The sequence below is a fragment of the Nicotiana tomentosiformis genome, chromosome 3 (genome assembly GCF_000390325.3).
Source record: "Nicotiana tomentosiformis chromosome 3, ASM39032v3, whole genome shotgun sequence".
Lineage (NCBI taxonomy): Eukaryota > Viridiplantae > Streptophyta > Magnoliopsida > Solanales > Solanaceae > Nicotiana > Nicotiana tomentosiformis.
In genome coordinates, this window is record NC_090814.1 from 148,737,907 (window position 1) to 148,794,675 (window position 56,769).

General features: G+C 36.5%; 5 protein-coding genes across 10 annotated transcripts in view; 3 read left to right on the forward strand and 2 right to left on the reverse strand.

Annotated features, from left to right (window-relative positions):
• Window positions 1-111, reverse strand: part of LOC138908659 (uncharacterized) — a 336-nt gene extending 225 nt beyond the window's left edge. Inside the window, exon 1 of the mRNA XM_070199340.1 lies at window positions 1-111. This exon is cut by the window's left edge and continues 225 nt beyond it. Coding sequence (XP_070055441.1) covers window positions 1-111 — 111 coding nt within the window.
• Window positions 112-10,890: 10,779 nt separating this feature from the next.
• LOC138908660 (uncharacterized) lies at window positions 10,891-12,369 on the forward strand. Its single transcript, XM_070199341.1, has 2 exons — window positions 10,891-11,072; window positions 11,781-12,369. Exons 1-2 carry the CDS (start codon window positions 10,891-10,893, stop codon window positions 12,367-12,369), a joined length of 771 nt encoding a protein of 256 aa, XP_070055442.1.
• A 17,160-nt stretch (window positions 12,370-29,529) lies between these two features.
• On the forward strand, window positions 29,530-32,168 carry LOC104108649 (glycylpeptide N-tetradecanoyltransferase 1-like). Its single transcript, XM_009617730.4, has 2 exons — window positions 29,530-29,669; window positions 30,643-32,168. Exon 2 carries the CDS (start codon window positions 30,668-30,670, stop codon window positions 31,964-31,966), a length of 1,299 nt encoding a protein of 432 aa, XP_009616025.1. The 5' UTR covers window positions 29,530-29,669; window positions 30,643-30,667; the 3' UTR covers window positions 31,967-32,168.
• Window positions 32,169-34,032: 1,864 nt separating this feature from the next.
• LOC104108650 (telomere repeat-binding factor 4) lies at window positions 34,033-42,866 on the reverse strand. 2 transcript variants are annotated; one of them, XR_011415065.1, is made up of 6 exons: window positions 42,461-42,866; window positions 40,119-40,318; window positions 38,759-38,843; window positions 36,018-36,101; window positions 34,433-34,820; window positions 34,033-34,282 (listed from the first exon to the last, which is right to left on the reverse strand). XR_011415065.1 is itself a non-coding variant. In XM_009617731.4 (6 exons), exons 1-6 carry the CDS (start codon window positions 42,608-42,610, stop codon window positions 34,251-34,253), a joined length of 828 nt encoding a protein of 275 aa, XP_009616026.1. In that variant the 5' UTR covers window positions 42,611-42,865; the 3' UTR covers window positions 34,033-34,250. The 2 variants fall into 2 exon arrangements, 1 of the variants encoding a protein (XP_009616026.1); XM_009617731.4 differs by having other exon boundaries at window positions 34,544-34,820; window positions 42,461-42,865.
• A 4,976-nt stretch (window positions 42,867-47,842) lies between these two features.
• On the forward strand, window positions 47,843-55,562 carry LOC104108651 (uncharacterized). Of its 5 annotated transcripts, none has more exons than XM_009617732.4 (10): window positions 47,843-48,141; window positions 48,698-49,220; window positions 49,706-49,853; window positions 50,100-50,213; window positions 51,019-51,145; window positions 51,309-51,527; window positions 52,135-52,204; window positions 53,945-54,120; window positions 54,526-54,592; window positions 55,048-55,562. In XM_009617732.4, exons 1-10 carry the CDS (start codon window positions 47,995-47,997, stop codon window positions 55,194-55,196), a joined length of 1,740 nt encoding a protein of 579 aa, XP_009616027.1. In that variant the 5' UTR covers window positions 47,843-47,994; the 3' UTR covers window positions 55,197-55,562. The 5 variants fall into 5 exon arrangements, with proteins under 5 accessions (XP_009616027.1, XP_009616029.1, XP_009616028.1 ...); XM_009617734.4 differs by having other exon boundaries at window positions 51,040-51,145; XM_009617733.4 differs by having other exon boundaries at window positions 47,844-48,141; window positions 50,103-50,213.
• Window positions 55,563-56,769: the final 1,207 nt, after the last annotated feature.

Genomic DNA, 56,769 nt, shown 5'->3' on the forward strand with positions numbered 1-56,769 from the left:
ATAGGAATTAGTACTAAAACTTCTCAAATCTTGCATATTTGTTGGACACCCATAATAATTTTCTATTTGCATCCTTCCTTCTCTTGTTGATACAGATCTAAAATTCTCCATATTTAGACACAAAAAGAGAGCTTTTTGGGGTGATTTGGTTTTTGCTTCAAAGTTTTGGTTTTGTGTAAAAATGGAATGACATATGGGAACAGCTGAAAGTGGTTGTGCCTTTGATATTTTATATTGTAATTTTTGAGTATCTCTTTTTTGCTCTCCTACTTTTTAACATTATTAAAGGCATGCTTTGACTTTTCCTAGGATAGAATGGATGTAAAATTATTGTAAGCTTTTAAATGTTATTCCCACCATTTACAGGTAACATGAGACATGAGTCATCAGCACTTCCTGAGTGAGGATCCTAATTTGCAACTTTCCATGTCATGATAATTTTTTTTAGTAAGGGAGCACTTCAATGTAATAAAAATTTATATTATAATGTTATAATTATATGTAATCATTTATTAAAAAAAAAGGCGAAATTAGGAATTTAAAATATGAAATAAACTACTTATACAACTAGTGGTGACAAAATGGATAAAAAAACAGTTATTCATTCATGTTATCCATTAAAAATGGGTTGGATAATAAACTTTTTAAAAACGGCCCAAATATAGATAAGAACTATATTATCCACTTAGAAAATGGATAATCAATGGATAACTAATGGGTTTAACTTTTATATTTATAAAGACTCAAATTGTGGGTTCCTCAAGTTTGGGAGATTAGAAATTCTCCCAAAAGTAATCATATTCAAGAAGTCTGTGTTCGTCGATTAACCATTTTCTATCCGTATTTAATATGAGTTGGTTCGGATAATTTATTCGTTTTTGTATTATCCGTTTTCTATCCGTCCATATCCGACCCTACTCATCCGTTTGACACCCCTAAATACAACACGTTAGAATGCATTAATATAAAAGTTCTTTCAGACTTAATATATAGAGTTAAATCTTATTCATATTATATCAATTTAAGTAAATTGTTTAGTTAAATGTCACTGAAAATTCTTTTCTTTTGTCCTCTACTACTACTCAATGGCCGCCTTTACCCAAGATTTTTTTATTCTTTTTTTGGGAGAAAAATCAAATGCCATATATCAGTCAATGTTGACCGTCGAATATCACATTGAAATTCTTTCTTTTATTCTTTGTCAATATAAAACATGTGAAAAAGAGGAGATGGAACTTTTCTGTTTAAATAAATCATTAGCAGGCTGTATTTGAAAAGGAATAGGTAGAAATCCCAATCAGACAATTAAGAGCCCTCTGAGTTTGATAGTTAACAGAAATTAATACTTATTTTTTCTTTCTTAACAGAAATGAAGTTTGACCAAGTCTGAATTACAGTCGTTCCGATCAGCACTTTTGTCGGTTTAATCACCAGGTAACTGAACTAATTCGAAATTGAGCGTGTACGTCTATTAGTAGGATAAAGTATTTCCTACTTAAAAGGGTAAAAATACCCTCGGCTAGCCAATTTTCTAATTGCTAATTGAAAAATAGTCAGCATTTACAAATTCATTGAAACATAGCCACTATGTTATGCGGAGATAAAATTTGAATAAAAACACTCTAGCTAAAACACGGAAAGTTCCAGCACAATATGCTGAATTATGGAACTCCTGCATATAAACTTTCAGCATATTCTGTTGGAACTCCAGTACATTATGAAATTCTAACATATTATGCTGGAATTTCATATGTAAAAAATTCGAACTACAATATATTATGCTGAAATTTTCTGGATTTTTAAGATTATTTTTGTTCAAATTTTATTTTTATATGAAAAAATAGCTAAATTTCAATTATTTTTAAAAATATGATTAATTTTCAATTACCAATTATAAATCAGGTCATTTCTAAGCAAATGATGCGGTATCCTAAGCAACCACTACACCTTTCGGTGGTTACACACTTGTTTTCTATTGTACGTAGTTATTTACCAACATTAATTAATTATTGCATGTTGTTTGATACTATTAATAGTATAGACAAAACTGTACTATTTGGTCATACTAAAATGGATTAGGAGAAAAAAAGGTAAGGGAAAGGGGAGCTAAGAGGACATCAAGACCTATCAATAAATGAGTGTTTGACTGTTTGTAGCGTAAAAACCTCAATTTCATAACTAATGTAACTTGCGTACTTCCAATAGCGTGTGGACCACAACTTTGGCCATTGATTTTGGTTCCAAAATTTGGTATACTATTTGAAGATTTTTTTTTTGGAGATAAAGTAGAGACGTGACATTAAACTTTGTAATATTTTATCTTTCGAAATTTTAAAAGTACATGATAGATGATAGTAAAGTAAATTTAAAAGGAAAAAAGAAGAGAAAAAGATGGTAATGGAATTTATAGGGGTTTCTCCTTTGTCCCAAGAATATCCAATCCCAAAGTACAAAAAGGAGAGGGGTATGTAGCAAAATACAAAAGGTCCCCTATTTGCTTCAATATTAAGCAAACACATCTCTTTTGGTTTCTATCACTGTATGTATGATAGAATTTCAGGACAAAATGTAAGAAATTTCGTGTTTGGCACAATTGAATATGAGGACTATAACAGCTTGTTTGGATAGTTCTTACGCATAGTTTCCTAATGTATCGTATTGTATTATATTGTATCGTTTGATTAATATAATATCACATACCAGTAATATAAAAAATAAACTTGTAATATTATAAAGAAAAATTATGATACGAGATAAATTTATTATATAAAAAGGTAGGATAAATGATATAATAAAATTATTTAATAATAATGAAGGGTGAGATGAGAGAAAAAGACAAGATAACGACGCAACCACACCAAATCGGTTGTTACATAAAGTGGCACATTTCGTCGTTACGTAACGACGGATTTAACGATGCGACACAATAAAATTTAAGTAACAACTAAAACGAATATTGTATTTAAAGTTTAATAGCAAAGGCATCATAAGATTAAAATAGAAATTGGTCATTGAGCTTATATAATAAGTGAATCTGAGGACTGCATACATTTCCTCTCTAGTTTTAATTTCAACTACTGAAATAAGAACAAAAGAGAAAGGTCGTTGAGCTTGCAATTGTCAAAGTGCGAGACAACATTCGGCCTATAGTACAAGTTGGAGATATTTCTCTGGCTGATTATCACAAAAGATACTTGTGGCATATCAATATACCACGAGCCTTTTACATTTCTGAGGGGCCGTCTAGTTTGAAAATAAGTTATTGTAGGATTAATTATATTAAAATTAGTTATGTTGAGATTAATTATTTTGATATTATTTTTTATTGACTGTTTGGTATGTTGTACTAATTCTGGGATTATCAATTTTACTGTTTTATCCTGAGATTATTATTTCACCCTCTGCCATGTATAAGTTATCCCGGTACTATTTTAATCCTCGAAAAACTTATCCCGAGATTAGTATCCAAATAAAGGATAAGGTGGTACTAAATTATCCATCACATCAAATGACCCCTAAGATGTAGATTGTACCATTTTTTCATATCTATCTATATTATATTGAAAACACGAAGGTCCTTAGCGAAATGTCGTTCGTCTTTTTTCCCTAATATTTAGGATTTCAAAATCAACTAAATTTTTTATATTAAATCTTCCTTATTTGAGCTATGTAATAAAATAAATTTGTTACAAAAATAACAAAGAAAATCACTTTAATTTGTGACAAAGGAAAATCCCATTATTATATCAATTTATGGAAACTTTATGGTATGCGCTAGGAATGTAGTGATAATATTGCTTCTTTTAAAGTTTTCTATAGATATTTAACCTTAAAATTAATTAAAAGAGGACTCTACTTTACTAAATACGATAGGAATATGCAGTGAGAGAATTTGGCTCTTCAAACTTTTAGTATTTATTTTTCGCCTCTAGAGTTAATTAATCATTTTTAGACTAAATTTGATTTTAAACAGTAAATATATTAGCATAAAGTTACATTCCATGTTGGATATAATAATAATTGCCATCAATCACTTACAATTAATTTTTTCAGTTTAGAATGAGCTAATATGTTGATTTTTGAATTCAACTATGAATGTTTCACTTTTACTCTCTTAAATTTTATGAGATTTCTTAAATTCTATGACCTTTTTCAATTAATAAATAAAATTCTTTTTTCATTGTACGATGTGTGCGTGGCGTTGCTTATTAGAAATCGCTTCTTTCAAGTTTTTCATAGCTATTTGAATTTTTTAAATAATAAAAAGAGTATTTTTCCTTGTAAATGAATATTGTCATAATACATATTATCCTTTAAAAACAAACTTTCATTAGACAAAATCATAATATTATTATTTTGATGATATTATAAACTTAGAAATCAACTAAAACTTTTAATTATTAAATATTTTCTTATTTGAACTACATAAAAACTTCTAATATTTAAGAATTTAAAATTAAATAAAATTTTATTATACAAATTTTATTATTTGAATTATGTAAGAAACTATATAAACTATTTTCGTATTTAACATAATGACTTTTCTTATTTTGAAAATATTAAGTTTATTCCAACGGGCAGAGTCGTGCTACTTTTACTTCTCAATTTAAAAATGAAAACGGTTTAAAAAGATAAAACTAACGGTTCTTCATCAATATTGTAAATGCTTCAAGATAGAAAGAACAAAAGCCAAAATTTTGTGGAAAGTACCTCGTTTCATAATAATATCTTGTGGGATTGTGTTTATACTTTACGTTAAAATAGTAAATTAATTTTCTAAAAAAAAAGTTCAAGTTGAATACAGTAGTAGTAGTTTGTAGAACTTTACCTAATACTTAAAAATTTAAAGTCAACTAATAATAGAACTTATTAAATTTGTAAGTCAATCTAAATTTCTTCTCTTGAGTTTTTGGACTTATATGGTATTTCAAGCGATTAACTATGTACAAAATATAAATATAGTCTAAGTCATAGTCTAATTCTAGATAAAACTAAAAATAAAATTCTTGAATATTTTTCACCTTTCTCAAAATTATCCAAAATAAACACAAGGGTGATAGCCTCCAAACATATCTTCTTTATTTCCTTATAGATTTTTATGCCGTGAATTTGCCTATAAATGTCAAAATTAATTAATTCTTTCTTTATATAATTCAGTCTTACTTATCTTCTACGTACAACATAATTGCATATTTTCAAAAACACATATTAAGAACTATTTTTAAGAAAATGTTGTATAAGACTTCCAAGTATATCAAAGAAACGAACTGTCATTGCTTCTTCGTAAAGTTGTCGCGAGTTTGCTCCTAAAAAAATTTCAAATATAATTTATTGTCTTTTATATGCTTCTATCTTACTTAAACTTTAGATCACAGGATGATTTCATTTATTAGAAAGTATAAGAAAATTTCTCTTTTAAAATGTGGTATATATATATATCTTTCAATTAATATTTTACTTTTTAATCTTGTAATAGCACAAAATGCGATGCAATGTACATGCATAAATTTTATAAATTTAAGTTTTAAAAATATTTTAAGACATTTATATGTATATCTATCTATATTATTAGATAAATATGATTGCTTGAGTAAAAATATTGATATACTAAAAAATTTATTTTGAATTTAAAGAAATATTGTATTTATCTCGATGCCAACTGCTATTACATATAATTTATTTTTATTATACATTTCATACATTTTTTTATACACGCAAAAAAATACGTGCAAAGCACGTGCAAAGCATGTACATTTAGATACTTACTGGGTACATGTTGTTTATGTACTCACGCTACACTTCTGTACTGAATGTGCAGGATCTGAGGCAGGTGCATCTGAATATCAGTCTCGCGCGCATCCCTGATTATCGAGACTTTGTGGTGAGCTGCCTTTCTGAGCATGTTCTGCAGCAACCTGTGAATACCTAATTTTTGTACTATTTTAACACCTCCTAAAGTCATTAGTCTTTTGTTGCTTTAATTATATTTCCCAATTTTTGTGTCTTTGATTGCATATTTCCTATCATAAAAATACCAAAAAATAGTTCTTTCTTTATTTGTGCATTTTAGGAATTAACTAACTATTCAATTGGTGAATTAATCTAGTTAATTGATCATTTGAATAAGTTACTTAATTAATTTATTTGTTTGTATAAATTTAGTTTAATAAGTAGGATTAAGAAAGAAATTAGGCCAAATTTGAAAGAGAAAGTAGCCAAAAGTGCAAGATAAGGGGCTGCCTTTGAAAGAGTCCGGAACGACGTAGTTTTGCCTCAAAACTACGTCGTTTCATTAAGTGACCCAAGATCAAATCTCACTCATTGATCACCTCTTGATCTAATGGTCCATCTTTGATCTCTCAAGAGGTATTTAAAGCCTCAAAAATTTGAAAAATTCTCTCATTTCCCCCATAACTCTTTCTCTCTTCTCTCTCTCTCTCTTCTCTCTGCCGCCGCCGCCGCTGCCGGAAATCACCCACCGGCGGCGGACCACCTCCAAACACCTCCAAATTAACACCATATAATTTTCACAACCTCCTCTTCCCATATCTCCAAACCAATTCCTTTAAAAAACCCTCAAACTCCTTGAATTTTAGATCTAAGAAACTTTAGCCGCCACTTTTTGGTCCAAATTCTTGAAGCTCCGTTCAACACCACCCTACAACACATACATGAATGGATAGAGCTCCACGAGACCTATCTTTTCCTACCCATTTCACCCCCCAAAATCCACGTCGTCGTCGGCCCGCTCCTCGCTGCCGCCACGGCTCCACGGCCAAAATGCCCCGAACCCCCATCTTAGCTATTTTTCGACTCAAAGACATTCATTTCTTTTGGCGAGATGCTGAAACGCATTTCGTTCTAGCATCTACCCGAAAGAAACGTGCGTTTCGGAGTCGGGTAATCGCCTTTTAGCATCTTCGACATCTTCTCATGGCTCGAACGGCTTCAAGCATACTTGTTAGGTATAATCGTCATCTCTTTAATTAATTTCTGATTTTTTAATTTATTTTAGTAGATTAGTTTCTGATTTTTTATTTATTTATTTTTCTATTTTGGTTATTTCTTGTTAATTAGAGTTTCAAGTTAGGTTTATTTAATTAGCTATCTCTATTTAGTCTAGTGGTTTGTTAGATTCGTTATTGATTTAAACATGATCTTTAGTGTATTAGTTAAATCGTTCACTTAGTTAGTCGATTATTTAGTTATTGTTAGTCGTTGTCCGATTGTTAACGATGCTCGCTCTGTTTTGAGCATTAGTTTATAAATTTAGTTGTTTGTTTAGTAATTAGTTTGCACAAATCGAATTCATTCCCGTCAAGTTGGTTTTAATACTTAGTTCAATTACGTTTTTAGTCTCGTCTATGCTTTGTCAGTTCATAATTGTCCAAGTTTGATTTGTGTTGAGCAAGTAGTTTGTTGTTGATGGTTAAAATCTGAAGTTTAGTTTATTTTATCACAAAATAGGGTACTAGTAACTTACTTTTACTAGTAGGGTGGCTGAAAGGACATTTTTTCTCCTTGCTTCTGACACAATAGATTTTCAGGTTGTCCTTTCACCTTTGGGACAGACCTTGAATAGTGTTTAGCACACAAAATTAGTCTTTTGGACAGATTTTTGGTGAACCAAAATCTGTCCAAAAATCTGATTTATTTGCCTATTTAAAGGGCTCTTTACTCACTGAAAAGGGGGGAAACTCTATTACACACTCTATCTTATACTAAGACACATCTTGGAGAGTTGTTTAAAAACATATATCTTTGAGAAAAATCAGCAGCTTAATATATATAACAAGCTAAAATTTCAGAGTTTTGTGAGGATTATTTGAGTGCAAAAACCTCGAGAAAAATAGAAAGATCCCTTAGGTAATTTGTGAAGTTGATAGCTACCAGTTTCAAGCATCTTTGTTGAGTTTTCTAGGTTGTCTTAACACTTGAGTTGCTGCTGTTTCTACAGTATTTGCTGCTGATTTTTTTATTGCTGCACTGCTGTATTTTATTATTCCACAAACCAGGTAACTTTCAAATTCTTATATTGCAGATTCTTGATGATAATAAGAAGGATTTGATCCCGGTTTGGTTGATGGAACATATTAGATCTGATTTTGTTTCAAGATGAATATTATATTAGTGTTATCATCATGTAAATTTGTTAAAAATTAGTTAAATTATCGTTTTTTTCTTTATATATGTGATTGAAATTGCATTCTGTTAGGATTACTTAGTTTAAGGAAAAGATAAAGACCCCACTTTTAACCATATTTTATTTAGTTTGGGCTCTTTTTCGTGAGTTACTTTCATGGTTCATGTATAATTATCTAAGAAAGACTTCTAGCTTCAAATATTTTGATGCTTTGAATTATAGTCAACATAATGTTATACTTAATATAGTTCTTCTCTTTAGCATTGAAGTATTACCGTTTTTTTGTAGTTTTTATATTTAGTCGTGATTTTTATGTTGTTAATGAGTGTAGTTTGATTAGTGCCATAATTGGTGTAGATGAGTAGAAATATTATGTTAGTCCTTAAGAAATAGTTGGTTAAGAAGATAAAAGATAATAATTAGCATGTAAGTTTCTTTTATGAAAAAAATAATTTTTAGTTTGGACATCAATATAAGAAGCAATTTGGGCTTAGAAGAATACTTGTTATTTTGTGTTGTCTTGGTCATCGAGGCTCTTAAGCAACATGAGCCAAATAAGCTAAAATTTGTAGGCCCAATGACAATAGAAAGCAAGATGGGCATTTTCTTTAAAACCAATAAATTATCTTTTGTTAAATAAAATAAGTGGCCCAATACCATGAAAGTTTAACATAAGCTTACCCGGGTTTAATGTCTTGCATTAGTGAAAATTATTTTTAATAATAATAATTTTTTTTTCAGTCGAATAAGTAATAAATAAAAAAGAAGCATTTTTTAATTAATTTAAGCGATAGGCAATTTTAGGTACGTTTGAGATGTAGATCATGTGTCCATACACGGTCCTTCATCGATTTTTTTTTTAATAAAGTAGTCATGTGTGCATTCCCGCTCCTTGACTTTTCAATATTAATTGTATTTAAACCATGTATACCGACACGTTCTTTGTTTTAATACATAAAATCAAATAAGGACTTTGTGTGCTTGCACGCTCCTAGGCCAAAATTATTAATTATTAAGTAGCACTAGACAATAGTAACTTAAGGCAAATAATACACACTTTATCCAAAAATAATTCAAGCCAAATTTTAGTAAATAAAAGCGACCGTGCTAGAACCACGGGATTCGGGGAATGCCTTAAACCTTCTCCCCGGTTAACAGTATTCCTTACCCGGACTTTGTTTTCGCAGACCAATAATAATAGAGTCAAATCTTCCTTTGATTAGGGATTCAAATAAAAGGTGACTTAGAACACCAACAAAATCAATTCCAAGTGGCGACTCTGTAAATAAAATAATTCCTACTCAATTTTGTAACTTTAATTGGAAAAACCCTTTAATCCACATAATATTATTTTGCGGGTAGAAAAAGGGGTGTGACGGCTCTGGCGACTCTGCTGGGGATTTCAAGAATTCGAGCTTGTACATTGACTTTATTTGGCTTTATTAAATTTTGTATATATTGTGATTTATTTGGGCCTAATGTGTTACTTGTCGAGTTTTTTTTTTCGTTTTGATATTGTTGAACTGTACATATAAATTGTATCTTCTCTCGCATCCCTCTGAGTCTTCTGATAATTAGTTATGTTGTGTTTGCTTACCAGCATCATAAAATTTCTGTCTTGAGATAAAGCCAGTTAGCCTACCAGCTTCTGGTGAAGGATTTAGTCACACGTGTTTAGGCGGGAGAGCCGTTAGCTAGCCAGTGTTGTTCTACTACTGGTGACGCTTGACGCTCCTCGACTCGGGTTGTCCGCCCGGGTAAGCCAGGTCTAGATACCATCTCCTTTAGGATTTACAAACTTAGAAGAACAAGCCACAAGCAATGAATATCCCTAGTAGGCTACGCTTTATTTGCATCATGTGCATTTGACTTAGCATCGCTCGACGCAGGGGCCGAGTTCTGTTTTAGAAAAGGTACCTTGTTTAGACTATTATGTCATGTTATGTACTACTTGTTGCATTATTTGGGAGGCTGACATATCGATCGACTTTAGCATAAATAAGTTGAACAAACAGAGAAAAAATGATGTGGTCTAGTGCATACGGTTTTTAAAGATTAATTTTCAAAAAAAAAAAAAAATAGTCGATTTTAACCGAACTATGCGGGTCTGATTCTCACCGGATGTGAGATACGTAGGCAAATCTCATCGGTTCCGGCCCAATTTTAATAAATTAAAAAAAACAAAAATATTTTTCTTTTCCTTAATTCCCTATTTACAATTCTTTCCTTAGAAAATCCAAAAATAAAATACTAAATCCAAAAATATTGTTTTTTTAGTCCCACAATTTAGATTTTATTTATTTATTTTTATACTTTTATAGAGTCAAAACCCGAGAAATCAAAATTTTTGTGTGTCAATAATATGTTTGATCAAAGCCTAACCCCGTGTCTGAGTAGACAAGTATACCATGAGTGGGGAAAGAGGTAAGTCTGAAAAGAGGCCCAGATCAGAAGGGATACCAGATTTTCTTATTGTCGATCAGATACCACAGTTGTTGTGGGATTGGTGGAGAGACTTTAAGGAATATGAGCGAAACAAGATAAAGAAATACTTGGGACATTTGGTTCACATGATTACGATAAAGCCCAGGAGGGATGTGATTGAAGCTTTGATTCCGTATTGGGATCCTGAAAATAATGTGTTCTGTTTTACCGACTGTGAAATGACTCCGACCTTGGAGGAAATCGCCCATTTCCAGGGGTGGGGCCGCAATCTTCGCCGCTAAAGGCCCATAGTACCAAAAAACATGAACGAGGGTAGGTTTCTGAAACTTTTGAACTTAAATTACGGACAATATCTTGGTCTAGGAGGCAAATGGGTTAAGTTGGGCTTTTTGTTTCAGTTATATGGCCTAGAATGCAATTTTGAAAGGAATGTGGGAAAATTGAAATCAAAGGAAGATAAGGAAACATGGAAGGTACATAGAAGGTTTGCATTTATGATCACTTTTTTAGGCCGTGTAGTTTTTCCGGAAAGAGAGGGGCGCATTGACATCCGCTTGGCAGGTGTAGTTGAGGCTCTGATCTCAGAAGGGGGTGATTATACTTTGGTCCCTATGATTCTTTCTTGCATTTTTCGTGCTTTAACTAGATGTAAAATGGGCGCGCGAAACTTTGATGGTTGCAACATTTTGTTACAGATATGGTTTTTGGAGCATTTCTATCGTCATCCTACGATCACTAATTTTAGTGAGATATGGCCCAATCATACTTATGATCACCAGAAAAGAATTGACGAATGTGACTTACCAGAGGGGATTGGCGCCTGGAAAGAACTACTTCTTACTTTGTCTGCCAAACGGATCACTTGGAACTACGATTGGTTCTCCTCTAAAGAGGTCATTTGTGAGTCTGCATACCATTCTTATTTGGTACTCACAGGATTGGATGGTGTTCAGTTTTATGCTCCACTTAGGGTAATGCACCAATTTGCACGACTACAGGAGGTACCACCAACACGAGATATGAGCAAGTTCTGTTACGATTTTGGTAAAGATCAACCTCATGACGAAGAAGAAATTAAGAAAATTTGGTATGCAAGTAAAGTCTCGGAGTTGAATGATATGGTAGAAGACTGAGATCGTGGAGAGGTGATCCCTGAATATATTACCTGGTTTCATGACCCTTCGTCGCTTAGAGATGGGCCTGAAGGGTCCAATAGGAGGAGAAATGATCAAAGAGCTATAGAAAGGTTAAAAGAGGAATTGGAGCATGCCCGGATGACCATATCCAAACAACAAGCCCAACTACAAGCCGTAGTTGCTCAGATTCGTTTAAATATTGAGAAAGATTATCAATCTACCTTACGGGTCATGGATAAAGATCTAAAACATACTAAAAATGAGGCGGCCCGCTTAGAAGAAGAAGTGGAAAGCACTATTGGTTTAGTTAGAAGAGTTGAGGCAAATAAAAATGCTAAAATACATAAGCTACAAGAAGACTTGAGTATCATTGAAGAGGATGCGCACCAACAACAATTGGAGTATGATCAGCAGAGAGAGCGGTTTGAAAGAGAAAGGGCCTATTGGATACACTCAAAGGGTCAGTTTCATGCACAATTGGAAGAAATAAAAAGGCATAAGAGAGGTCATCAACATGCAGATTTTAAGGCAGAGCGGCGTCAGTGGATGATTGAGAGAGCTATGCTAAACCGTCGTATTAAAGAATACGAGGGACGCGAGACACAGATGGAGAACGCCCTCAACACTACCCAAATATGGTTGTAGAATTGTCACGTAAATATGGGGCAAGCCAGAGAGCAAGTACTTCAATTAGCAGAGAAAGCAGCATATATTCATGACGATCATCGTCATCTAAACAATGAGAAAGTTGGTCAACAGGCACGTGCCCTCGTCCCACAATTGCCGGGAGTGTTTAAGAATTTGTACGAGATGTTGGGGGGAGAGTGGAGGCCAAGGGATGCAGACCATTGATGATATCAGTTTAAGAAAGAATGCCATTGAAGATTAAAGTTTTAGTGCAGTCAATTAGTTTTTAGTTTCATTTTGCATTTGTCGTATTTTTAATTTTATATTTGTCGCATTTTCAGTCATATTTATGTCCTTAGAGTCAATTTGAAAAAATAAAAAATAAAAAATAAAAAAATAAAAAAATCAAAATTGTTATTATTTTCCCCTGAACTACGTAATGATATGATTCATGCGGCGACGTGATACGTAGGCAACCCATAAAAGGTTCGATCAAAATATTTTTCAATGATTCTAGGACGAGGGATCAAAATGAGGCATGAGTAAAAAAACAAAAAAAAAATGAGAAGAAAATAAGAGTGTCAATAAGAAGCAACCTCATAAGCCGGAATGAAACATGAAGCCTCCAAAAGCATGCTAGAAATAGTGACAATGTTAGAAGCATGGCACATTATGTGTGATTCATATCTATAAAATGCTTAACCCTAACACGTTTGCTGTCTCTTACGTAGTAAGCTTAAGGTGGTTTGTTTGTGGTGAAACTAGCAACACACCATTACTTCACTAGATCTAAGGGAGCAGTAGTAATGGCCAACGATGATGAGATCGAGCTGATCACTAACAACCCCCAGGGTCAATCAGTTGAACAATAGTCGGAGGAAATAAGAAAATTGAGACAGCAATTGTCTGATGTATATCAAGCTTGGGTGTCTGGTCAGCCTCCACCCCGTGGTCCCTCAGAGGGAACTTCCACCGTACCCTTGGCTACTCAACCACCGCTCCATACAACGAGCGACCACATCCTACCACCAGGGTATGTGCCAAACTACAGCCTCCACCTTGCTCCTGGTATCTCTAATGTGCGACCTCCAGTCGCACCGGTCAGGAACACTCCTTTAGTCGTGTCTGGCGCACCGGCATACAAAATCCCGCCTCCACCTCATGTGATGAGGCCAATAAATGAGCCACCATCTCATGTTTATGATGGCCAATACTACTCTCCAAATATGGTTTTCGGGGTCTCGGCTCCATATAATCAGACTCCTCAGTACGAGTCACCAGTGGAAAACGAAAAGCTTGCCAAGACGGTTGAGCCGGATGAGATGGCCGGGAAAATGAAAAGTCTTGAACAAAACATAAAGAATATATAGGGACTAGGGGGTCACAAAAGTGTTTCGTTCAGTGATCTATGCACATTCCCTCACATCCATTTGCCACCAGGGTTTAAGACCCCAAAATTCGAGAAGTATGATGGACACGGCGACCTTATCGCCCATTTGAAAAGGTACTGCAACCAGCTGAGGGGTGCAGGTGGAAAAGAAGAATTACTGATGGCTTATTTTGGGGAAAGTATTGTGAGGGTAGCCTCCGAATGGTTCATTGACCAAGATATCTCTCACTGGCATGTCTGGGATGACATGGCCCAAGCCTTCGTCAAATAATTTCAATACAACATAGATATTGTGCCGGATCGCAATTCCCTGTCCAATATGAAGAAAAAGCCGACTGAAAGCTTTAGGGAGTATGCAATCAAGTGGAGGGAGCAAGAAACTAGAGTTAAGCCACCCATGGATAACCACGAGTTGATCACTATTTTTCTGGAGGCCCAAGAGCCTGATTACTTTCAGAACATGATGTCCGCAATGGGTAGACCTTTTGCGGAAGCGATCAAAATAGGAGAAATGGTCTAAAATGGCCTCAAGACTGGCAGAATTGAAAGTCAAGCTGCTCTCAAAGCCACCACCCAAGCTATCCAAAATGGGTCGAGAAGTTTGGCAAATAGAAAGAAGAGAGATGAAGGGTCCATGATGACTTCGGGATCCAGGGAAGTTCAAAGAGGGGCATCGCACCCTTATGTGCAAGTTCAGCAGGGGCAATCCAGCTACCCTCAACATTACTATCCCCCGCCAATTCCTCAGTACTCTGTGGGACCGCCACAATATATAGTGTTTAATGCTCAATCATATGCTCATCCTCCCAATCAACAGGTACGGGCACCAGCTCCAAGATTCCCCCGACCTCAGCAGCAAAATTTTAGGGCACCCTACAATGCTCATCCTAGGCAGGATTATGGTCGAGAGCAGAGGCTGGTGGAAATATTTACTCCATTGGCTGAATCATACTCTAGTCTGTTCCAGAAGTTGAAGCAGATGGGCGTGATTGGACCCATCCTTCCCCACCATATGCATCCTGATTCACATAGATTTCAAGCAAATGCTAGATGTGAATACCATTCAGGTGCTCCGGGGCATAGCACTGATGACTGTTGGACCCTGAAAAGAGCCATAGAAAGACTCATTGTTGAAAAATTGATTGTAGTCACGAATGGCTAGGACCCTCCTAATGTGACCAATAACCCGTTGCCAGTACACAATGATGTTCATTTTGTGGGAATGATTGGCCGAGATCATGTATACAAGCCGGTTGGTCGAGCAGAAATGACAGTGGTAACAATTCAAGAGGGAACCAAACTGGAAGTAAGTCCAAGCCTAGATGCACTGTTGATTGTGAAATGTGCCGAGAGCTTAGAGAGGGCAACTTTATTTGTTCCAAAAATCTCGAGGTTGGAGGTTCGCTCCAATGCTCCAAGCCCAAAGTTATACGTCCTTGGAGGTCACCCCATCACAAAGGAGAATCAGGGCGGTACGACGGATATAATAGAGCCGATCATAATCAAGCCTGCCACACAACCCCGTGTAACAAATACGAAAACCACCCCTTGGAACTACAACAAAACTGTAGTAACCTACAAAGGTAAGGAAATCATAGAAGAAGTGGGGAAAACTGGAGGTTTGACTCGATCAGGGAGGTGTTACTCTCCAGAAGAGTTGAGGAAGGCTAAGCAAATCAGAGAAGGCCAAATGCCAATAAAGAAACCGGTCACTGAAGAAGAGGCGGAGGAGTTTTTGACAAAGATGAAAGTTCAGGATTACTCAATCATTGACCAGCTGAGAAAGACTCCTGCCCAAATCTCTCTGTTATCTCTGCCTATACACTCAGGAGAGCATGCCCGTGTACTAATCAAAATCCTGAACGAGGCACATGTCTCAGAGAATACCACCGTGAATCAGTTAGAGAAGATGGCCAATAGATTTTTTGAGGTTAACAGAATTTTCTTTACTGATGATGAACTTCCTGAGGAGGGAGCCGGTCACAATAGGGCTTTGCACCTGATTGTCAAATGTGAGGGGCATTATGTGAAGCGAGTCATGGTTGATGGAGGCTCGAGTGTAGATGTATGCCCTTTCTCTACCTTGCAAAGTATGAAGATCAATACAGACAGGATCCGACCTAGCAATGTTCACATCCGGGCTTTTGATGGCTCAGTGAGAGATACCATTGGGGAGATCAACCTCACCATGACGATTGGGCCTGTTGATTTTGAAATTGTCTTCCAAGTAGTGGACATGGAAACTTCTTATAACTTTCTTCTTGGAAGGCCATGGATCCATACGGCCCGAGCTGTGCCATCCACCTTGTATCAGATGCTCAAATTCGAGCACGACAGGCAAGAAATTATTATTCACGGAGAAGACGAGTCATCCATTTATAAATACCTGTTAATCCCATGTATTGAGGCCAAGGAAGGATGCAAGTCTTTTGTCTATCAAGCTTTCAAAGTATTTGTTGTGGACCATGTTGAGTAAGGAAAACCCATTCTACATCTACGTCTCTCCGCCACATCTGTAATGGTGGCTGCACTTATGATGAGACAAGGTTATGAGCCAGGAAAAGGTTTTGGGGCATCATTGCAAGGAATTTCAGAACCCATTTCTCTGTTCAGTAACAGGGGTACTTTTGGTTTAGGCTTCAGGCCAACACAAGCAGACGAAGACAAAGCCAAGCACCGCAAAAAACATGGGTGGGTCTTGCAGCAACCTATCCCTTATATTTTCTACACTTTTGTCGAGTCACGATTCAAACATGGTCAAAATTCCTCGGTGCATGCAAACATTGATAAAATTTACCATGGCCTCAGGCAGATGTTTTCTGAAGTGAATATAATCCAGGCTGGTGAAGGCACTAGTCATGTCGATATGCAACTAATTGGCCCAGAAACCATGCTCAATAACTGGGAAGCAACTCCTCTCCCCACAAGGAAGGAGTCTTGGTAGTTGACTTTTGCAGCTTCTTTCTTTTGTACTTTAGGTTACTTTCAGGGTTGTAATCCAAATATCTTAGTATGATTGTTTTATTTTGACGTTAACCCTTATATCCTTTCAAATTCAATGAAGTGCAGTTCAGTTTCGTATTAAATTTTGTATCTTTTCCTTTTCCTAATTCCTGCCATTTTATTTCCATTTCAATTTTGTTAATGCCGGCTTTAATAACATGACATGCATGCGAAATTCACGCCCAGATCTCAAAGAGCTGTCTAATTTTGAAATAATGCATCAAGAGGTCGAATATGATGAAGATAAGGTTTTTGATGAAATAAAAAGAGAGTTGGAACAATTTGAAAACAAGCCTAGGCCCAACCTCAATGAAACTGAGCCAATTAATATTGGAGGTCAGATAAACAAAGATAAACATTCACACTGAACAAAAACCAGAGATGCCTTGATTCAACTTTTATTTGAGTATAGAGATGTGTTTGCTTGGTCTTATGATGATATGTCGGGTTTAAGCGACGATTTAGTTGTTCATAAGCTTCCTACGTATCTTGATTTTCCACCAGTCCAACAGAAGCAACGTAAATTTAAAATGGACATGAGTGATAAAATCAAAGAGGAAATAATGAAGCAATTGAGCGCCAATGTTATAAGAGTCGTACGATACACCAAATGGGTGGCAAATGTTGTGCCCGTGCCAAAGAAAGATGGAAAAACTAGAGTCTGTGTTGACTACAGAGACCTAAACAAAGCAAGTCCGAAGGATAATTTTCCTTTGCCGAACATCCATATTCTTGTAAATAATTATGCAAAGCATGAGATACAGTCGTTCGTGGATTGCTATGTTGGGTACCACCAGATTCTAATGGATGAGGGTGTTGCAGAAAAGACCGCTTTCACCACTCCGTGGGGTATCTATTGTTACAGGGTCATGCCATTCGGTTTAAAAAATGTAGAGGCAACTTACATGAGGACCATGACCATTATTTTTCACGACATGATGCACAAAGAGATTGAAGTATATGTCGATGATGTCATCATAAAATCAAAGACACATGCTGATCACGTGAATGATTTGAAAAAGTTCTTCGAACGGCTTCGACGGTATGACCTTAAGCTCAATCCAGCCAAATGTGCATTTGGGGTTCCATCTGGGAAACTCCTCGGTTTTATAGTCAGTTGGAGAGGCATCGAATTGGATCCATCTAAGATAAAAGTCCATTCGAGATTTTCCACCCCCGAAGAACAAAAAGAAGGTCATGAGTTTGCTCGGAAGGTTGAACTACATCAGTAGGTTCATTGCTCAGCTCACAACCACGTGCGAGCCCATCTTTAAGTTGCTGAAAAAGGATGTTGCAATCAAGTGGACGGACGATTGCCAAAATGCTTTTGACAGGATCAAAGATTATCTATCAAAACCCCTTGTACTGGTCCCACCTGAACCTGGTAGGCCTTTGTTTTTATATCTATCGGTGATGGATAATTCCTTTGGATGCGTTCTGGGGCAACATGATGCAACAGGCAAAAAGTAACAAGCAATATATTATTTGAGCAAGAAGTTCACCAATTATGAGGTTAAGTACACCCTTTTAGAAAGGACATGTTGTGCCTTGACTTGGGTCACTCAGAAGTTGAGACATTATCTTTTGGCCTATACTACTTACCTCATATCCAGAATGGATCCTCTGAAGTATATCTTCCAAAAGCCAATGCCCACTGGCAGGCTCGCAAAATGGCAAATCCTACTCACAGAGTTCGACATCGTCTATGTCACTCGCACCGCGATAAAAGCACAAGCTTTGACCGATCATTTGGCAGAGAATCCAGTTGATGATGAGTACAAGCCACTTACCACATACTTCTCAGACGAATAGGTCAACTCAATAGAGGAAGTAGTTCCAGACGACAACCCTCTATGGAAAATGTATTTTGATGGAGCTGTCAATATCAAAGGAGGTGGGATCGGGGCAATCCTCATCTCACCTATTGGACAGTATTACCCTGCAACATCCCGGCTTCGGTTCTTCTGTACCAATAATACGACAGAATACGAAGCCTGTATCATGGGTTTGAAAATGGCCCTCGATCTGGATGTGCATGAACTATTGGTTATGGGAGATTCTGACTTGCTTATCCGGCAAGCCCAAGGCGAATGGGAGACTCGAGACATCAAGCTTATTCCATACAGACAATGTGTACAAGATTTTAGCAAAAGATTCAAATCCATCGAGTTCAGGTACATTCCCAGGTTTCACAATGAGCTAGCCGATGCTTTGGCTACTTTAGCCTCGATGCTCCCTTATCCGGGAAACACCCATATCTATCCACTAGAAATCCAAGTTCGGAATTGCCACGATTACTACAATACAATTGAGACAGAACCAGATGGTGAACCATGGTATCATGACATAAAACGATTCCTGAAAATGAGAGAATACCTAGAGCATGCCAAGGGAAATCAAAAAAGAACTATAAGGCGGATCGCCAACGGTTTCTTCCTGAATGGGGAAATTTTGTACAAAAGAACCCCAGATTTGAACTTGTTGAGATGCGTAGATGCCACAGAAGCTGAGCAGATCATGAGTGAAGTGCATTCGGGGGTATACGGACCTCACATGAATGGATATGTTTTGGCGAAGAAGATTCTGCGGGCAAGGTATTATTGGCTTACAATGGAGCGAGATTGCTTCAGTTTTGTTCGCAAGTGTCACCAATGCCAAATTCATGGTGACCTGATTCACTCGCCACCTTTGGAGTTGCATCCCATGTCCTCTCCTTGGCCTTTCGTTGCTTGGGGAATGGATGTTATTGGGCCAATTGAGCCAAAGGATTCAAATGGCATAGATTCATTTTGGTTGCAATTGATTACTTCACCAAGTGGGTGGAGGCCGTCAATTTCAAAGCAGTCACCAAGAAAGCAGTGGTAGACTTTGTTCATTCCAACATCATCTGCCGCTTTGGTATCCTGAATACCATTATCACTGACAATGCAGCCAATCTCAATAGTCATTTGATGAAGGAGGTATGCGAGCAATTTAAAATTATGCATCACCATTCTACCCCTTACCGGCCAAAAGCCAATGGAGCCGTTGAAGCGGCGAACAAGAACATAAAGAAGATTCTTAGGAAAATGGTCCAAGGTTCGAGACAATGGCATGAAAAGTTGCCTTTTGCTCTTTTGGGATACCGCACGACTGCTCGCACATCTGTTGGTGCAACTCCTTATATATTGGTATATGGGACGAAAGTTGTAATACCGGCTGAAGTCAAAATTCCCTCTCTTCGGATCATTGTGGAGTCGGAGATTGAAGATGTAAAATGGGTAAAGACCCGATTAGAACAACTAATGTTGATTGATGAAAAATGGCTAGCAGCAGTGTGCTTTGGCCAGTTATACCAGCAAAGAATGGCACACGCTTACAACAAGAAAGTGCGTCCAAGGCACTTCGAGGTAGGCCAACTCGTTCTGAAACGCGTTCTTCCACACCAAGTAGAAGCTAAAGGAAAGTTCGCCCCAAACTGGAAAGGACCCTACATCATCAAGAAAGTGTTACCAAAAGGGGCTTTGCACTTGGTAGATGAAGAAGGACGGGTACCAGACATGACTATTAATGCAGATGCAGTCAAAAGATATTATGTCTGATATATACCTACTGTGGAACTTTCACGCATGATTTTCTTAGATCGAGATGACGAAGGCTACCATTGCTCGCTATTTCAAGCAAGCGTCACCCTTTTGTTACCCCTTTTAAGCTGTATTTTTCTTCTTCCTTGTTTTCCACCTTTTAGAACATGTGTACTTACAAAACAAAACAAAACAAAAGTCAAACAACAAATTTTTTGAGTCATTGAACTACGTCCGACCTGATTCCAAAAGGATACGTAGGCAGCCTTACCCTGGGTTCGGTCCCATCGCAACAAAAATCCATATTCCCAATACTCCAAAACTGGGGCAGAAGTTTGTTTTTATCTTACGGTTTTTCCTGTAGAAACAGTTCCAAAAGTTGTAATTCAGTTCAGGGTTCCTTTCGCCTTTTCATGTTAAGAACTTCTGATTGATCTTTGAGAATACTTGAAGTCCCCATGCCAGGGGCATTGGCCAACATTCTGCGTGTCGTATCTTAGTAAAAAAAAAAGGGTAAAGAAGAAATGAGAGAGTCTTATCGGTGAAAACCCGTATGGGCACTGTAAGGCGACAGTGATTAGAGAAATGAGAGAGGTCAGTTAGCGAAAACCCGCAAAGGGCGCTACTAGCCTAATGAGTGTCTTCGATGCTCCGGCATGAGCACAACTAAGACAGTTTCAAGATGAACATTTACGACGTATTTTGAGAAGTAGACAACTCAGACAGATCAGGCGTCCAGTCCAAAATGCATGTCATGATTCATTGAAGTCAGCACATATCTCGAGATAAGTCTCCTTATTTCTCTCCCTGAAAGGGACACCTTTTATTTAGACATAATTCCTTTTCATTTCCAATTGCTCTTCTATTCTTTTTCATAATTTTTCTTAGATTCCCTTTCGGTCTAATCTTGCATCAAAAGCAAAGCAAAAAAATGGCTGCAAAACTGGCTACAGTTTCCCCGTAATACCGAGCATAATTTGGAGCATATACGGCATTGACGAAGGCAGGAATCCATATGTGATCTCTTTTGATAAGGTGGACAAAGTGTCTCAAAGAAACTGAAAAGGTCGCCTAAGCAAGACTTGCTTCATGGGAAAAGTTGATAAGCACTACAGACAGAAATTGGTTCTAGGCGAAAGACAACTAAGTTTGATTTTAAAGGAAAATTGCCTTGCCTTAGGGACAAGGATTAGCGGTACCATGGACATCCGGGTATGAAACAGCCAGGGGCAACGTCAGAAAGACAATGTCTCTAGAAAGCGATATAAAGTATTCGGGAACCTCGGTATCACACTGACAAAATCAGTTCTTCGACAGCGGAGGGGCGAATTCAAACTACTAAGGGCATCAAGGCCACAAACCGACCACCACTTTAAAAACTCACAATTTTTTTTTCTTTGTTTGAAACAGGATTAAAGCAGTGCAGAATGGTGATTCTCAAAGGGCGAATGTCACCAAAGGTAAGTTTTCGCAAAATCTCCACTTTCCTTTATTTGCAGCATGCATCATTATTGTCCATACCTCCCATTTTTGTAGCTTAAACCAGGTAGAATATTTTCGCCTAGAGGGATCCAGCTCATAGTTCCGGGTAGAAGTACTCTTCGCTCAGGTTGATTTTCATAGTTTAACTCGGGTAGAACCTTTTCACCTAGGGGATCCAGCTCATAGTTCCGGGTAGAAGTACTCTTCGCTCAGGATGTTTCACGTACTTAACCCAGGTAGAACCTTTTCGCTTAGGGGGATCCAGCTCATTTCTCCGGGGAGAAGTACTCTTCGCTCAGGATGTTTCACGTAGCTTAACCCAGGTAGATCCTTTTCGCTTAGGGGGATCCAGCTCATATCTCCGGGGAGAAGTACTCTTCGCCCATGCTTGCTTTTCGTTGCTTAACCCGGGTAGAACCTTTTCGCCTAGGAGGATTTAGCTCATAGTTCTGGGTAGAAATACTCTTCGCTCAGATGTTTCATAGTAGCTTAATTCAGGTAGAACCATTTAGCCTAGGGGGATCCAGCTCATATTTTCGAGTAGAACTAATCTTCGCCCAGGATGTTATACGTAGCTCAACCCAGGTAGAACTTTTCTGCCTAGGGGTTACCAGCTCATGTTTCCGGGTAGAACTACCATTCGCCCAGGTTTGCTTTTCGTAGTTTAACCTAGGAAGAACCTTTTCGCCTAGGGGATTCAACATCCTTTCGATAATAGAGGGTGTCAACCCCTGGTTACATTTCTTTCAGTAATACAGGGTGCCAGCCCCTGGTTACACTCCTTTCAGTAATATAGGGTGCTAACCCCTGGTTACACTCATTTATGTAATACAGGGTACCAACCCCTGGTTACACTCCTTTCAGTAATACAGGGTACCAACCTCTGGTTACACTCATTTCGGTAATACAGGGTGCCAACCCCTGGTTACACTCATTTCTGTAATACAGGGTACCAACCCCTGGTTACACTCCTTTTAGTAATACATGGTACTAACCCCTAGTTACACTAATTTCGGTAATGTAGGGTACCAACCCCTGGTTACATTTTCTTTCGGTAATACAGGGTACCAAACCCCGGTTACATTCCTTCTCAGTAATACATGGTGCCAACCCCTAGTTACACTTCTTTCAGTAATACAGGGTGCCAGCCCCTGGTTACACTCCTTTCAGTAATACAGGGTGCCAACCCCTGGTTACACTCCTTTCTGTAATACAGGGTACCAACCCTTGGTTATATTCCTTCTCAGTAATACAGGGTGTCAACCCCTTGTTACACTTATTTCAGTAATACAGGGTACCAACCCCTGGTTACATTCCTTCTCAGTAATACAGGGTGCGAACCCCTGGTTACACTCCTTTAAGTAAAACAGGGTACCAACCCCTGGTTACACTCATTTCGGTAATACAGGGTACCAACCACTGGTTACATTCCTTCTCAGTAATACAGGGTGCCAACCCTTAGTTACACTTCTTTCAGTAATATAGGGTACCAACCCCTAGTTACATTCCTTCTCAGTAATACAGGGTGTCAACCCCTGGTTACGCTTCTCAGTAATACAGAATGTCAACCTCTGGTTACATTTCTTTCAGTAATACAGGGTGCCAGCCCCTGGTTACACTCATTTCAGTAATACAGGGTGCCAACCCCTGGTTACACTTCTTTCTGTAATATAGGGTACCAACCCCTGGTTACACTTATTTCGGTAATACAGGGTACCAACCCCTGGTTACATTCCTTTCAGTAATGCAGGGTACCAATCCCTAGTTACATTCTTTTAGGTAATATAGGGCACCAACCCCTGGTTACACTAATTTCGGTAATATAGGGTACCAACCCCTGGACACATTTCCTTTCGATAATATAAGGTAACTACCCCTGGTTACATTCCTTTTCGGTAATACAAGGTACCATCCTCTAATTCCATTTCCTTTGGTAACATAAGTTACTTCCCCTCGTGGTTGCATATCCTCACATAGTTTATACTACTCCTGTTGTTTTCATTTCAACAAATTAGATACTTTATAGCTTTCTCTAACTCACAAAATTTTCCTAGTGCCAAACTGGGGCAGAAAATTTTTTTTGTTTTGTTCGTCTTTGATGGCATTGCAGGCCCCGCCGCATAGCACAAGTGACGACTAAAGCTTGTAGTTTCAGCTTTCTCATCAGAATAAAGAAGTTTTTCGATCACAAGATAGTTGGAGTTAGCTTGGATAATGTGTCAGCAGCCTAGCTTCTCGAGTTTTATTTTCTCGAATTCTGATCCGAAAAGCAAGCAATCGAGAATGAGCCCTGATCCTTTCTCCAAAGAGCATCAAGATCCAATCTAAGGTCAATACAAGCAAGCAGGTCAAGAATCAAGATTTGACTCCACAAGACACATAGATTAGGAATTTTGTAACTCTTACTTTCCAGACATATGTAGTTCTTTCTCTTTTCCTTTTGATGCAAGCAGCAAATAACAGTAATAGCAACAACAACAGTCTTAAATCTAGTGTCTGGTAGTCCCATCTACCAAATTTTCCCAGAACTACACTGACCTGATTCCTCTAAACAAGGATATGTAGGCTACCTCGGAAGCAGGGTTCGGTCACCATTTAAAAAATAAATGCTTTCATTGGAGTAATATGTGAGCAAAAATTAGCCATGGTATTCACTTTTCTTTGCACGAAAACTCTTCATGTTCTCGAGCAAAGAGGGACAGCTGTGAATACCTAATTTTTGTACTATTTTATCACCTCCTAAAGTCATTAGTGTTTTGTTGTTTTAATTATATTTCCCAATTTTTGTGTCTTTGATTGCATATTTCCTATCATAAAAATACCAAAAAATAGTTCTTTCTTTATTTGTGCATTTTAAGAATTAACTAACTATTCAATTGGTGAATTAATCTAGTTAATTGATCATTTGAATAAGTTACTTAATTAATTTATTTGTTTGTATAAATTTAGTTTAATAAGTAGGATTAAGAAAGAAATTGGGCCAAATTTGAAAGAGAAAGTAGCCAAAAGTGCAAGATAAGGGGCTGCCTTTGAAAGAGTCCGGAACGATGTAGTTTTGCCTCAAAACTACGTCGTTTCATTAAGTGACCCAAGATCAAATATCACTCATTGATCACCCTTGATCTAATGGTCCATATTTGATCTCTCAAGAGGTATTTAAAGCCTCAAAAATTTGAAAAATTCTCTCATTTCCCCCATAACTCTTTCTCTCTTCTCTCTCTCTCTTCTCTCTCTTCTCTCTGCCGCCGCCGCCGCTGCCGGAAATCACCCACCGGCGGCGGACCACCTCCAAACACCTCCAAATTAATACCATATAATCTCCACAACCTCCTCTTCCCATATCTCCAAACCAATTCCTTCAAAAAACTCTCAAACTCCTTGAATTTTAGATCTAAGAAACTTTAGCCGCCACTTTTTGGTCCAAATTCTTGAAGCTCCGTCCAACACCACCCTTCAACGCATACATGAATGGATAGAGCTCCACGAGACCTATCTTTTCCTTACCCATTTCACCCCCCAAAATCCACGTCGTCGTCGGCCCGCTTCTCGCCGCCACCACGGCTCCACCGCCAAAATGCCCCGAACCCCCATCTTAGCTATTTTTCGACTCAAAGACACTTGTTTCCTTTGGCGAGATACTGAAACGCATTTCGTTCTAGCATCTACCCGAAAGAAACGTGCGTTTCGGAGTCGGGTAGTCGCCTTTTAGCATCTCCGACGTCTTCTCGTGGCTCGAACGGCTTCAAGCATACTTGTTAGGTATAATCGTCATCTCTTTAATTAATTTCTGATTTTTTAATTTATTTTAGTAGATTAGTTTCTGATTTTTTTATTTATTTATTTTTCTATTTTGGTTATTTTTTGTTAATTAGAGTTTCAAGTTAGGTTTATTTAATTAGCTATCTCTATTTAGTCTAGTGGTTTGTTAGATTCGTTATTGATTTAAACATGATCTTTAGTGTATTAGTTAAATCGTTCACTTAGTTAGTCGATTATTTAGTTATTGTTAGTCGTTGTCCGATTGTTAACGATGCTCGCTCTGTTTTGAGCATTAGTTTTTAAATTTAGTTGTTTGTTTAGTAATTAGTTTGCACAAATCGAATTTATTCCCGTCAAGTTGGTTTTAATACTTAGTTCAATTACGTTTTTAGTCTCGTCTATGCTTTGTCAGTTCATAATTGTCCAAGTTTGATTTGTGTTGAGCAAGTAGTTTGTTGTTGATGGTTAAAATCTGAAGTTTAATTTATTTTATCACAAAATAGGGTACTAGTAACTTACTTTTACTAGTAGGGTGGCTGAAAGGACATTTTTTCTCCTTGCTTCTGACACAACAGATTTTCAGGTTGTCCTTTCACCTTTGGGACAGACCTTGAATAGTGTTTAGCACACAAAGTTAGTCTTTTGGACAGATTTTTGGTGAACCAAAATCTGTCCAAAAATCTGATTTATTTGCCTATTTAAAGGGCTCTTTACTCACTGAAAAGGGGGAAAACTCTATTACACACTCTATCTTATACTGAGACACATCTTGGAGAGTTGTTTAAAAACATATATCTTTGAGAAAAATCAGCAGCTTAATACATATAACAAGCTGAAATTTCAGAGTTTTGTGAGGATTATTTGAGTGCAAAAACCTCGAGAAAAATAGAAAGATCCCTTAGGTAATTTGTGAAGTTGATAGCTACCAGTTTCAAGCATCTTTGTTGAGTTTTCTAGGTTGTCTTAACACTTGAGTTACTGCTGTTTCTACTGTATTTGGTGCTGATTTTTTTGTTGCTGCACTGCTGTATTTTATTATTCCACAAACCAGGTAACTTTCAAATTCTTATATTGCAGATTCTTGATGATAATAAGAAGGATTTGATCCCGGTTTGGTTGATGGAACATATTATATCTGATTTTGTTTCAAGATGAATATTATATTAGTGTTATCATCATGTAAATTTGTTAAGAATTAGTTAAATTATCATTTTTTTCTTTATATATGTGATTGAAATTGCATTCTGTTAGGATTACTTAGTTTAAGAAAAAGATAAAGACCCCACTTTTAACCATATTTTATTTAGTTTGGGCTCTTTTCCGTGAGTTACTTTCATGGTTCATGTATAATTATCTAAGAAAGACTTCTAGCTTCAAATATTTTGATGCTTTGAATTATAGTCAACATAATGTTATACTTAATATAGTTCTTCTCTTTTGCATTGAAGTATTACCGTTTTTTTGTAGTTTTTATATTTAGTCGTGGTTTTTATGTTATTAATGAATGTAGTTTGATTAGTGCCATGATTGGTGTAGATGAGTAGAAATATTATGTTAGTCCTTAAGAAATAGTTGGTTAAGAAGATAAAAGATAATAATTAGCATGTAAGTTTCTTCTATGAAAAAAATAATTTTTAGTTTGGACATCAATATAAGAAGCAATTTGGGCTTAGAAGAATACTTGTTATTTTGTGTTGTCTTGGTCATCGAGGCTCTCAAGCAACATGGGCCAAATAAGCTAAAATTTGTAGGCTCAATGACAATAGAAAGCAAGATGGGCATTTTCTTTAAAACCAATAAATTATCTTTTGTTAAATAAAATAAGTGGCCCAATACCATAAAAGTTTAACATAAGCTTACTCTGGTTTAATGTCTTGCATTAGTGAAAATTATTTTTAATAATAATAATTTTTTTTTAGTCGAACAAGTAATAAATAAAAAAGAAGTATTTTTTAATTAATTTAAGCGATAGGCAATTTTAGGTACGTTTGAGATGTAGACCATGTGTTCATACACGGTCCTTCATCGATTTTTTTTTTAATAAAGTAGTCATGTGTGCGTTCCCGCTCCTTGACTTTTCAATATTAATTGTATTTAAACCATGTATACCGACACGTTCTTTGTTTTAATACATATAATCAAATAAGGACTTTGTGTGCTTGCACGCTCCTAGGCCAAAATTATTAATTATTAAGTAGCACTAGACAATAGTAACTTAAGGCAAATAATACACACTTTATCCAAAAATAATTCAAGCCAAATTTTAGTAAATAAAAGCGACCGTGCTAGAACCACGGGATTCGGGGAATGCCTTACACCTTCTCCCCGGTTAACAGAATTCCTTACCCGGACTTTGTTTTCGCAGACCAATAATAATAGAGTCAAATCTTCCTTTGATTAGGGATTCAAATAAAAGGTGACTTGGAACACCAACAAAATCAATTCCAAGTGGCGACTCTGTAAATAAAATAATCCCTACTCAATTTTGTCACTTTAATTGGAAAAACCCTTTAATCCACATAATATTATTTTGCGGGTAGAAAAAGGGGTGTGACACAACCGGAGTCTTTCTTTTGTTGTATTTTCTGTCTATTTCACTTCAGATAGTAGACTAGTATTCTTTTGTATATTCTATTAGATGCGCATACACTTATGATATCGGGTCTTGGCACACACACTAGTAGACTTGTGATTTTGGTTCATTTCTATGATCATGATTGCACCTAGTTGCTTTCATTTTATTTATTCTAAATCTGTTATTTCTTAAATCTTTTGAATTAAGGAAAGTTTAATTACTTGAAAATTTATTAAAAAGAGAAATCACGTGGTTAGTTCACTGTTGGCTTGCCTAGCGGCAGTGCTGGGTACCATCACGGCCTATAATGAAATTGGGTCGTGACACGTGTTATGTTATTAGACTGATTGGTGTGATTGGACGGGGTCCCGGAGGCCTCGGGTGTGTTTCAGATTGGTTTCACGTCATTTTTCCCATGTTTGATGTTGCTGCTGTTGTTGAAGTCTGGTGCGTCCTTCTTCGCGTTCGCGAAGCATTGGGAGAGGCAGAGCTTCGCGATCACGAAAGGGTCTATGCGATCGCGTAGAGAGGCAGGCAGGAGGTGGTCCCAGGGGAGTTGCTCTATGTGTTTGCGTGTCTCGTATCGCGTTCGCGATAGGGCGGAGGAGTTGGTCATCGTGTTCGCGACCATCGCACCGCGTTCGCGTAGTGGATTTTGGAGCTGGAGCAGGAATGCTCTTCGCGAACGCGAGGTTGTGGCCGCGTTCGCGAAGGAGGGGAAAATTGGGCAGTGTCTTTTAAAGACGGGGGATGGGCTCATTTCCACCCTAATTTCTTCATGGGAGCAGACTTTGGGGACGATTTTGGAGCACCATTTTCATCGTCAATCATGAGGTAAGTGATTTCTACTAGTTGTGAGTTAAATACAAGGTTTATATATGGATTTAGACATGAAAATTTGTAGAAATTTGGGATTTTGAAGAAAAACCTAGAAAAATGATATTTTTGGATTCTGACCAAGAAATTGGACATGGAATTTGGAATAAGTATAAAGAAAAAAAGAGAAGAGAGAATGACAATATTTGAAAACTAGTCAGTATTTGAAAATTCGTTGAAAGTAGTCACTTTTAATGTGAAAATTTGAACTTAAATATGTAAAAATTCAGGATATTGTCCTAATTTTTGAAATCCTTGATAGTGTCATGGATTTCTAACTTTAAAAAGCTGAAACTCATTCACCCTTTTAAGTTCGAAATCAATAACACTTTCATGAATTAAAAAACATTGCTAATTTTCAATGACTTTTGAATTTGTGACTGTTTTCAATTACAATGTCGAAAATGACTAGTTTTTTAACTTTTAAGTTTTCCGAACAAAACGGCCCAAAATGGAATGTATTAATCGAGCCCAAATAGAATGAGGAACAAAGCCCATAAATAAGGCCCATCTCCAATCTCCACCATTTCATATTCCGTCCATAGCTTCGTTGCTTCCAATTTCGACCTTTTAATATTCTTTGCGTTCTCCGGTACGCCTGCAGGTACCTCAATAAAGGCTCTGAAACCCTAGATCTCCGTCATCGACCAGAATTCACAATCCTTTGAAGGTTTGATTTCCTAATTCTATCATGCTTTATATTCTTTATTATTTTAGGAAAATTTAATTGATTTTGATTTAGATAATATGGAAATCTATGTGCTTTGATATTGTATTCTTATATATTATCACAGTATGCTCAATTTGGAATCAGTTGGTAGTTATCGTTGATATGAAGTGATCCAATAGTGAAAAATTGTTGCTTCATTTGATTTCTATCAAAAACGTAGTAATTCAGCTGGTAAACCAGCTGACCATGCTTGTCAATAATTATAATGCAGCTTATTCTACTCTATGATTCCTTGGAGACAACAATTTTGGTCTAATATATTGCATGTGCTGTTATATATACATACACATGTCAGTTTGATATTCTGATGGATACCATGTATATGCGAACATTACGATAGATAATATGTATATCTATATGGAGTTCTTTCTTTATAAATGATAATGTGCTTTAAACATTTTACATCAAATATAAGATGTTTGTCGGCTGCTAGTGTGCTACCTACTTGAGCTGCACTAAATTTTGCTCATTTGGAATCAAGTAAATTTTGTATTAAGGCAAATAAATTTTGCTCATTTGGCGTGAAGTAGTTGCACTATGTACAGCAAAAACAATCTCTGTGTTACAATTCTGAGTTATTTATTAAATCTACTTTACGCCAAAAACCTAAATGATTTAAACGTTTGGCTCTCACTGAGGTGATACTGCCTTCGAACAAACCTCCAATTCCTTTCTTTCCAGAATAGACCATATTATAACAGCAGGGTACGTTGATCCAAACTATCTTGAGTTCCTTCTTTGTCTTCAATAAATAAAAGCTGTTAGCTACTTCCGTCAAAGTACCTGCCACAACCCATTTTATCCCCCTGATGCTTAGTTATATGTTCCAGATCTCTCTACCACTATACTGTATGTGTGTTGCTTATTTATGTAGCCCTTTGCTCTGGGTATTTAATTTATGATGTTATGGCAGAGAATAATATACTGAAGCTGGTGAAATGGCTGACGACACTAAGGCAACTGAGGGCCATAACTCCAGTTCTAATAATACTTTATGTCCAGCAAATGGCAATGAGGTATCCATTGATTCCTTGGCTCGACAGGTCCAAGAATCTCTCTCCCTCGCAAAGAGACATAAGTTTTGGGAGACTCAACCTGTGGGTCAGTTTAAGGATCTTGGGGATGCAAGCTTGCCTGAAGGCCCTATTGAACCTCCAACTCCCTTATCAGAAGTTAAGCAGGAGCCGTACAACCTTCCAAGTCCATATGAGTGGACCACCTGTGATATGGACTTGGAGGAGATGTGCAATGAGGTCTATGTTCTCCTAACAAACAACTACGTTGAGGATGATGAGAACATGTTTAGGTTCAATTACTCGAAAGAATTTCTTCGATGGGCACTTCGCCCTCCAGGTTTCTACAGGAGCTGGCACATTGGAGTCAGAGTGAAGACCTCAAAAAAGTTGGTTGCTTTTATTACAGGGGTACCTGCAAGAATACGCGCTCGAGATACTGTTGTGACCATGGCAGAAATCAATTTTCTGTGTGTTCATAAGAAGCTTAGATCAAAAAGACTTGCTCCTGTCATGATAAAGGAGGTCACAAGGAGGGTTCATATGGAGAATATTTGGCAAGCTGCTTATACGGCTGGGGTGGTACTTCCAACACCTATATCAACCTGTCAATATTGGCATAGATCTTTGAATCCAAAGAAGCTAATTGACGTCGGGTTTTCCAGGCTTGGTGCAAGGATGACAATGAGCCGTACAATAAAGCTGTACAAGTTACCTGATCAGACTGTCACACCTGGGTTCAGAAAGATGGAACCCCATGATGTTCCTGCAGTAACTAGATTGCTTAGGAATTACTTGAAGCAGTTTGTGGTTGCACCTGACTTTGATGAAAATGATGTGGAACACTGGCTTCTGCCAAAGGAGGGTGTGATTGACAGTTATCTGGTCGAAAGCCCCGAGACTCATGAAATCACCGACTTCTGCAGTTTTTACACTCTTCCTTCGTCAATTCTTGGTAACCAGAATCATTCCACTCTAAAGGCTGCTTACTCGTATTACAATGTCTCTACAAAGACTCCGTTGATTCAGTTGATGAATGATGCCCTTATTGTGGCAAAACAGAAGGATTTTGATGTTTTCAACGCCCTAGATGTTATGCAGAACGAAAGTTTTTTGAAGGAACTGAAGTTTGGCCCTGGTGATGGGAAACTCCACTATTATCTCTACAACTATCGACTAAAGCATGTTTTGAGAGCGTCAGAGCTTGGGCTTGTACTCTTGTAATTGGAGGTTGCAAAACTGTTTGTCACTGTGGGGGAAGCATTTTGGAAATTTACACTAAATTCTACTGGAAAGTTACTTCAGTTCTGTTATATTTTGCTGGACTCCAACGCTGAAATTACGCTTGGATGTAGAACTTTTGAATAGTCTCTTTTGTTCAATATTTGTCTCTCCCTCTTTCAATGGAACTTTGCAGTTTCTGGTCTTCCCTGTTTCCTTGTGAGTATGGATAAGTTATAATTCCAACTCTTTTCTCTTGGTAAGCTGTCAGCTCTTGACGTCCTTCCTAAGTCCGTTATTTGCTTGATTGAGGTTGCCATTAATAAAGCAGTTTTATCACATTCAGACATAGTTATGATTCTAATTGGGCTTATTTTCTGTGGCTTTATACTTGTTAGATTAATTTATACCAAAAGGTCAAATGGGTTCTGGATTGTTGCATCAGGCAGTTTCAAAAATAAAAGAAAAAGACTTGTTGTCTAGCTGAGATTCTTGAGTTGTTGGCTTGCTTTAATATCGTGCAATATATCGTTTGTAGCGCATAGTTGAAAGTTGAATCTCTACCAGTGGAAGGGCACTTTTACAACTAATTCCCTTTGGGCTGTTAAGTTTTAGCTCACATAAGTCTCTTGGTATTTTTTAATAATAATTGTTACGTCCAGATCACCTTGCGTGCACTGGTTAGAGTTATGAGTTATGTTGGGTTAGTTATGCATGGATTAGTTATATAAGGATTAATAATATAAATGTAATGTGAGTGTTATTTATTATTAGATTACTTTATTTTATTAAAATTGTTAGTATAGTTTAAATATATATTTTTAAACAAAAAAATACAAGTTTGAATAAAGGATATTCTTGTCATTTTGTGTTTTAATACAAGTATTACTAACACATGTATAAGTTATTTCACCTTCTACCATGCATAAATAGTACATAGATTCCCTCATAACTTATACATGTATTAATTATGCGGAAAAGAAAAACATGAACCAAACATTGTATTAGCAATGGTATATTTTATGTGGAAAAGAGGGGGGAAAAAAATATTGTATAACTTATGCTAGCCTCTATGTGGAGATTATTTTTTCCCCTTCTTTTAACCAAACAATGTATAAAGTTATCCTAGTTTTAATACATGGATAACTCCTCTCTGACCGGCTACCAAACGACCCTTTATTACTTTTCACCGGTAGAAGTACCGGGTAACTCGTCCAAATCAACTTGCGTGCACCTTCATTAATTTTATATAATACTTATTACTTTCCATCAGTAAAAGTACCGGGTAACTCGTCCACCAAGGCTTGGACAGACGACAAACCTCTTTGTTTCACGTATTATATATATTGTGAGAAAGCCAGGAAGGCAATATACTCATCGAATAGGAGGCTGCCGCTACATTCTACTTGCATTTCATTTTTAACCAGACGTATAATAAAGTTTATATGTTTCCATATGATCTTTAAAGGGCTTTCTCTTTTCTTGTCCTCCCCCCCCCCCCCCCCAAGAAATAGCGAATCTCCTCCTTTTCCTTTCCTTTTTGTAGTTACTTGCAGAACTGAAACTGACATTCCGTGGCACGAAATACATAGCTGATTTACGCAAATGACTGGAGAAGTAAAGGACTCTAACGATTGAGCCTCTAGAGAATTGTATAAAAAGGGCAGTCCAGTGCACTAAGCTCCCGCTATGCAGGGGTTTAGGACAAACCTGAAGAGTTTTTCATTCCTATTTTCTACCTATCCAAGTTCGACACAGAATAAAATTCAAACTAACGTCAATAGAGAGCACGTTGGCATGCCGCTGGACTTCGCACATCTAAGAGGTAAACTCGAGCTAATTTAATACATGCTGTGCATCAGATCAAATCTATAGTCAACATAGCCAATTAGCCAGATGCACATAGGTAACCATAGTAGAAACTAGTTGAAACACTAGCATGCCGAGTAATTGGAAAACAAATACCCCCAAGAAGCTGGCTGACTACCTATACCCCTCAAAATTAACTCCTTCGTCTATATTGTCTTCTCTCCGCTTAAAAAGACAGGAAAAATTCATTAGCAAATCTATGAACAGAAATTAGCAAAACTTAAATGTAAGAGTAGGATACACCAGATATTAATGACCGTGACATCTGAAGCTTCAGGTGTGGCCACAGTTTTTCTCAAGTATACTTCTACAAATAAAAAAATATGTTGGTTCTGGCATCCTGGGAACCCACTGCTATCAGAAAATGAAAATCGTCTCATCTCAATGAGCTGTATATACAATCCGTTGCTCTGACTGATCAAGCCAAGAGAACAATTTGACCTCGTGAACCTGGAAACAACACCAAGAAGAAAAGAAGCAAATCTTCAATTAGTAACTCCAACCCAAAGGTCTGCTGGCGGCTGCATTTAAATATTGAACCGTCAAAAACCTTAGTCATCCATGCATATCTAGCGCACAAGTTAACAACCAGAAACTTACATTGTTCATAGATCTCTTTGAAGAGTTGTAACATTGCATTTAGATATTAAACCGTCAAAAACCTTAGTCACCATACATATTTAGCACACAAGGTGACAACCAGACACTTACATTGTTCATAGATCTCTTTGAAGAGTTGTAACATTGACTCAGCATCCTCAGCCATTTTTGACACCCTTTCTGCATTATTAAGTGCTTCAGCTGCCAAAAAAGACTTCTCTTCTGCATCAGCAATCTTGTAAGCAGCAATCCCAGCAGCTTCTTTCATTGTTTCACAGGACACTTTTACAGCTGAATTTGGGGCTGGCCTTGGCAAGACATCCTTTTGTTTTGGAATAGTTATTTTGGTTTCTAATGTTGCATCCTTAATTTTATAGCAATTCTGGACCTGCATTTCATCAAATAGAGAGAAAAATGCTAAAACTTCACTTCAAGAATGTGGGAAAGCAAGGTTTTCCTGAATTTCCCGTGTGCGAATACTACATCCACCCCCCTCCCCTTTTGGGGTGGAGGGTTGCAGGTTTGCCAAAAATTCTAGTGGCTTGGACCTGAAAGTGATGCTTAATGGCACAGTTGCAGATAACGAGCCAAGACAAGACAACAACAACAATAACAACAACAACCCAGTATAATCCCACTAGTGGGGTCTGGGGAGGGTAGTGTGTACGCAGACCTTACCCCTACCCTGGGGTAGAGAGGCTGTTTTCAATAAACCCTCAACATCCTTCACTCCAAGAACTCCCCACCTTGCTCTTGGGGTGACTCGAACTCACAACCTCTTGGTTGGAAGTGGAGGGTGCTTACCATCAGAGCAACTCAAGACAAGGTTGTGTGAAAATAGTTATGTTTCCCTTAATCTTTGTTTTCTGTCGCAAAGAACTTAACATAAGATGCCATCACTCTGTGTAATTCAAAGAACACAATTCCGATCGAAGGCTGATCTGCAATTACTTTGCAAGTTGGAAATTTGAAAGAACATGGACCTTCATTTTTTCCTGAAGGCTGCAATATCAGGCTTAATTAACCAATGACTGCTGAGTTAAAGCTAAGTTCAATGACACTTAGGTGAATAAAATATATGCTGATGAAGAACTGGTGAAGTTTCTCCCAGATAAGACAATAATAAAGCAATTTCAAGAAGCAGTCAGACTCTCGGAGCATATGTGCAAATGAGCTGGAGTGAGCTCAAAGCAACAGTGCATTTGAAGAGTAAACCGAGAAGAGCTGAGAAAGAAGAAAAAAAGTGGGGAAAAGGGAAGAACAAAAGACAAGAAAATTAGGTTCATTCATCAACTACTCTTTACAATGCTTAACTTACACTATATAACGGGCAAGTGATGTCAAGCTGGAATAATAGGACTAAGGCGGGGTCAAACTACAGTAATAGAAACTTGGCCTAATATCTTAATTCCTTACAGCATAGGATGCATCAATTGAACCACAGCTGTCCAAATTCCTCAATTTGAATGGTAAAACAAGTAGAATCATTCATCAACATGAGATGAGTAGTAAATAATGAAGTAGATTAGTGTTGCAGTCAAGAAAATACACCAAGAAGCTTACTAGGGGATGCAAAATTATTTACCCTTTCGAGTTTTCCTTTCAAAACAAGTCTTCTCAGCTTGGAACTTAATAACCTTCTAAAATTTTGTGGTACTTCATGTCGTTGCTGCAATAAAGAGCAGAATAGAGTCAACATCCTTTAATAAGTATAAATTCAATTAGTCAAATGGAAGTATCACTAAAAGTTGAAGATCAAAGAATAGAGAGGGATAGAGTCAACTTCCTTTGTCAAGTATAAATGCAATGAGTAGTAAAAAAGGAATTATAACAAAAACGTTACCAGAAGATCATACAACACTTTTTTTAGTTCATTTTTTTAAAAGCCAAACACAAAGGATCACATACAGCAGTTAGATCTATCAACAGATCAAAAACCTAAAGCAAAAAGGGCATCACTTACTCTATTTGGATTCAGCGTTAAATTTATACAACAAATGTGTGTCTGTATTACACCGAAGCCTCTTTTTCTTTAGTTATCAGTGGTCTCCAGCCGTCTGTCCAGCCCCACAAGCAAAGTTGCCATGGTACTCTTACTAGCCAAATATGGAAGTGGCCTCGCAGCCACACCAAATTCCGTAGCTGTAATTCAAACCTAGGATCCCCAGGTTGTTACTACCATACCTCAACCGCTCGTATTGCATGGTAGCATAGGCTCACTGATTAAAGACAGGTTAAAGTATTTGTATGCCCAAAATCATGTTACTGCAAAACATACCTCGACATTTTAAAATATCCTTAAATTCAACTCCCTATTTTCAATTTTTGGAAATAAACCACACTCCAGGAGTGAATGAAGTCATTTTCTCTGCTCTTGTATTTGCCCTATGAGATCTATAATGAAGTTTAGAATTTACAACGTTCTCAGCAAAAGGAAAAGAGGCTGAAAAAAGGAAAAAGGTTATCTTGAATTGCATATTTCAATGTTTTCTAAATAGAGGATGAGAACCTTAAAGGCTGGCCAAGCACAAATCCCCACAGGAAACTGAACATGGTGGAAGTTTCACATGAATTGTCATAAACCTTTGGAAGATAACCATGAGTGTCAAATAAAAATATGTCTATTAACAAGTAGTATTAGATAAACATGTAACCTTGAATTGCCTTGTTATCGTGGAAAAAACTAGGGCAAAGAGGGCAAACCTAGAACCTAGGATTCATCGGTACATTTAACACACATATTGTTTGCTGAAGGAAATTGCCTCCACATCATGGCCAAAGAACTCCAACTCTCTACAGGAAAAAAGGTTGATCCTTTCTTTTGATAAGTAAATAAGTATTTTATTAATGAAACAACAGCACTGAACTACAACAACAACAACAACATACCCAGTAAAAATCTCACTAGTGGGGTCTGGGGAGGGTAGAGTGTACGCAGACCTTACCCCCATCCCGGAAGGGTAGAGAGGATGTTTCCGTGAGACCCTCGGCTCAACAGAAGAGACAATGATATCAGAAAAGAAACGAAATAAAAGATCTGTTACAACAAAAGAAGCCAGAGAAGTAATAATATCATTTTAAGAGACACCAAATAAGTGAAAGGGAATGCAATAACACAAAACTATGCAAAACAACAAAATAGTGTGAACACAACATAGACCGCTAACAGACATAGACAAAACACTCTATCAGACTACCCGGTACAAAGAGGGAAAAACCCTCTACTACCCCCTAGCCTACAACCCTAATGCTCGACCTCCACACGTTCCTATCAAGAGCCATGTCCTCGGAAATCTGAAGTCGCACCATATTGTGCCTGATCACCTCGCCCCAATACTTCTTAGGCCGCCCTCTACCTCTTCTCGTGCCTGCCAAAGCTAACCGCTCGCACCTCCTAACCGGGGCATCTATGGTTCTCCTCCGCACGTGCCCGAACCATCTAAGCCTCGCTTCCCGCATCCTGTCGTCCACGGGAGCAACGCCCACCCTCTCCCGAATATCTTCATTCCTTATCTTATCCAGTTTAGTAAGCTCGCACATCCATCTCAACATCCTCATTTCGGCTACTTTCATCTTCTGGATAAGTGAATTCTTAAACAGGCCAACACTCAGCCCCATATAACATAGACGGCCTAACCATCGCTCTGTAGAACTTACCTTTGAGTTTCGGTGGCACCTTCTTGTCACACAGGACTCCAGACGCTAATCGCTATTTCATCCACCCCACCCCAATACGGTACGTGACATCCCCGTCGATCTCTCCATCTCCCTGGATAATTGACCCTAGGTACTTGAAACTTTCTCTCTTGGGGATGACTTATGAGTCGAGCCTCACTACCACGTCCGCTTCCCCCGTCACGCCGTTGAACTTACACTCCAGATATTCCGTCTTAGTCCTACTCAACTTGAAACCTTTGGACTCCAGGGCCTGCCTCCAAACCACCAGTCTCTCATTAACACCGCTACGCGTCTCATCAATCAGAACTATAGGATCAAAAGTTCAAGACATAGTTACATATTGTGCAAGTCCCAATTGTATCTAACATGGCATCTACATCATCAGTACAGAGACCAGATTGCACCAAGAAGATAACAAAGAGATAAAAGTTTATGCTTATGAAGCTAAAAGAATTCATGCAGCCCAACACGCCATGTCTGGTTCAATTGACTTCTTTAAGTCTGAAATTCATGGAAAATTCATTAAGATGTCAACTGGAAAGGCAGAAGAAGCAAAACAAAACATGTCAACATGAAGATTATGAAGCCAAATAAGCATGACTTTCCCATGGAAGTTTGATGCAATAACTATAAGCTGATTGAGCTCACCTCAATAAATCCCACAATGGCACCAAGATCACATCCATTTGAACACTTCATGGATGATAAGGCTTCAAAAATCATATCATTATACCTGGAAGTATGACAGAGTCATGAACATATGATGATGAAAGCCACCAAACTTGCATAATTTAGTATGAATTTCTACAACAGGTTTGAGGATGGGTCAGTAGTGGAGGTAAAAGCAGGCTGAGAAAGATACATATCCTAAGCATTTTTAAGTTCAAATGTAAATGCAGACCCCGACAGGATCTCATTGAGAAAACTCAAGGTGTCCAGTACCCAATCCTTAAAAATTGACTACAGCCATTCTTCCCAAGCCCAACACGAGCAATATATACTTTCTCGACCTCAATATGGAACATGCAATAATCTCATATTTACTTTAGTAATAGATATTTGCTTTTCCATATTTCCACCTCAATTTACACCATTGTAGTTTTGACCTTATGTTGTATAGAATTTAAGGGAAGAAAAAAGAAGAATTATAAGCTATGTTATGACCACATCAAAATGGACAAGTGTGTCATAATCTAATGATAAACTTCATCAAACCAAAGATATAACCCAAAAGAAAAGATCCAAACAAATGCAGAAAGCAAACTGTCGAGGGTCTATCGGAAACAGTCTCTGTACCTTCACAAGGTAGGGGAAAGGTTGCGTACACACTACATCCCCAGACCCCACTTGTGGGATCACACTGGTTTTTTTATTGTTGTTATTGTTGAATGCAAAAAACCAACGGCTATGCAAAAGATCCTATTGAAATAGCTTTAACTTCTAGATAGTGAAAGACCAACCAGTACTGTCATGCAAGAAATGCTATTTCTATTTTTTTTTCCGATATTAGGCTACATTCTTTTGTATCTACTATCACAAATACACTTACGTAGTTTTCCTCTTTCCTTTCACACACTTTTGTAGTTTATTTTCTTCTTCTTGAGCCGAGGGTCTTTCGGAAAAGCCTATCTACCCCTCCGGGGTAGGGGTAAGGTTTGCGTACACTCTACCCTCCCCAGACCCCACTTGTGGGATTTTACTGGGTTGTTGTTGTTGTTGTTGTTGTACTCCTTTTCCTTCTCTCCTTTTTCTGCAGGAAGAGGTGAGGCTAGTGGGGAGTGCAGGAGAAATTTCCTTCGTACGAAATTATAACTAATTTCTTGCTCCCCCCTTCAGCTAGCGAGAAGGAGAAGGAAATGATACTAACAAGCAAGTTTTAACAAAATTTATTTCCTGACGGAACTTTTTAAGAAGTATAAATGCATACACAAATAGTAAGTCTTGAAAAGTTCAACAATATAGCTGCTAAGCGTACAAGTAATACAAGAAGCTAAAAGGAGTCACCTACTTCGGAGCATTCTTGCTTCCTTGTGGGCTTTCGGGAGAACCATCCATGGCGTCATTCTCGGGCGCTGAAGTAATAGCCAAAGGAGTTTGAACAGTAGAAGGTGCAAGTGCACTTATTGTCTTTGGTCTTGCACGAGAAAATCCAGATTTATCTTTAGAGCCTTGCGCAGCAGTGCTAAAACCCATATTTCGCCATTTATCCTATTCATAGAGACCAAAGAAAGTGTAATGACTATCATGTTGAGTCTGAAAACTTGCTAAAATCCTCTTCTGGATGAGAGACTGCCACATTTGCAATACAACAGAAATTAGCAGAAGCAGAAATTCCACAAAGAGACCGAGATCTTAGCTCCAGGAGCAAAGGTTTCACTGCATATCTTATAACTGGAGTCCCACCTTTTTCTGATCAAGTTCCTTCACAACTGGAAAATCCAGTTAGATTAAGGATGTTGCACTTGTCTTAGTGATTGAAAGAAAACAATACTCTCTTTTGTAGCAATAAACATTCCTAGTATAGTTTTTTATCTAAATGGACATTGTCCAAACAAAATTTGATAAGTATGTTAAAGAGACTAAGTTTGGGCATAAGCACCAGCATAAATAAAGTTCCATCTTTGATAAATTTTCCTCTATCCACAAGTTGTTACCTTGACTCCATATGGGTATTATAATTATATGTTGGTTTAAGGAAAGGCTAAACTAGAATTAAAGGTAACTTCTTCAGGTTGAGTTAATTAGGTTAGAGACCGGCCCATATGACTTTTAAGATTGAAAAAAATTTCATCATGGAGGAAAGTTAACATGATTTTGAAACAAACAAAAGAGACGAATGAAAGTCTTTTTTGCAATAAAGGAAGAATATAACATAGATCCCACTCCACAGTTATACTCCATACTATGTTCTTCCCCTATGAAAAGGCAAATCAAGGTCAACTAACAATGATTAATGAAAGCCAAATATATTTAACATCAAAGGGAAAGGAAGGTGAAATGACATTTTCGCAGCAACCCTAGTCTTTCATTGTAATCTTAAGCCATCTCATTTCAGGGACAACACAGGAAATGATGCTTCATCAGGCTGTATTTGGTATCCTTAGTGGTTAAGTCAATAAAGATGCTATGGCCCCATGGCCGCAATAGAGATATTAAGCAGATGGGAAAAGGGAGACTGTTCCACCTCAGGTCCCAGTCGCCAGATGATTTGAGAAGGACCTAAAAGACCTATAATGTGAAGGGAAAAAAAACACAGCGAAGGAACAGCCAGGGAAAAACCAAAGCACAAGGAATTTTATGAAAATTGAGAACAAAAAGTATATACATACATATCCAGAGCGAATGTTATGTGGAAAGGAAGAACTTAATCTTTGGGAATGGGAGAGGTCATTTATCCAGAAGTTAACTCATGATAGTGGTCCAGCCCTATATGGAAATTACCTGAAAGTGTTTGCTTTTTACCTCAAATTTAAATTGCCACTCAGCATTCCACATCATTGTTTACCAACTTCAGCAAGTTTCCTATGAGTATGTAGTATTTTTTAAGATTTTGAAGGGTGGATAGGTGAGAAAGACAACATTTTTAATTAAGCGTGACAAAGACAACATATGAAGGTGATGTTTTCAACGAAAAATATACGGATGTATTATCAAACAAACATCAATGATAAACCAGGAGACGTAAAGCACAGGGAATATAACTAGCTATACTGAAGTGTAAAGCAGCATGGACAACAACATGCAACTCTGTCACCTATCAGAATGGTTGTCAGATGAGCACACAATCAGGGTGGTAAAGCAGATAAGGAAAACAAACCATAATCTACTTTTACACTAGCATTTTCCACCTGAATAACCCCTAGAAGGGCCATCATAATCTACATTCTCTTAATATACTACAAAGAGTGGTGTATAGCAGTATAGCAATTAGCACCATCAGAGAGGAAGTTGGCTGATAACTCTACTTCAATTAGCACATGTCGCAACCATATCTTTTTATTGCTACAAGATGAATATAGCAATATTTAACTCGTTGATACAAATAAAGGAGTTGCAATGCCCAACATCTATGATGCAATAGACCAGAAATCACAACAGTTAGAAGCAGCCTCGTGACAAATGAACAATATTATACTGATGCTCGATATTCCAAAATAACACGGGACAAAAATCACTACGATAAAACAACACACATTGTAACATCAAGGGAAACACATTAACCCTAGTCCTAAATTTCAACTTTCAAGTATAAATTCTGCGTAAGGTCAACCCAAAACAAAAGTAAAGGAATACAACACACACAAACAAATGAATATACACCAAAAAGAAAAAAGAAGAAAAAAGAGAAACCTTGAGGTCGATGTTGGAGCGATTAGTCAAAAAGCGCGCGAATTCAGGATCCCTGAGGATGTTCTTCCACCTTCCGGTGCCGTGCTTTGCCACACCGGCTTTTAGGGCTCCTTCTTCCTCCGACGTCCACTTCACTTTCTGGTTCCCCATCTCTCTCTTTCCAACGCTCAATCTTCTAGAACCTACGAGCGTTTTCTCTTTCTATATAAGTATCGGAGGAATGGTTTACGTGTTCTCGAAGAAGAATCCAGAAACACTTTCAACAATGGCGGAACCCCGCTGAGGGGATTAAAAGCAGAACGTCAACAATGTAGAAGCCAGATTTTGTTAATCTGATATTTCCAAAGAAAGAAATGAGTAATTTCCTACTATTATAAAGCTCCCGCCAGAGAACAAATTCGATCGGTTATGGGAGGGTCCTTTTTTCACCTTATTTTATAGGAATAGTATTTTGTGTAAATTTAAAGAATTCCTATAATCAGTCCCAAGTCCCAACTTATTGGAAATTGACGCATAATTACTGTGTTTTAAAAATTCAAACAATGAATAAAATTACTATGAGATAATGGTAGAAATGGGTGGTAAAGTCACTTTTTAATATGGTATTTAGTTTTTATCCAGTATTTTTAATGCCGAGCAAAAATAGTCACTACTTTATTAAAATTAATTCGAAAAGACGTTCCTTTCTTCATGAGTGCTGTGTAAATATTAAGGACATGGTGTCCTTAATATTTACACTGCACACATGAAGTTAAGAACGTCATGTCCTTAATATTTACACTACACGTATGAAATTAAGGACATGATGTCCTAAAGTTTAACAACAGAAAGTGCAAATACATGACACTTCCTTAATATTTACACAGCATTCATGAAGTTAAGAACATCATATCCTTAATATTTATACAACACTCATAAAGTTAAGGACACTATGTCCTTGACATTTACACTGTACACATAATGTTAAAGACATCATGTCCTTAACATTTACACTGCACATATGAAGTTAAGGACATGAGGTCATAAAGTTTAACAACAGAAGGTGCAAATACAAGTTAAGGACATTATGTCCTTAACATTTACACTGTACACATGAAGTTAAAGACGTCATGTCCTTAACATTTACACTGCACATATGAAGTTAAGGATATTATGTCCTAAAGTTTAACAACGGAAGGTGCAAATACAAGACACTTTGTCCTTACACAGCATTCATAAAGTTAAGGACACCATGTCCTTAATATTTACACAGCACTCATGTCTAGTAAACTATATCCATTTTTTACATAGCACTTTTTCGTTTGCATCTGTATCCATTTTTTTTATTAAAAGCGTTTTAAAAAGATGATTTTGCCCTTCTTTAATAAAAGATTATTGACAAAACTGTAAACTGCAGGGCAAAACTTCAGCATGTTTGGGTATGAAGTTATAGCAAATGAACTAAATAACTTCAGCATGCATTATAAAAAACTAATTAGAAAATTGCATACTGTAGGATAAAAATTTAAGCATGTTTAGTATGAAGTTTTAGCAAATGAACTAAAAAACTTCAGCTTGTTTAGACTGAAGTTTCGGATAAAATTTATGACAAAACTGTAGACTGCATGATAAAATTTTAGCATATTTTGGTATGAAGTTTTAGCAAATGAACTAAATAACTTCAGCATGCATTAGCAAAAACTCATTAGAAAATTACATACTGCAAGACAAAAAATTAAGTATGTTTAGTATGAAATTTTAGCAAATGAACTAAAAACTTAAGCATATTTAGTTTGAAGTTTTAGCTAGGGCTGCTTATCGGGCGGATTGGGCGGTTAATTACTCTTAACGGTTTGGCTTAACGGTTATCGGCTTTTAAATGTATTAATCCGCTAGCCACCCGATAAGATATCGGGCGGATTGGTATCGGTTTAGCTCTTATCGGACGGTTATTGGACGGTTTATCGGCCTAATTCAATCTATATTGCGTGTATTAATTGTTTGTTGACCGCCTAGCATACAAATTCAGAATAGGAAATTATACATTGAGTCCAGACGTACATGTCTGTTAACGCCTACATAAGAATGATGTAGTGTGTCATGTGTTATAGAGTGAAAAAAAATGTGGCACAACACTGATGTTCTTCTATTAAACATAGACAACATGCATTAGTTTTAAAAAACAAAAGCAGAGGTGAACCATAGACATCAACTTAAACAATCTTGTTGTAGGGTGGGAGAATAAGCTAAGCTAAGCCAAGCATGGGATCCTCTGATGCATAGTACGTAAGGGTTCTGATTATTTAGGAATTAGGCGTTAGAACTTAGAGATAGAGTACTGGAAGAAGTGGAAGGGTTTTTGATCTATATCTATATATATATATATATATATATATTCTTAACGGGTTAACGGATTATCCGTTAAGAAAATTGAATAATCCGCCCCCAAATCGATAAGTCGTTAATAAAAAAATTTTAATTCGTTCGCCGTCCGTTAAACCGTTAACCCGATACTAATAAGCCATTAAGCTTCGATTTCGGTTCGATTTTCGGTTTCGGTTTGGTTTTGAACATCCCTAGTTTTAGCAAATGAACTAAAAAACTTCAGCTTGTTTAGACTGAAGTTTCAGATAAAACTCATGATAAAACTGTAAACTGCATGACAAAACTTTAGCATGTTGTGGTATGAAATTTTAACAAATGAACTAAATAATTTCAGCATGCATTAACAAAAACTCATTAGAAAATTATATACTGCAAGACAAAAACTTAGCATGTTTAGTCTGAAGTTTTAGCAAATGAACTAAAAACGTAGACATATTTAGTCTCAAGTTTTAGCAAATTAACTAAAAAATTTAAGCATGTTTAGTATGAAGTTTTAGCAAATGAACTAAATAACTTCAGCATGCATTAGCAAAAACTCATTAGAAAATTACATACTGCAAGACAAAAATTTAAGCATGTTTAGTCTGAAGTTTTAGCAAATGAACTAAAAAACTTATGCATGTTTAGTATGAAGTTTTAGCAAACGAACTAAAAAACTTAAGCATGTAGTCTGAAATTTTAGCAATTGAACTAAATAACTTAAGCATGTTTGGTCTGAAATTTTAGCAAATGAACTAAGAAACTTAAGCATGTTTAATCTGAATTTTTAGCAAATAAACTAAATAACTTCAGCATGTTTAGACTGAAGTTTCGGATAAAACTCATGATAAAACTGTAGACTCGCGAGATAAATAACTTCAGCATGCATTAGCATGAAGTTTTAGCTTCAATGTAAAATAACTTCATGCTATATTAGCATGAAGTTTTAATTTCAACATGAAACAACTTCATGCTACATTAGCATGAAGTTTTAGCTTCAAGGTGAAATAACTTTATGCAAGTGTGATTCCGAAGATGAATCTGGACAAGTTTCTGATTTTTTGATAAAACTGCTGAGAGGAGAGGGGAAGATCTTTTTTCACGAATGAGGTTGCAGACCACGCGATTAATGCATGATATTGGTTTTATATCTTTTGTCAGGGGGTATAATTGTCATATTATTACGATTTTTTTGTCAGTTGGCTACCAAATGAATAATTTTAAAAAATAGGGTACAAGTTAAAAGGTGACACAAATATAGAGTACGGTTGCAAATCCCCCGCTATAAATATACGGTGCAAGTAAAATTTTACCATATCATAACAACACTATTTATTCCAAAAAATTTATTTTCACTCCACGTTGTTCTAGATTGAACACTTTTCAAAGCAATTATATAAGAGTTAAATATATTGAATTGTGTGAGAGAACTTGCTGGCTTGATTTTTTACAAATAATAATATAGAGCATAAAATGAGTTGTTTAATATTTAAATTAATTTATGAGTGTATGTTTGACCAGATTTTTAGGAAGAACAAAAAGTGGTTTTGTGTGGTAACATTAATGGTCGTTTGGTACGATATATTAGAAAAAATAATGCATGTATTAGTTTTGGCATTATTAATTTTTTGTTTGGTACACTTTTTCAACTTATTAGTTATACATTTTATTTGGTATTCTCTCATGTATAACTAATATGTAACAAACCAATGGTATTAGCGATACCAAGATTGTTAATACATACATAAGCATGGTTAACGATAAAAATTATTCCTGACCTCGAAGCTAAAGAACGTGAAAGGTATTTTTATAAATAAATAATTTTTTAAAAAATTATATAATGCATGTCATTTTTAATACACCACACCAAACAGTTATGAGAAATAATATCACCATAACTAATACCATCATAACTCATTCCTATATTACTAATACATCATATTCAATACTATTCTTATGCCTCCTACTAGGGGTGGCAACGGTCGGGTCGGGTCGAAAACGGATAATGCAAAGAACGGATAATATGAATAAAACATGGATTAACCGGCGGATAATATGGATATCCATATTATCTATGACTTTTTGAATATGATTACTTTTGGGAGAATTTCTAGTCTCTCCAACTTGAGGAACCCCCAAATTGAGGCTTTACAGAGTAAAAGTTAAACCCGTTAATTATCCATTAGTTATCCATTTTCTAAATGAATAATATGGTTCTTATCCATACTTGGATCCGTTTTTAAAAAGTTTATTATCCAACCTATTTTTAGTGAATAATATGAATGGATAACTGATAATTTTTTTTTTAGAAACTACACAACCTGCCTATGACGCACAAATTAATTACATGTTTTTGCCTATTTAAAAATTATTTATAATTTCTACCCATTTGATCCAAATTTATTTCCTGTCTACCTCATTCCTCTTTCTCCCTTGATTTTGTTTTATCCAACATACCAAATCGTGCATTTTCTCTTTTAATTAAATCCCATAATTTTATCTTTGGAAAAAAATATGAAATCCATTCAATAACCCAATAAGCTATCTTCGCTCATGTTGCGGTGCATATTTGCCTTCGCATTTGAAATACACAATGTTAAAACATTCAGCTTCATTTTTGCAAGCTTACTTAGTAGCTATTATAATATGATAACTAAATATTTTGGTCTTTCTTTATTTTAAGTAGCACATACGATTACTTAATATATTAAGTTTTCCAGATCTGATTTTTATGTATGTATGAAAACCCACCATTATTTAGCTTGAAGCTCCTGAATTTGAAATTTTATTTTAAAAATTTATCCTTTGATTCGAAGTGAGTGATATAAAATATTATCTATAGTACTTTCGAGCAAGCTTCCCAAATCTGAATTTTTGTGTGTATTTAAATATCGATCATTATTGGACTTGAAAATTTTGAATTAAAGTATTTTTTAAATTAATTAATCAAACATAAATTAGTAGAATGAATAAGAAATACTTATGAATAAGAACACTTTTCAAAAAGAATAAATTTTTGCTATTAAGAACTTTTGGCTTCCCACGCTATTATATCACTGTACAGTGAACCCCAAGGCCAAAAACCCCACTCTGACCCCAAATCCGCTTCAGGCCAAAATCCACATTTCCCCACTGTTAATCCCCTCAACAGCTCTGCATGCCCAAAAATTCATCTTTAATTCTAGAATCAGATGTCGGGAAAAATGGAGGAGGTGGCTCCGACGGAGGAAGTGGTGCAGGCATTGCTGGAATGCATGGTGGAACCATTATTAGGGCGTAATTCTTTCAAATCAAAGGATGTTCCAACACTTGATCAACAACGTTCCATGGCAAAACATGTACTAGTACATTATATCCTGCCACTCTCTGTTCATTCATTTGATATGTTCTCTCTTTTGGTTTTCATACAATAATTTGTAATCAATTTGTTTGGTAAAGTTGTCATTTTGGGCTTACCTGGAGTCAAACAAAATTGTCTCTGGCTATATCTTGTTAATACTTTTAAATATTTCAATAAGTGCAAAATTTTGCAAGTTTTAGTGTAATACAGGTGATTTTAAATGTAAAAGTTAAACACAAACTAATCGATATACTCTTTCTTTTCATCCGTATACTCTTAACTTCTATATTTCGTTAAATAGACTTTGGGAAAAGATCTTATGAAATAGGAATGGAGGGAGTCTATATAAATGATTATAGTAGAGGTGAGCTGCATCATGCTTGAATTTAGATTAATCAGTACGATAGCATACTCAAGCTTGATATGGAAGTTGAGTAATGAAGGATATGCTAGTTTTGATTAGTCGAAAGCCTACATAGAGTACTTAAGCGTGCTATGGTATGTTTGTTGTGTGCTACTTAACCCACTCTTCTACTGGTTACTGATGTTGACAGGTGGAAGCTGTTGTGTTGCTCTACAACTACTACTATAGGAAGCAACATCAAGATCATAAAATAGAGTTTCTTAATTTTACATCATTTTGCCAATTGGCTGTAGTTTTGAAACCAAGTTTGGTGACATATATGAAATTAATGCGTCGATCAGATTACACAGACGTGGACGATTTGGAAAGCCAAATCTCGCTCACTGAGAAGGCAATTATGCGGGCATGTGATATATCTTCGGCACTGGATGCTGCACAAGTTGATCCACTATCAGAGAAATGGCCTATTTCCAAAGTTGTTGTATTCTTAGTTGACTCAAGGAGGGAGAATTGCTTGCTCATGCGTAGTTCTATGACCTATGCTGTTTGGTCCATTATTGAAAAACATCTTGACGTCTCCTCAGGTTATCTTTTTGATTCAAAGTGTATAAACAAAAAGAAAAGATCTACTAATATACCTTCAACCAGTTCTCAGTATACTGATGGAGCAGGCCTCGAAGAGCTTGCGCTTTCTGCTGCCGCAGAAGCAACAGGTATATGCTTAACGATGAATCACAAATTCTAGAATTTTAAGTTAAGACTTGCATTAAGAGCATAGGAAAACTAGTGAGGTAGAGCAACTATTAGTGCTTTTCATGCAGACTTGTTGAGCTATCTTCTTTCTATTTGTGCTGGTTATAATTGAGCCCCCTCCCCCTCCCCCTCCAAAACCTCTCCTGGTCTCTATCTCTGAGTTTTAGGAATCTTTTTGTTATATTTATTTCCTTTGTTTGGCTGTTGGTCAACCAGTTTGGTTTGATTTTGTCTGAGACTAGCTGAATTGATATATAATTATTTTTATTGTCACTAGGATTAGTCATGCCTTACCATTTTTCGGATTTTGAATTCTTTGAAGTAAATTAATTTTGCTACTAGTATACTGATTAATATCCTATCCTTGAAGGAACCTCAGTTATGTATATACACTGTAATATTTGTGGAATGACTAAATATTTCATGTAATTTGCATGTGAAACAGGCATCAATAGAAATGATCTGGTTGTCCTAGAGAGCCACCTTGTATATTCCTTAGATAAAGAAAAAGAAGCAGCTCGATTATATCTTGTACAATTCACTAAGTCTGTCAATGAAGATTTTATGGTTCCTATTGGAGACGTCATTGAAAGGTTGGTCCACTTCTCTACATATTCAAAATTAACGACAAACCACGATAGTCAACTGTGGACAATCATATACATCTCTTGTCAAATGTGAGATTTGTTACCAATATTTGATGCATAATCTGGAAAATCTTAATGTTCATCAATTTTGCATTGCATAAATGAATATTGCTTTAAGTTTTATTTTCAGTACTATAAATATTGCTCCCATGACGAGGAATGGCTATTTTTTTCCTGAATCTGCTTCTGGAGTAGCTTGCAGGGTCCTCTAATCAAGAAAATCCTAAGTGGATGGGCGGTTTCTCCAGCTGTTGAGTATTTTCACTTGATGCCCTACAGAGATATGTTGTCGAATTGGTATTCTAGGTAGAAGTTTCATCTGGTTCACTTACTTTTGGTTATTCTTTTGAAATGTTTAGTCAGACGTTGCACTCTAGTCTCTGTAGCGAAAATGCTCTTTACCTTTCAGTTTTATATGCTCTAGCAGAAGCTTAGCTGTTTCCCTTCCGGTGAGTAACTCAGAGTTCTAACTGTTCCTTGCAGCTATATAAACCCCCGCTTTGAGGTCTCTTACCAATAGGAGACTGTGAGAAATAAAACACGGGAGAAAGAGCTTATGGGAATACATGGCCTTCATGCCTTACGCTTCTATCTATTTATATACATGTATTAAAATGAGTGCTTTCTCACTTATCCAATGTGGGACACTAATATTTGCAGTGCTATGCTAGCCTATCTAACAAAATATTGTAGTTGAATAAGTCCAAGGTAACTGGTCGTGAGATCATACTTAAGACGTTTGGTACTTCTGCTTGATACTGATTCAGATTGTATAAAAACTATGCTTATCCGTTGAAAAGCCTTACCTGTATCTTAGGCATATGATAGCACCAGTACTTTTGCCGTTTTGCGATTAACTGGTTCCGTATCTTGTACTGTGATTCATCTATTCTTTGGAGTGACTATGTGTTTGTTTTGTTTTACTTTATTTTATCTATTTCTTCTAAGAGATTAAACCAAAACCCGTACTTCCAAAATTGCACTTATCCTGAAGCCCACCTTCAGTTTCTGTTTCTAGATAACATAAATATTTGTTTATTTCCTAGATATCTAGTTTCTGCTCTTTCAAACTATTGAGAGGAGGATACTAAGCATAGTTCCTTTTTTTTAGTACAATGAATTGTGATCACAGGGAGCTGTTACCAAATGGCTTGCAAGATCTAACTGTAGAACTGGTAGCTGGTCATGCATATGATGTACATATTGGAGGTAGCTCTAGTGAGAAAGAAGTAAATGAGGTGAAAACCAACTCCTACAGTAATTACAGTATAAGTTTGTTATTACCTCATGCTTTCAGAGTCGATATTATGGATGCATCTGACAAAATATATATGATTAGCAAGATTATTGGAGCATGGATGAAAATGGTTGTGAGTATTCAGTTTTCAAGCATGTTGACAGGAGAACGTGGTTCAACTCATGATTAAGTCGTGCAATACTGATTGTGATGATGAAAAGATTGTTGAAGCGAAAAGAAGAGGCATTCAGGGGCTCTCTGCAGTAGGCTCGTCTCAGTTGGATTCTCAACATTCTGAGGATGTAGTAACCGCTTTGGCTTCAAAGGAATCTGCAATATCACGATCTGCCTTGACTGTTCTTTACTGGAAAAGAGAGAAACTGGTACCTGCCTCTGATATTGCTATTCTTCCTATGTCGTCCTAGGTGCATGCCATTTCAAGTTGACAATCTTTCATACTATGGTTAACAAAGTTATGGCTGCTAGTTTCACTTTTGGGCAATATTATTAACAACAGATCAGAATTTGCAAATGAATCTTTGGGTTTTACATTTTTTGGAGTTCCTAAGAGGAGAATTTGTACTAGTTTCTCTGACAAGTGACTAATACACCATTCCTTGTTGATGAATTTTCCAAATTTTCTTTGACGAACTTCTGACTAAAAAATTAAGAATTTAAAATTATTTGTTTCCTTTGATAAGAAGTTTCCATCATCTTTACGTTGATCAGGTGGTCTTGTTTCATTCCCACTTTTCTATTTTGTATTTTTTTTGGGGGGTGCGGGGGGGGGGTGGGGGGGTGGGGTCCCATTCGTGTTGGGGATCAGACGTGGAAGACCATTTGAGTGAAGGCTTTAAGGAAGTCAACATATTCAGTTATCTCGATATATGGTGGTAGAAAACTGTGGATTATGTTGTTTATTTCCACAATTTGCCGTCAAACTTTTAAGACATTGATTACCATCCTGATATCTTCCTTTTTTACTTTCAGAGTTCTCAGCTACGCACTTTGGAAGATGAGATTGCATTGTGTGATAAAACTATTCGGACAGTATTAAATGGTGTGATCTTTTCTTCTTTTCTAGCGTCATTCATCTTATTCAATGAATATTAAATTCTTATTGGGCAGGGAGTTTTTTTTTTTTGGTTACCTTTAAGGCATTACATAGATAATGTGCGACTATTAGAGTGAATACAAACTGCCGACTGGAGGTTCCAAGTATCATCAATTTTTTTTGTGCTCTCATATATATTCTTGGATTTCTATCTATCTTGCTATTAACAACTTGCAAAAATAAGGCATGAAAACTTCCCTTCTCGTGTTTCTTTTCCTCTCTGTTGTTCTTCAAGGATCATGTTCCTTAGAAATTGGTAAGGATTTTTTTCCTTCCACGAGTCAGATAGATTGCAGTAGAGTAAAATAAAAAAATTTGTATAACTTTGATGCTAAAACAATTACCGACTGGTAACATCATATGTGAAAATGGAGTGTGACAATGGTTTATGCCAGTCAATTTGGTGTCAGAGAAAGTAATTTCCTCACATGGGAGCACCACTAAAATGGAATCTTGTCAAAAAATTTCATTGCCTGGTTACTTTGTTTAGTTTTGTTCTTGTATAAAGGGCATTTCACCTTCACCAATGTATTTCTCTCCTTGTTAAGCAAATTGCTTTTTCTCTCTAAAAAGAGTCGCATCTGATGAAATGATATAGTCACAGACTTAACCAAGAAAAAGGAAGCTCCACCATTTTATAAGAAATTAGTGTAATTAAGCTAATATCACCCATTCTTGGTCTGTTCGTCATCTTTAAACCAGCAAAAGTTCCACTAGCTGCCTTTAATGAGCTGAAACAGTGGGCAATATCATCCTTCATTGAGAGTTGTTGCCTAATATTTTAATAAATCTGAAATCCACCTTGTAAGCTCCTTGATGAGTTGGATGAACAGGTGTACACGTGTGGTGTTATACTTCTGAAGAATCTCCTATATAGCTTATCAAAAAACCAAAAAAAGAAGAAGTTTGTGTATGTTTAGAGAGTATTCTCACTTGATAGTGCATACCTTACTAAAAGTCATCGGCTTTGTAAGAGAAGGAAGAGACATTTATGGACAAGAAAGAAGCATAAAGAGCCAGATGAACAATAATGCAAATGGTACGGAAAAGGTTGAAACTTGTAGGATGTGAAAAAGTCTGTCAATGGATGAACCTGCAAACGTCAAAGCTCAGCTTAGTCCATCAAATATATTTCAGGGTAAAGAGTTGGTGGCGTCTCCACATTTATGAAAGTTAAAGATCAAGGGAGGAAAGAAATTTTGATTATCTCTTAATTAGTTATCTTCAATCATACACCCGCTCTGTTCTTTTTAGAGATGCGGGCATAACATAGATCTAAAAGCTGCATTAGCTGCATTATTGGTAAGTTTCAGATTTTATGAGATAAATCAAGGCCCTTTTGTTTCTTAAAGAATGATACTGAAAAGATGATAAATAATGAAAGGAAATTCTTTTTTTAAGAAATTAGAAACATAGCTGACATTTCTGTGTCGGTTTAATTGCAACGACCCATAGCTGACATTTCTGTGTCGGTTTAATTGGAACTGAGAAAAACAATGGACAGAAAACATTCTGGTAACTTCTCTCTTATGACAGGTGGCATTATCTATTGCAAATGTTTGATGTTTTGATACCCATTTTTGATAGTTTATGTCAACCTCTGGGATACTTTTCACTTGAATAGCATCAGTTTAAACCAATGGTCTGAGAACTGTCAGCATAATGTCTTTCTTAATTTGTATGCAGGAGGTGAAAATGATTTACCATTGAAGATTGAAGCTCTTGTAGATGGCTGTAATGACGTGTGTGTGAAAGGTGAAGGAGTTGAGTACAATACCAATCAACTGGTAGAAGACCAATCTATTTATAGCAAGGGAAAAAGATTGTCCGAGGCCATTCTTACTTTGCAAAACCAATGTCAGGCAAGATGAGGCATCCTAATTTGACATTTCCTTTTAATTCTTTGCTTTTCTTATTTTCTGTTCTCCATTGTTGGTTGAGAATTTTCTTCATGTTCGGTATTTCTAATATTTCCTTCAATATACATGGGAAGTCATTATTGGGAAATATAAGGGACGTGTTCACTTTATTTGAACTAAGAAAGTCAGCAGTTATTTTGACTTGAATGCATTTGTTTATTTATATAAAATCTTTAATATTGGATAAGCATATGGCAAAGATAAGAACTTTCAACTGGTTGTTTCTTTCTGAAATCCTGTCGTCAATTGTTTATCCTAAAGGTATTAGTGTCTGCTCTTTATTCTGATTTTTTACTTGCTGCATATATGTAACATCCACACATTTATTCTTCAATTCTATGTCTGCAGCAATTGGATCAACTGTGCTGCAGGAGTAACTGGGCATTGCCAACATATCGGGTCTTTCCATTTGAGGGTAAGATATTAAACTTTCCCATCTACATCAAACGGATATAGTGGTCTTCGTTTATATCAATCGTACATGCTATTGCTATTGATGATTGTGATGGGACGTTTGATGAGATTTCTTTTGCACAACTGTGATAGCCTGTGAAGATTTATTCTGAATTCTTGACAATTTTCTCTTTCACATTTTTTTCGTATCGGTTTTGATCTAGTGAAGAAATGGACCTTGGGCCTAATTCAACCCCAAAAATTAGATCATGTGGACCTACAACAGAAGACCCATCTCCCAATTTGTCTAGTATTGCTTGGCTTTCCAGCTCTCATTTTACTAATTGAAGCCTTGAATCTTGATTTTTGTTTTAGAGTTACCTGTTCAATTAAGTGAGCACTCTCCAATTTTAAAATGTCTTGCTCAAGTACCCTGCAAAGTTTAGCTAATCCTTGTCAGTGTTTGCTCCTTTAAAGGTGGATTTCAAGCCAAAGTCATTGTGAAAGGTGCAGATTTCGAATTTACCAGTGAAAGCAACATACGTGAGAGTCCGCGTGAAGCAAGGGAGTCCGCTGCTGCACACATGATTGCGGAAGTAGCTCGCATCTCAGGTCAGAATCAATAGCTTTGCATGGGGTTATGGCTCTTTGCAAATACCAAGATCAGACCTTTCCTAACATCTCATTCTCCTGTGTAAAGTCAATGCCAGACATGTACTCAGAAATACTAACTTGTCTGACTCTAAAATTGGTATGCGCACAACCAATAGATATCGGCACTATTCAGTTGTTTGCTGCTTCTTTTACGTTGTAGTGTCAAGAGTGCCTGAAGCAAAAGTGAATATCGTTTCGTAATTTGGAGGAATCGCTTTATTTTTATGGTGTTTGGTAGCTTAAAATTGGTTAAGGCCGAAAGACGTATAACGATACTAACTTTGTACTGAAAAATGCAAGTAACTTTCCATTACAACTGAATATTTTTATTTTTGTTACTGCTTAGGACTTATTTGTATCACCATACCAGTGTGCTTTCATGCACGTATGTCCCTCCACTACTTCGTATGTCATCAATTAATATTGTGTCTAATTAAACATTTGAAATAAACTTAACAGACTATTCGTATTGTACAACACAATCTTTTTACTTCTGAAAAATCGGGACTAGAACAAAGCAATAGAAGTATTTTACATAGTAGTGACAACAGTTATAAAGCAAAAGCCAATTTCTTTTCGTCATCTGGAACAAGTGGGGAATATATCCAAAACTCTCATAATAAAGAAAGCAAAAAAAAAGAAAACGAGAAAAAGGTCGGAAATGGAAAGAGAGCTGCATTTTCAGAAATTGAGAGCTGCTTTATCGCTGACCACTGACCTTAGCCCACCTATACCGCTATACCCAATTTTTTTTTTTTTTTTTGACCGAGCCACTTATGCACATTTTCTGACTATTAATATCTGAAATTTTCTGATTCAATTAATTTATTTTTGCGACATAGAGCTTATTAAAGTGAGACACTTTATGTTAAAGAATTTTTTCATTTCCGATAACCAAATGTCTCGAACTCAAAGCCTTGCGTGGCAAATATAATTTCATGGCATGCCTTCATTCAAACTTGTCGGAAATTAAACCAAGATTAATTCGTATTCCTACACCGTCTAGGATTTGGTATTTACTAGGTTACTTAATTCATGTCTAGTTAGGTTTTGTTTACCAATTTTATATTGGAATAGGTTTTTGATTTTGTAGTATTATAAATAGGGGTGCTACTACATATTTTCTATTATAGAGAGGTAAATATGTAGAGAGATTCAAGAGTTTATGAGTTGTGAAAAAACCTCTTATCATGTTCTCTCCCTAGTTTAATAAATTTCTTCTACTTGTGCCTAAATTATTCTCGGGGTATTTCAATCCTTCAAATTGGTATCAGAGCTTGTGAGAGATTTTGTCAGAGCGTGTGTGAGATCCAACAAAAAAATATGGATACTCTATTACCTAATTGTCCCGTTTTTATGTTTGATGGCAAAAGTAATTTCGAAATTTGATATCAACAGAACGTAATCTATAAATATTTTTGACAAATATTCAACGTAAACTTATAATTTCAAAAGTAAAACAATTTTAGTACTGTAAACTTGAAAAACTGAATATATCAGATTTAGATTCTAAATTCAACTCTATGCATAATTATGAGCGGAAGA

Bases quoted from the DNA above. Each gene is read 5' to 3' on its own strand.
- LOC138908660 (XM_070199341.1), top strand. From the start codon at position 10,891: ATGAACGAGGGTAGGTTTCTGAAACTTTTGAACTTAAATTACGGACAA. The intron at 11,073-11,780 runs GTTTGCATTTAT...TTCGTCGCTTAG, and splicing joins ACATGGAAGGTACATAGAAG to AGATGGGCCTGAAGGGTCCA.
- LOC104108651 (XM_009617732.4), top strand. From the start codon at position 47,995: ATGTCGGGAAAAATGGAGGAGGTGGCTCCGACGGAGGAAGTGGTGCAG. The intron at 51,146-51,308 runs GTGAAAACCAAC...GCATGTTGACAG, and splicing joins GTGAGAAAGAAGTAAATGAG to GAGAACGTGGTTCAACTCAT. The intron at 54,593-55,047 runs GTAAGATATTAA...GCTCCTTTAAAG, and splicing joins TCGGGTCTTTCCATTTGAGG to GTGGATTTCAAGCCAAAGTC.
- LOC104108650 (XM_009617731.4), bottom strand. From the start codon at position 42,610: ATGGGGAACCAGAAAGTGAAGTGGACGTCGGAGGAAGAAGGAGCCCTA. The intron at 40,319-42,460 runs GTTTCTCTTTTT...CTCTATGAATAG, and splicing joins GCTCCAACATCGACCTCAAG to GATAAATGGCGAAATATGGG. The intron at 38,844-40,118 runs GTAGGTGACTCC...TCATACTTCCAG, and splicing joins GGAAGCAAGAATGCTCCGAA to GTATAATGATATGATTTTTG.
- LOC104108649 (XM_009617730.4), top strand. From the start codon at position 30,668: ATGGCTGACGACACTAAGGCAACTGAGGGCCATAACTCCAGTTCTAAT.